Source organism: Lygodium microphyllum, chromosome 1 (assembly GCF_053477565.2).
Source record: "Lygodium microphyllum isolate KBCC chromosome 1, Lygodium_microphyllum_v1.1.10, whole genome shotgun sequence".
NCBI classification, from domain to species: Eukaryota; Viridiplantae; Streptophyta; class Polypodiopsida; order Schizaeales; family Lygodiaceae; genus Lygodium; species Lygodium microphyllum.
Window position 1 is genome coordinate 18,902,434 of NC_141135.1, and position 72,089 is coordinate 18,974,522.

The following is a 72,089-nucleotide window of genomic DNA, read 5'->3' on the forward strand; positions in this document are numbered from 1 at the left end:
TGGCATACGCCACTTGGATGATGGAGATGATAAACCATTTTGGGCGCCATCCTAATCCAGTGGAGCTGACAGAGTATATGTATGCCCATCCTCCTCCTAGACTCCCAGGTCACACCGCGCCCCCAAGTACACAAGCCTCTCCATTGCCGTCTACGCCTGCGAGTCCGGCGAGACGTACCCCTGCGCATACACGCTCACCGAGGAGACACACCCCTGCACGGACACACTCACGCACACCCTCCTCTGTACCGTCACGTGAGGGCTCACAGCCACCATCACGTGCTCCCTCACAGTCACAGTCACGTGCAGCCACCCCTAGTCATGGCTACTCCCGCAGTACAGATGAGAGCCGACGCCGCAGTAGGGAGAGCGGGAGTGGAGGATTATGCGGCGGGTGCTTTGGTGGGGGGGTAGTAGGGCACGCGGTGAGAGAGGGCATGGAGGGAGGCATGTACGAGGAGACAGTGAGGAGTCGGAGGAGGCGAGAGAGGTGGAGGGAGAGATTTTCTACGATGTTACGGATAGGGGCGGGGTAGTCATGGATGCGAGAGGGAAAGAGGTGATGGAGTATATGCGGGGGGTAGTTTCAAACATGTATAGAAACTGTTTTGTAAAATTTAAAGATCAGGAGAGCCGGTTAGTTAGGGAGGTCCTAGATAGTGTACATAGTCGGTACCCCAATCCCCCACGAGCGACATTCTCGGATGTATGGGGAAGGACGCGAATAAGGGAGATCTTAAGTAATAAAAGATCTCACCTTAAGAAACTCGCGTAGGATGATGGGGTGAATGTAGCTGCGGGTGGCTATCCTTGTGAGAAACCTGCCACTGCCCACAAACGCGAGTGGAAGGAGGCAAAGAAGCGCGTAGAGGGAGGCGTGAAGAGCAGGCAGCATGTGGAGGCACGACGAATCCAGATGGAGACCATTGGATCGTCGCATTTCGGATCTGGCGGCGTCGAGTCGTGGGAGGCAGAGTTCGTAAGTAACTTGCCTCTTTATTTGATTGTTTGCCAAATTCATTGATTCTATGATTGTTTTGATCTTACAAACTATCTTGATTATGTTACAGCGACGGGTTATGGGGAGGAGGCCCACAGCCCACGAGACTGGGTATGCTCGCCGCAATAGCAGACGTGACACGTGGGCCATCTTCAGAAACGAGGGACGTATTACGGATGCGCAGTTTGACGCGGCCATGAGACCATACGGTCGACAGGTACTTGAAAACTCTAAATGAATGATTTCGGTTTATTTAATTGCATATATATGTATACTTACATACGGTATATTTCTTGAACAGGCACAAGCTGCTGATGCTCCTGCCCCTGATGATCGAGCCGCCACTGCTGATGTTCGTGCCACTGCTCCTGGTGGAGGCGAGCACCACTCATCGGAATATACCGATGCGAGCTCCTCTGATCATGGAGAGAGCACAGGGTCCTCATCATCCTCTGATTAGCTTTCAGAATACTGTAGGATGTGGTTGTACAAAAAAATTTTGTAACTGAAGCCATGGGATTTTTTGCACCTAGCTCCCTATTTGACTTTGTATATATTTGTTCCTAATTAAAGCCATGGGCTATTTTGACATATGGACTCCCTTGTACACAAATGTATCATGTATTGACAATGTATTGAATCGTGAGTCTTGAGTCGTGTATTAAGTTTTAGATAGTAATATTGAATCGTGTATTCATAGAGAGTGAGTCTCGTGTCTTGAAATCTAAATCGCTCTTTTTTTGTGGTGCAATGCACCAAAAAAAAATCCAGAGAGTGCCTTTGGGTGCCTGGATGCTGGAACAGCATCCAGCCACCCAAAAGCACTCTCTGGATTTTTTTTTTTCCCTCTGTGATCGCGTGTATAAGCGCGTGTCATCTGTCAAAATCGCGTATATTTACGCGGATAGTCTGTTAGATTCGCGTGTAAATTCGCAGCAAAACTGTCAGAACGCGTGTATGGGGTCGTGTATTTGCGCGACTGGCTGTCACTGTACACGCGCTTTTACACGCATGTCTCTGGCCGCGATGATACACGCGCTATTATACGGGCCCGACACTTTTTTTCCCAAGTCATTTTGTGCGGCTAGGAGCGCGGGTATGAGCCCAATCCCTTGTAGTGATCTATCAGTATTTCAGACTCTATGATTGTGCATATTCAGGATGCAAGTACGCCAAAGGAGGCATGGGATACTTTGTCAAAAATGTATAGCACAAATACGCAAGCCAGGAAAATGCAGCTCAAGCAAGAGTTGCACAATGTGCAAAGAGAAAGTATGAGCATCAATGACTACCACATGAAGGTGAAGAAGATTGCAGATGCACTTGCTTCCATTGGGTCGCCAGTGGAAGATGATGATTTAGTTTCTGTGACCTTGAATGGTCTAGGAAAGGATTATGCACAGTTCCGAACATCTATTTTTGTCCGTGAAAGATTTCCTGATTTTGAGGAGTTGATTGCTCTTCTAATTTCTGAGGAGCAAAGAAATGGTGGTGCAACTTCTTCAGGAGGAACTTCAAAGGAAACTGTCTTCTACTCAAATGCTGGAAGAGGTAGAGGCAGAGGTAGAGGAGGCCGATCTGGAGGCCATGGTAGAAATCAGAATATGCAACAAACTCAAGAAAACCAGTCCTATGGAGGAGGACGTGGTAACTCTAGAGGCAGGGGGAGCCAAAGAGGTCGTGGTGGATGGCAAAGAGGCCAAAATGCAAACAACAATGTTGAATGCTACTACTGTGGTAAAATGGGCCATATGGCTAAAGACTGCTATAAAAAGCAGAATGACATCATGAATGGAAAATTGCAACAAGGGAATTATGCATCTTCTAGTAGATAGGGTGATGACAGAAATGAGCATTTGTTTATGGTGCAGCACATGAACAATTCTATGACAAGTGCAGAAGAAAGCAACGAAGTGTGGTATGTTGACTCAGGTGCGTCAGACCACATGACAGGTCATGCTGAATGGATGCAGGATGCAAGGAAAATGGAAAAACCAGGATTTGTGGAGACTGGTGATGATACTGCACATCCTATTGTGCAGATTGGAAAAATTCATTTGTCTATGCGCACGATGGGAAAAAAAATTCATGTTAGATGTATTTCATGTCCCGAATATCACCAAGAATCTGGTTTCTGTTGGTCAAATGGTTGAGCAGGGCTTGCAGGTCAGATTTAATCCTCATGGATGCTTTGTTGAGGATATGAAAAATAAAGGTCGCTTGATAGCAAAAGGAAAGAAGAAGGGCAGAATGTTTACGTTGGATGCAGACATGTCTGAATTGAGTGTAGCAATGTTTGCACATGGGACCAGTGTAGTTGCAGATATTGATATCTGGCATAAACGCATTGGCCATGTTAATGTACAGCGACTTAAATCAATGCACGCCCAAAATATTGTTGCAGGATTGCCTAAATTCAAGGTTGCAGAAATTCATAAGGTATGTGAAGCCTGTCAATTTGGAAAATAGGTAAGGAAACCATTTCCTAGACATGTTCAAGAGAGTAAGAAGCCATTGTAATTAATCCACTCTGATGTGTGGACTACTAAAGCTGCATCTATTGGAGGCTGTCATTATTTTGTCACTTTTATTGATGATTATAGCAGAAAAGTTTGGGTGTATTTTATGAAAAAGAAAAGTGAAGTGTTTGGGCATTTCAAAACTCTTAAAGCTATGATTGAAAAAAAAACAGGCCTGTAAATAAAATGCCTAAGGTCAGATGGAGGGGAAGAGTATCTCTCAAATGAGTTTGCAAGGTTCCTGCAGGAGCATGGCATAAAGCAGCAATATTCATGCAATCATATCCCACAACAAAATGGAATTGTATAAAGGAAAAACAGGCATATTGGAGAGGTATCTCGTGCCATACTCAACGAAAAATACTTGCCAGATTTTTATTAGGCTGAAGCAGTTGCTACAGCAGTCTACATAATGAACAGGACTCCCACTGCAGCAATACATGGGATGACTCCAGAGGAGAGGTATACTGGTAGGAAACCAGATATTTCTCATTTGAAATTTTTTGGTTGCATTGCCTATGTTCATGTGCCAGATGAGTTGAGATCCAAGCTAGATCCAAAAGCTGAGAAGTGCATCTTTATTGGCTACTCTCCGCAGAAAGGGTATAGATGCTATAACCCTTCTACTCGTAAGTTTACAGTGAGAAAAAGTGTTGTTTTTGATGAGATGAGTAGCTGGTATAAACCAGTAAATGTAATTGATGATGTAGATGCACAAAATGGTAATGCTGCACAGATTTCACAGTAGCAGTCACAAAATATTAGTGGACCTGGAGTGTCCTCTAGGTAGTGGTTCACATTCTTCGCCATGGACAGGAAGATTGAGATCAGGAGAATCTCCTCAAAACAATGCAGATAGTGGTATGTAGGTTTCACGAAAAGGAAAAGAGAAGGTAGATCAGCCCATGTTTGATGTGAATGCAGGTCACTCTTATGTGGATGGTGAATCCAGTGACTCAGAATAGAGCATTGATGATGAGTTGGGTATTCCTTCTATTGTTACACCTGGAGTAAGGAAGACCAGGGATGTTTTGAGAGTACATGGAAGTGAGCCTACTTTGTGCATGTCTACTAGAGCTAGGTATCCTGTGGATAGGCTGAAATATGATGGATTTACAGCCATTCATTATGCCTATATAGTCAAAGTGATACATGAACCAGAACCCACTTCTTTTGAGCAAGCCATGGGAAAAGAAAAATGGGAGAAAGCGATGGATGAAGGAATGGATGATTTGGAAGCAAATGCTACATGGGAATTGGTACCTTTGCCTAAAGATAAGAATGAAATTGGTTGTAAGTGGGTTTAAAAGGTGAAGCACAATGCAGATGGTTCTGTGAACAGATACAAGGCAAGATTAGTAGTCAAGGGGTATGCACAAACATATGGCATTGATTATGAAGAAACATTTAGTCCGGTTGCAAGGATAGCAACCGTAAGAGCAGTCATTGCTATGGCTGCATCAAAGGGATGGTCTTTACATCAGATGGATGTAAAGAATGCCTTCTTGCATGGTGATTTGTAAGAAGAGGTCTATATGGAGCAGCCACCAGGTTATGTGCATGCTGTTCATCCTGAGTTTGTTTGCAGGTTGAAGAAAGCCTTGTATGGCTTGAAGCAAGCACCTAGAGCATGCATGGTCTGACAAGATAGGACAGTATCTTGTCACTATTGACTTTCAGATTTCCAAGGAAAATTTCTCACTTTATGTGAGAAAAACAGAGAAAGGTATTATGCTGCTTGTTATTTATATTGATGATTTGATTATCACAGGTGATAGTGATGAAGATATGTGGATATGTGTTCTCTTTTGGAAGTACTGCAGTCACTTGGAGCAGCAAGAAACAGCCTACAGTTGCCTTATCGAGTACAGAGGCTGAGTACAGGGGTGCAGCAATGGCTGCATGTGAGGTAGCTTGGTTGCATAAGCTACTTTATGATATGCATCAGCCTACAAATGGGCCAGTTGTCATTTATTGTGACAACATGAGTAGTATACACTTGGCAAATAACCTAGTATATCATTCTAAAACAAAGCACATTGAGGTGCATTATCACTATGTGTGGGAGAGGGTTTTACTAAGTCTTATTGATCTAGTTTATGTTAGCACAGAGGATCAAGTAGCTGACATATTTACAAAGGCATTGGGCGCAGAGAAGCTGGGCAAGTTCAGAGACCTGCTTGGTGTGTAGGAATTGGGATTGAGCTCGAGGGGGAGTGTTGAGATATCGAGCTCCACTCGTGATATGCCAGGGTGACCGTTGTGCATTTATGTCACCGACTTGGTAGCTACAGATGCGGTTGGTACACCGTCCATGAATAATAGCTAGATGACAGCTATCCCTATCTACTCTAGTTTGTGGTTCAGTTAGTATGCCACCTTAGTTAGTTGAGTTTGGTTTGATACCCATATATAGGGTTCTTCTATTTCTTTGTATGAGAGTTCTTTTGGCTTACACAACTAAGAAGAGGAAAACTGTTTTCAGCCTCCACCTTTGTGCGTATTCCCCCATTGTGCAAGTGAGAAAGCTACAAGTGAGACTCCTTCCTTCTCTCCCACAATCTTGACAGGTGGTGGGGATAATGGTAGTGGTGGTGGAGGTGGCAACAGTTTTGTTAAAGGAAATGAGAGAGGGAGAGGAAGAGAAAAAGAAAGAAGGGACGAGAGAGAGGGAATAAACATACAACATAATAAAAAAAGAGAGAAAGAGAGAGAGATGGAGGGAGAGAAGAGAATAAATGGATAAAAGACAAAGAGAGGGTAAGATCTTGTTCTTTAACTTCTTCTTTTCTTGTTTGCAGTAGTAGTAATAGTAGTAGTAGTGGTGGTGGTGGTGGTGGTGGTGGTGGTGGTGGTGGTGGCAAGGTGTGGTGCAATACCACAAGACGGAAAACAATCTGACATATGTTAATTTGTGGGTAGGTGGAGACTTTACATACGTTAATTTTGCTGAGTTAAAAGAGAATAAATCTTTTCTCAAACAATTTAAGAAAGAAAAAACGAATGATAACAAAAATAAATTGTTTGTCATAACGTAGACCAAATGGAAAATGATGAAGGTCGTGATGTTCAAGATTGCGAGATGTATCTTAAGCAGTGTGTCCCATGTCCTTGAACTCAATGTAAGCTAGCAATTAGACGAACATGTCGATTGTCTATAGAACACATACGACGCTTCGGCGAGTTTCAATCAGAGATCATTGATCAGGCGATCTCAGATTTTGAGCAAACGGTAAGAAAAGTGTATATCAATCATGCATTGTATTCGCAAACTAATTGAATATCATATACAAAAACATTGGGTGTGGCTGGCAAAATTTTCTATCCACGAAGGTGACGTCTCGTCCCGAGGAGGAGTGCATCCTTTGCTACCAATTAGAAGAGTTTGTGGGCTTGCGATGGATGGAGTACCTGAGCCAATCCACCACTTGGTTGTTACTACCCAATCTATACCATCAATACCAGAGGAGACATGCAACCTTCCAGACTTTTCTACAATCTTGGATCCTAAGATGGAGGCAATGATCGATGCATTGATGCCCATAGATGTCAAGACTTCTGATCTGCTTAGAGAGGAAGAATCCATACCATTATATAATGGGTGCCAAGTATCTTGCCTAAAGACACTGCTTGCACTCCTAAGTGTGCAAGAAAAATACAGGTGGAGCGATGCGAGTGTGACTGAGTTGTTCAGGTACCTTGTACGTACGCTTTGTTGATTTCTTTTCAACACTATCATAAAAAATATTTGTGCTTTTTCAAGGTGTTTTATGATTTTTTTTCAGGTTATTGAAGTATCATATATTACCCCTTGCAAATACCATGCCTGAGTCTCGTGATGATGTGCGACATGTTTTACGAAAGCTTGGCATGGACTACAACAACATCCATGCATGTATCAACGATTGCATACTGTTTCGAGGAGAATACGAGACTATGGAGACATATCCAAAGTATGGTGCTCACATGTATCAACAGGACTTGCAAGGGCAAACCATCCCTCAAAAAGTTCTTAGACTCTTTCCGCTTATCCCCCGCATAAACCACATGTTTCGTACATCCAACATAGCGAGCTTGACAATGTGGCATGCGCAGAATAGATCCACAGATGGAGTTCAATGAATATCAGCGGATTCACGCACATGAAGCCACATTGACTCTACCTTTCTAGGCTTTGCCCAAGAGCCAAGGAATCTTCGGCTCGGTCATGCTTAACTTCTTACAGTGTGTGGCCTATAGTCCTTATCAACTATAATATCTCTCCATGGCTTTCTACGAAGAAAGGGCATCTCATCCTTAGCTTGCTCATTCCCGACCGCTACAAAGTCAAAAATATGGACGTGTATCTTTTTCCATTAGTCGATGAGCTTAAGATTTTATGGGAGGAGGGGGTCACTGTAGAAGATATGAGCAAGTGCGATGGTCAACGGTCTGTCAATATTCGAGCCATTCTCATGTGGACCATGCATAACTTACCGGGATTCAGAGAGTGTTCATGTAAGTAGGCTTCCATTCTCGTAGGTAATATCTATCATAGCTCGTTCAAGTTTGTATTCACTAGATAGAGGTGTTGGGATAGATTTGGTTACCTCAAGTTATCATGCGGTTCATTGTGTGGGCCACAGTTAGACTCCCAAAGGTCATGAACCATAAAGAAGATGATATATCAAGGACACGCCGCTTTCTTTCCAAAGGGTCATGAACTCAATAAAGGTTTTCTTGGATGACCTCCAGCACGTATGGATGCCCAAAGCTAGTACGACTGAAAATGGTCCACATGGAGTCACATCCAAACGGAATGTGATGGTTCTCGATTTTCTACGAGTTGCCGTATTGGACCCACTTACAGATCAACCACTTGTTGGATCCCATGCATATTTTCAAGAACGTGGGCAGCTTACTATGGAACCACATCACAGGAAAGAGAGACACTGTCGAGGCACGAATGGTTTGAAGGTGGTAGACAAGATGGATGCACTTTGGCCGCAGTCAAGTGCTGATGGTCGCTTGCAGCTACCTTACGCTCCTTGGGTTTTTTCCACTAAAGAAGAGTGCATTGTAAAGCAAATAGTCAAGTCTATCTGCACTCTGACAGGTATGATGCGTTCTCTCAGGTCCATGTTTCTAAAGAAGACCAATTATCAGGACTAAAATCCCATGATTGGCATAAGATATATCATGATTGTACTACGAATGGATTGTAAGTGGCCTGCATATTTTGCTATTTGGAGTGTAGCCGTTGTTCATAATGCTTCCTTGTTTGTGGAAGTTTGTACTATCGATCCCGATTGTAGGATGCCTTACTCCAAAAATACACGGGGCGATTTACAGATTGTCAACTTTAGTATAATGGAACTCACAAAAGGAGATTAAGACGTCCTCTATTGAATCCGCATGGCGGGGAGCAATGGAGATGGTCTCTCTCTTTGAGAAATACCTACCTACCATCATGCTCACGATACAAATTCACCTTCTTGTGCATCTTGTAGATGAAGTGGAGATTGTTGGACCTGTCCATACGTGATGGATGTTCTTCTTGGAATGCTTCATAAAAACCCCAAAAGGCTTTGTGCGACAACGAGCTCGGCTAGAAGAAGGTAGCATGGGTGAAGGTTGATTGGTGTCTAAGGCGTTAGTGCATATTTCACAATGGCTACCAATGGTGGATTCAGACAACAGTATGCTATGGTCACAAAAGGACGATGATAGACTGACAGAAGATGTGGTGGTTGAAAATGGGGTAGAAAAAAGAATGGATGCTACAATGGAGGAGAAAGTGAATTGTTTTTATATGTTGCACCATGCCTCCATGGAGACGTGCCTCGCTAGGTACAAGCAAGCTAGGAAAGATCGAGAAGATGCACGATCTTAATTTTGACGTAGTACGCACCATCGATCGATTCAATATCCCAAGGGCATGGAGGAGATGCTGCAGTTTATGTGAACGTGATGGTTGCATGGAGCTTTGACCGCAGCATTTCGCTAAGGGGTGAAGGTCTCAACCGAGGAGTGGGAATTCTCGAGGGGATGTAGTCCAAAGGTGACCGCGTGTTTAGGGTTTATCATATCTATATTTTATATGCAACAACTAATTGAGTGTTTCAATGTACATTACAAACTATATAGTGCAGCATGGTCACGCGGACGACATTTCCACATGGAGCGTATCGACAAAATGTGCTTCACAATAGATTGTGCTATCATGGTAAAGTTCAAGCAAGAGAGCCGACGACGAGCAATGGATCCAAACACGGTTATAGATGAGATGGAGTATTTTGGAAACTTGCAAAGTATTATCACAGTGGATTACCATAGCTTCTCCATGATCCTATTCGATGTGCAATGATTCAAAGTGGTACTTGAAGGAGCTAGAGCAACAGCTCGACGAGGTCCATCTAGATTTCTTGAAATAGATTTCGAAAAAAGATAGATGGATTTGCGTGACACGTTTGTGTTGCCAGCCCATTGTGAACAGATGCATAAAATCATGTTTTTTTTAATTTTATTATAACATAGGTACATGTCACAAAAGTTAAATCTCTCTTGTACATGATTTTGAACATGTAATTTTCTATCCAAACCCCCAACAACCTTGATGGTGGTATGTTATACCTTCAACTCCCCGAAGTGCGAGAGTATATGATCAAAGCGATGTTCTGAGTGTAGATGAGGACATTATGCAAATAGAGGGGTCAATATTACAAGGGGTAGAGGGCACCAAAAGCTTGGAGCATGTAGAGGAGCTAGAATTGGGTAACAATGATGGAAATACAAGAGTCCAAGAATTCTTTGAGAACGAGGTGGAGTCAACCTTTTGTAGTGACATGTCCATCGACCTTCTAGTATATGTGGAGATGTGTCAGGAGATTGACATGGGACCATAGGATACTTCATACTTGGATCATCCACCTACTCAATTCGTTGACAAATCACTTGTAAGGGTATGTAAGATATGTATTTTAAGTAAGATCATTTTTTTAAGATTTATATTACCATGCTTTGTATGATTTATATTAATTATACTAACATCAATTTTTATCTGTGCAAGTGACCTTTGTGGATATTTAGATTAGCACGATGAGTCGAGGGATGAGCGACGAGGAGCTACAGGAGATCTTCATGCGTATGTCTCCAGATCAGATGGCTTAATTCAGAAATATGGCAGACTAGGAGCTGCCTCAGACACCATCAGGCCGTTTTGTTAGATCTACTTTGGTGCACTCTGATGCTTTAATTTCCAGTAGATGAGGTCGATGCTCCATACTTGGGCCGGGCGGAGGGAATGGTTCTGGGGGATGTTGCAGAGACATGGATGCAGTGAGCCTGCGGTTGGCTCGAGATACAGGTGCTACTCCTCGCTCTCCTGGTGGTTCAAGAGAGCGTGGCTCAGGTGATTGTTGTGGAGGTATTGACGCAATGTCTCCGTTTCGTCGTTCTGCTAGAGTTGCATCGCCTATGGGAACGTCTACTTAAGTCACTCCAGCTTTTGCTCAGTCGTCCACAGGTGGCACCCCTATGGGTGCTACTCCGAGAGATACTACCCTCGTAGCTATACTAGATGTATAGGGGTCTCCTAGATATACCCAAGAGCGTGCTCGCAAGTGGGAGAGGACACATCTTAGTCATACCCCAGAGGGGTATGGATACCTTGTAGATGATAGGATAGGAGCCATCATCATGAATGATGAGGGGAGGAGGGTGATGGCTCGTATGAGAGAGTTGTGCCAAAAAGTTTTTCGGCACAACGTCTTGGATCATTGGAAGAACATACCGGATGGGAGCAAGGACTACGCAGTAGCATCCTTGCATGAGGAGTTTCCGGTACCTACCGCAGCAGATAGGTTTTCCATAGGCTAGATGATGGAGTACATACGTGCATATATGTCACACAGATGATCGGACGCACGCAAGGCAATTAAGAGTAGAGCCTCAAAGCTTGAGTGGCTAGATGCGGATGATTGGCACAACTCAAGGAGGAGGCTATAGATTCTCTAGGACATTGGAGACACTAGCTCGAGGCGGCGAGGGCATGACTGGAGGCAGGAGTGGTCCATCATCTTGGGAGTGGCGGCCACAGGACATATTTGGAAAACTTTGTAAGCTTTTCTTGTGTTCTGCTTGCTTATTTTTTTGCAATATCCCTTGTACTGACAATCATGTTTCTAACAATTGTATTTTGTTTTCTTTGCAGCACTCCATTAGAAACCACGATCCCACTGGCCTAGAGACTTGATATGCAAAGAGACACGGTCTCACTGCATTGATCAACCAATTGTATGGACACGGTGGCCCTGTAAGTCACTCATCTTTCTTGTCCGTAGTTACTAATTTTAATTAAAATGCATTATTGTATGGTGGACTGATGTGTAGTTGTTTCTTTTTTTGCAAAGTCCGTTCGATGCTCCTTTGCGACGGGACGAGGTTTCAGATGGTAAGGATCTATAGCTCGGCCTTGGATCCGTGGAGCTCACATACTCTTCTTTTTTGGTCATGTGATTTGTGGAGGCGTTTTCTAAGTAGTAGTAGTATCTTGCCATGATTGTACCATCGCTTTCATTACACAATCTTGTATTTATTTCATGTATCAGTGTTATGATTCAAGTACACTTTGCCTTCATTTACATGAGCATTGTACACATGATTGAAATGCTTTTATATGGCCCAAATAAAGCACATATTGCTATGCTGCCATGTCACAAAAAAAAATCCATGTTACCGTCGCTATTAGCGTCGCAAATTTACTACACGCGTTGCTATTAGCGTCTCAATATGCATCGCAAAGCATCGTCGCTATCTACGTCGATAAATGCGACGTTGATAGCGACGCAAATAGCGACGTTGATAACAATACTGATAGCGACTGTTCTATGGCATCGCTAATACCGACATTTTTTGCGAGGATAGGGGGCAAATTTCTTTATGAACATTTTCGTCGCTTTGATTGTCAGTATAAGGCATGTATCTTGTAGTGAGAGGGGATTTAAAAAATCACTTTTTGGGTTAAAATTAGCCCACCTTGTTGATATAGCACTTAGGATAGTTAGTGGAGCATAAAGTGAATATACAATTACCTGTATAGGGTCCCAAGCACCGGATGTGTAGATATCTCTTTAAAAAACGTAATTTGGAGATAATTTAATACAAAAAAGTATAAAAATTTTGAGTATTTCAAGTTGCAATATGATTGGGTACCTTTTGAGAAAAAGAAATCTATTTTTTGTGAAAAATTAAAATTTTTTATTTTTGGGACACAAAAATAAATCCAACTTACTAATATGGCACTTTTTAAAGAGTGGCGGATACTATCTTGGAGGATGAAAAGGGATAGTTAGCAAGGTGAAAAGTAGGGGAGGCTCCCTCATTTCTAGGTGGGATTCACCATAAAAAGTAGGGTGGAGTCTAGGAATGTCCTATATGCTAGAGGATGAGGGAATTCTTGATGAGCACTCTATAGAGTTCGATGATGCTTGTTGTATTGAAAAGATGTTTTTGGATAGTTTGGGAAGTGATGATGATAAGATTTTTGTATTCCAAGAGCTGATGCAAAAGTGATATGCATGTAGCAAAATTTCCACTTGTTATCTTTTCCTCTAGGAGGCTAGTTCATCAATTTCTTTATCTCTTCCCTTAATTATAGAAGGAAATTATTCAAAGGAAAAAAACATTTAGAAAGTAACTTATAATCATATGTAGACTCATGATTTAAAAAATCATGAGCATAAAAGAAACCTCATACTTGAAAATATCTAATGTACTTTGCTCACTATAATAGTGCTAACATAGATCTATTACTCCAAGCATAATGATTTGAAAAGTTTGGGATCAATAAACTTTATACTCAATCGCACTAAGTTTGAAACAAAATAGATACATTGGAGAGATTCACGTCAATTAGAGGACTAAGAGGTGAGAGAAAAGAGAGAAAAAGAGAGAGAAAAGAGGAGAGAGAATGAGTGACGGAGAGAAAGACTAGAAAGATAGAAAAGAAAAGAGAAAAGCCATGAAAGCTATGAGCAAAGAGGTGAGATAAGAGACATTAATTGTATTATTGTCAAAAGATGTCAAAAATTACATGTCTCATACCTTTTATACCTATGTCAAATGTGACAAGGTATTATCAATAATCTCTCACTAAAAACATGTCTTCCTAGCTTTTTACAATCCATCCCTTTCCAAAGGTTTTTGCCCAACCAAAAAAACTTACAATGGTTGAGAAGAATTGAGGAAACAACATACTACTCTAATTTCAGTTATATAAATCATGAAAAATAAATGAGAAAATTGAGATTTATTGATTGAAATGAAGACATTAAGAAAATCCTTTGCCATATACATAGTTCGAATGTCTTTAAAAGGAAATTTTAGCCTCTAGATCTTCAACAAATAAACTCTAAAATGAATAAACACTATATTAGGGAATTTGGAAATTTGCATATACCTTGGGAATCCCCAATTGATTATTTGACCACATAGTCAAATCTTGTTGTCTTACTTAAAGGTGGAGTCTATCCTAAATACTATATAAGTTACCTTCTAAAATTCCAATTTTAAATATGGATCAAGATTTAGCTATGTGGTCAAATATTTATTACTTATTTGGAATTGGGACTTTGAAAATTCCTAAATTCTCTACTACGATGTTAATAGATAACTTGCTAAACAAAATTTGCCAGACTTTTAATAAAAGTATCCAAATGAAGCATGCCACATGTCAAAATGTCACTATTGAAGAGCAATTTGACCCTATGTAAATAGCATATTTCTAAAAATTAAACAAAGTAAAAACTGTTCCAAAACACACTATTGTTTACGCCTTGTATGCACTTCAACTAGCTCCACTACTAACTATACCTTAGCCCCACTAATGCATCTTATAGATACAAAAACTCATCTAATAGAGAACATCTGCAAGAAGCTTCCTCAAGTGGTGAAAATATCCATTTTATCAAATACTTAATCATAGAACAAGAGGGAAGCTTCTTCTCTATGCTGGTCTACGATCTCTGAAGATAGGTCATCAACTATTTCTAGCTAAGTACCATAAAAGGGTTTGATCTCACTAACATGAAACATATTATGAATCTTAGTGGAAGAGGGTAGTTCTAGTATCTATGCCAAGTCTCCAATATGCTTCAAGTTCATGTAGGGTTCATAAAACCTCTTCATTCAATCTTGAGCCTTTTTAAGACTCATATTACACTATTGAAGAAGTGTTTGCATTCTTTCCAATACTTCCTTTCCATGAGGGTTGACCTTCTGACTAAAAATGACTATGGGTAAGGGTACCTTATAACCATACATAGTCTCAAAGGGTGAAAGTCAAATACTAGCATGAGTGGAGTTATTATAAGCAAACTCAAGAAAACACAACCATGAATCCCACACATGTTGTACATCATGATAAAAATGGAGAAGGTAAGTCTCTAACCACTTATTTACCCCTTCTATATTGACATTGGTCTATGGATGATAAACTCTAGAAGGAGCCAACTTATTATCCATGGAGTTGAATACTGCCTACTAAAAGTTGCTCATGAACTTGATATCCTATCACGCACAATTACGTGTGCTAATCCATGTAATCTAACAATCTACTCCATAAACTAACTAGCCATCTGTGGATTGCCTTGGTGAGTCTATCCACTATATATAGCTATTATTTCATCCCTTTTTGGTAGTAGGTAAGTCAGTAATGAAGTCCATAGTAATATGCGTCCATTTTCCTTTAGGGATCATAGGTAATTACTACAACAAACCACCTAGCATATGAGTGTTATCCTTATTTTGCTGATAAGGCATACACTTCATGACATAATCCTTTACATCTTTCCATAGTCCTTTCCATTGAAAGCTTTTGTTGATCTTATTGTAGGTCTTAATCACTCAAAAATATCCAACTATAGGCAAAGACAACTCCTTCATAAATTTTAGCCTAAAGGAAGAAGTACAAGACATAACTATCTTACCATTAAGCTGGATTAGACTATTTTTAAGTTGATAATATGAAATTTCCTTCATAAAATATTGTTATGATTTGTGAAATACATGGTTGTGCTCATCATCCCAAAGGTAGGCCTCTTGTAATGCCGCAATTTAATCATTCGGTAATTGAGTCATTACTAAAACCTTACATGTGCACATTTTGAAAAGAGAATCAACTACCACATTCAATCACTATGTAACTGAGTCATTACTAAAACCTTACATGTGTACATTTTTAAAAGAGAATCAACTACCACATTCACTACACCATATAGACCTGATACCAACATTTAAAGTGATGGAATTATTCATGGAAAAAATTGTCCCCATCATTGCTATTTGCATCGCTATTAGTGATACAACAAATCCGTCACTATTTGCATTGCTATTTGCATATAGTGATGAAAATAGCAACGGTCGCAAAGTAAATTTTGGACACAAATAACGAAGGTTACAAAGCAAGAAAAAAAGGTGGTAGGCCTGCAATTATACTATCCTTCTAGCTATATATATTGAATATTATTGCATAATTCACTTACTAATGTAATGTACACCTAACATCCACGAATTGTACATCATGATTTGCTAAAAACAAGAAATCCATTGATTTTAAGAACTAGATATAATCTATTCAAAGAAGTATTAGTCAAGGAGCTTCTTCATCACTCGCTTAAGCTTGAGAAGAAGAGCTTCACTTCAAGCTTTCATGGCAGTCAATACATTAGTCCGATTGATCTTTTACTTACTCCCAAAGAAGCACCATGGAAGGAAAATTATATATCATTTACAACATGGCAATTTGGAGCTTGTTAGTACACAAGCTCTCCTAATGTTAATCAAGGGAGTAATGAAGCAATGATAACCACTTACACAAGAAACATGTATCCTATAAAAATATTGATCCATTTGGTAATGATGAAAGAACTCACCATAGGTTGATCTTGTTGCTATGGTATAAATGTGAAATCACATAAGCCCCACATCATCTTATGGACATAACATCAACACTATAGCCTTAGATAGAAACATTGACATTATTTAACCAACAAGGGACTATCTCCTTGTATTTTTTAGTACATATACATTAGTGATATCCAACATCAAGGATAAAGCTCCCCTATGTCCTATCATAGAAGTCTATATACAAGATGGAGATGGTCATGTACCAATGGATGAATTCAATTTTATTTACCATCAAAATACAACAATTTACTTAACTAGAATGAAAAAGTATGAAAAATAGAAAATCGATACGTTGATGCTCCATGTTATGGGAGCACTAGACTGTGCTCTAGAGACTAGACTAGATGCAAGATTTGTTACAAGAACTTTGATTACAATATAGTCCCATATAATAGGGGCACAAGGTACAATGATAATTTAACAAGATATGGAAAGTCTCACATCTCGAGACCATAGGTATAGACAATAGGACTCGATAGGGTATGACGGATCCCACAATTTGGGACCGTAGGTATGGATACAAGATATCAGATTTACAAGATTTCCCTCAACAAGGATGAATAGGATACAACACAATACTAGAGAAGATCTCATACTACAAGATTACAAGGTGACAAGACAATAGAATTATAATGGAAGACAAGACAAGACTAGATACCATGACTAGACAACTTGGATGTCTCAACTCCTTAAGCTCCCAAGACTAGCATTGACAAGATTGAGGAGCTCTATGGCAAATCTAGGTGTTGGAGGGTGGCTAAAGATCTTCTAGAATGTTCCATGATGATATCATGAATGATGCAGGTGATGATATGACATATCTTCTAGAATGTTCTATGATGACATGGAAAGGGTGGGTTTGTATGGTTGGCTCAAGGATATCTTGTTAAGGGTGCATTCGAAATGGGGTGTGGATTCGTATGGCATGAGCAAGAATTAATCCATACACTTGATCACGGCATGTCCATGACATCACCCTCTCCTCTAACAAAAAGCTCCACAAGGAGCGGCTTGGTGGTTTGGTCCAAGATTTGTTGGATTCCTCTTGTGAAACTCTTTAACTTTGAGAGGTGCTTTTTTGAGATATTCTACAGGTTTCCAAGTGTGCATTGGTGTCATATCCTTTCCAATGAACAAGGTATTCCAATCAACCTCCTTAAGAGATCCTCGAGTCTAGGAGATATGTGATCTCAAATTCTTCATTATCTTCAATTTTGACAAGTGGTGGGGGGTTAGATCTCTCCTCCCTTAGTGTTGAGAGCTATGGTATGGCTCAAGAAAGGAAACATGGAAGATTGGGTTAATCTTCATAGTGCTGGGAAGTTGGAGTTGGTAAGCAACAGGGTTGATCTAGGCTCTGATAGTAAAGGGCCCAAATCTCTGGTGGTCTAGCTTGGTGGAGAGCCTTGTTGTTTGGAGGTTATGCCTAAGTAACCATACTTTATCATGGACTTTGTATGTTGGATGTTGGAGACTATGCTAGTCCGCATAGTGCTTGTACTTATTTTGAGCCTTTTGAATTTGTTGCTTGAGTTCTTGGTGTATATCTCCTAGGTGTTGATCTTTATCTCGGGCAGTAGGGTTCTTTACTTGATTGGAGAGATATATGGCCATAGTTTGCAAAGAAAAGAGTTTCCTTGGTAGATGTAGGGATACTATTATTACAAGCAAACTTTGTAAAGGGCAAGAGCTCAAAGCAATCATTTTAATGGTAGTTGATGATGCAATGGAGATATGTTTCAACACTTGATTTACCCATTCTGTTTGACCATCAATCTATGGATGATTGGCTGTGGATAACTTAACTTGGACTTCAAGGAGAATGAAAAGGATCTTCCAAAAACTAGATATGAATTGCGGGCCCCAATCAATGATTATGTCATTACGAAGTCTATGTAATCTAAAAATGTATCTGAGGAAGAGTCTAGCAATAGTGCACCTATGATGGTCTTAGTGGTAGGGATGAAATGTGCCATTTTTGTGAGCCTATCTGCCACAACAAGAATAGAGTTATATTTTTCTGATTTGGAAAGATCTATTATGAAATCTATGGACTTAGAAGACAAGGGTCACACTGGGATGGGCAAGGGTTGTATGAGGACATGTGGTTTGTGATGAGGTACCTTGGCCACCCTATTGCAGGTATCACATGATTTTATATATTCCTTAACTTCTTTCCACATCTAGGGCCACCAAAAATCTCTTGAAATAAGCTCTAAGGTCTTATTAACTCCAAAGTATCCTACTATTGGGGTATCATGGCATTGTTGGAGTACTTGAAGTCTCATCTTTTCTAGAGAGATGTAAAGTAGATTCTTATAGTATAGCAATCCATTAGTTTCCTGAAACTCACAAACTTCATTTCCTTTTTCCTCTTGATTTTTTCCCTTAACATTGTTGGCCAAATCATCATGTGGCGGGGCTTCATGGATTAACACAAACTATCTTTAAGTAATCATTGATAAATATCTAGTAGAACTTGGCAAAGCCAAGGAAACATTGGACATTACAAACACATGTGGGTGTCTACGAGTCAAGAATAGTATCAATCTTCTTGGGGTCCATGAAGATTCCTCTCTGGGAGACATTGTACCCCAAGAACTCCACTTGAGTCTGATGGAAAAAACACTTCTCAAGTTTTATGTATAGTCCTTTTTCTCTAAGCTTTTCCAAAACTAATTTTACATGGTGCTCATACTCCTTTGGGTCTTTTGAGAATATCAAGATACCATCTAGATACTCTTGGAAGATATTATTCATCATATATTGAAACATTGCAGGTGCATTGCTGAGACTCAATGGCATAACAACATACTCGAAGTGACCATACCTTGTGCGGAAGGTTGTCTTCCATTTGTCTCCTTCTTTGATCTGTACAAGATTGTAAGCACGAGGGATTCACTAGTAGTAATAAGGAGATGTCACCTACGTGTAAGAAATATATGAAAATACCCCTTATCTACCCCCTATTTATGGGATCTTACCTTATTAAAATGTACCTTCCTTCCCTTAAATAACCCCCCTCCCTTACACTCACGTGGTACCATACGGTAAACCCTAGTGGACCCCCCGGGATTGTAAGCCCCTCATAGATCAATCTTTGTGAAGATCTTGGCTTTTCCAAGGTGTTCCAAGAGCTCTAATATCAACGGCAAAGGGTATCAATTCTTGATTGTTATCTTGTTGAGTCCTCAATAATCCACACATGTTCAAAGTGACCTTTCTTTTTTCTTCACGAATAGAATTGGAGCTCCAATAGGAGACTTTGAGTGCCTAATGAACCCCTTGGCTAATTTCTCATAAATTTTCTTGCATACTTCAGCTAGTTCCTCAAGGGATAGCTTGTAGATGGGTCCAAAAGGTGCCTAATGAACCCCTTGGCTAATTTCTCATAAATTTTCTTACGTACTTCAGCTAGTTCCTCAAGGGATAGCTTGTAGATGGGTCCAAAAGGTGGTTGAGCCCCCTCATAGAGTTCTATAGCACAATCATATAGTATGTGCTCAAGCAAGAGATCTGCATTATTTTTTCAAAGGCATCTTGGAATTCTTGATACTGGCTTGGTAGCTTGACCTGACTCATCCTTACTAGATTCTTGAGCTGGTATATGATATATCATGTGGGTTGGTTCCTGCCTTGCTATGTGCATATATCGACTTTCCTTAATTCTCATGACATGTAATCTTTTTCTTAGCCCAATCAATTTTTGGGTTGTGTTTCTTTAGCTAAGGTATCCCAAGGATGATTGGATTTGTGGGACTAGATATGACATTAAAGTATACATGAGATTTTTGATCACCAAGAGTTACCATGAGTGGTCCAATTTCCTTAGTAATATATCCAGATACTAGAGATCTTCCATCCACAACTTCAGCTGGTGCAAGATTGGTCTTTTGGAGTACTGGAATGTGGTATCTATTCACAAAGCCATCATCAATAAAACATGTGAAGGCCTTGAAGTCAACCAATGATTTAAGGGGGAAAGGCTCTTTCTCAAAAGGATTATATAGACTATCACAATGAAGTTTCCATGGGTGTGGCTAGGATCAAGAATCCCTTTCTCATATCAAGGTCTAGCTATATGGTCTCATTTACAATCAAACATCCTCATTTTTTTGTTTGAGGAGTTCTTGCCCTCTTATTTGGGCAATTCAAGGTGATGTGTTTCCACAATATAGACATAGATGATTCTCTCTTTGTCTTTGCTTTTCTTGTTGGGTCAAGGGTGGGAATTTGGTATTATCACTATAAGGGAATGGGGTGATAGTGACTGTGATTTGCAACGTAAAATAGCAGCATCGCTAATAGCGCCACTATAATGCAATTGCAATGTTAATAGCAATGCTTTTAGTGACATTATTAGCGACACTTTTAGCAATATTGTTAGTGATGCAAATAGTGATGCCACTCTGAGAAAAAAAGGCATCGTTGATATCTCAAGGGCATGGAGGAGATGCTATAGTTTATGTCTATGCAGTGATTGTTGCTGAAGCTCTGATCATCACAGCTTCATGTGAAGGGGTAGAGCTCTCTACCGAGGTGTGAATTTTTTTTAGAAAATATAGTCCAAAGGTGACAACATGTTTTCTTTGATGTCATATCCAAATTTTATGCACAACAACTAATCTAACTATTTTGGTGTATGTTACAAAATCTATATCACAGCATGGTCATGCGGGCGACATTTTCAAGTTGAGTGCATTGAAAAAATGCTCTCCATAATGGATTGTGGTGTCATGGTAAAGTTCAAGCAAGAGAGCCAATGGCACGCCATGAGTTCGAATACTATAGTAGATGAGATGGAGTATTTTGACAGCTTACAAAGTATTATCTCAGTGGATTACTGTAGCTTCTCCATGATCATATTCAATGTACAGTAGTTTAAAGTGGTATTGGAAGGAGCTGGGACAACTGTTTGGCGAGGTCCATCTGGATTTTGGAGGTAGATTTCGAGAAAAGATGGAACTATTTGTGCGAGATGTTTGTCTTGCTAGGTCATTATGAACACATGCATGATATTTTTTGTTAATTTTTCCATGACACGAAATAGTCACAAATGTTAATTCACTTTTATATGTGATATTGAACATGTAATCTTCTATCCAAATCCCCGATAACCTCAATGGTGGTATAGTGTGCCATCAACACCTCAAAGTATGCAAGTGTATGATAAAAGCAATATCCCTAGCATGAATGAGGAGAGTATCCAGGTAGAGGGGTCGATGTTGTGGAGGGTGGAGGGCAAAGAGGACTTAAAGTGTGCAGAGGAGACAAACACAAGTAACGTAGACAAAGAGACAGGAGGCCAAGAATTTTTTGAGAATAAAGTGAACTCCTCTTTCTATGGTGACCTATGCATAGACCTTCCAATGTACATCAAGCTATGCCAAGAGCTTAACATGGAGCCATAGGCCAGGTCATATTTGCATCCACTTAATTAATTGATAATTTACTTTTAAGGATACTTTACTATATGTGTTTTAATTAATAACCTTTTTTGTAGAGTTATGTTGTCATGCTTTACCTAAATTCTTATATTGATTATGCTAACATCATTTTCTATCTATAAAAGTTATCTTTGACAATACCCTGAGAGCAGGATGAGTCGAGGATGGCCAATGAGGAGTTGCATGAGATCTTAACATATATATCTATGAATTAGATGACCTGATTTAGAGATATGGAAGCCAGAGTTGTCATGGGCATCATTAGGATGTTTTGTGAGGTCTACTTTAGTAGCTTCAATACTTCGATCTCCAATAGGCAGGGTCGACACTCTAGACTGGTCATAGATGGAGGGACTAGTTTTGGGAAGTGTTGTGGAGATGTGGATGCTGTGAGTCCATAGTTGATTCCAAAGAGAGTTACTACTCCTTGTTCTCGTACCAATTCTAAATTTGCGGATGCACTGATGCAGTGTCTCTATCTTTTCAATCTGGTGGTTACTTGTAATCTTTGAGATTTGTCACACCTATAGGGACATCTACTCTCATGACTTGGGGTTTTGCTTAGCCATCTCTACAAAGGTGGCACATCTATGGGTACTACTCTAAGAGATACTACCTCCACAGGTATGCCAGATGTATAGGGCTCTCCTAGTTATGCCCAAAAGTGTGGATGCAGGTAGAAGAGGCCACACCTCAGATATACCTCATGTTGAGATAGCTACAATGGGCCTTTTGTATAGAGATGCAAGTTGAGAGAGAGAGAGAAGAGATAGAGACACATGATTTGTGGTACTAAAGAGTGTACCTCAATAATGATTTTAGATAGGAATATGTACTATGTACAGTCTGGCCCTTACGGGCGAACACGAGCACTGCCCTTTATCCCAATAACCTCACCCCTAAAGGCAATGTGCCCAAAGGTAGAGGAAAAGAATCGGCTAAGTCTAAGTATGTACAAAGCTAAAGAGACTATACCTATCCAATACCCATCAATCACCAATAATGGGCAAACATGTCTACTGGAAGACCCTTCATGAGAAGGTTTGCAGGGTTATCACATCAGTGTAAACCTTGACTAGCTCAATGCTCTTGCTGTCAAGCACCTCTCCAATGAAATGATACTTCACTTATGTATGTTTTATCTTTGCATGAAAGATAGGGTTCCGTGCTAACATGATAGTGCTCTGACTATCACAGTGGAGGACACGAACCTCAGTAATCCCAAGCTCAACAACCAAACATGATAGCCATAAGACCTCTTTGCATGCCTCAATGGAAACCACATACTCTGCCTCCATAGTAGATAGTGCAACACACTTTTACTGCCTAGATATCCAAGAAATAGATCCCCCTGTGAAGTTAAACACATATCTTGAAGTGGACTTCCTGCAATCCCGCTGCATGTCCAACATTGTCTGCATCTGTAAAGCCAACAATAGATGCCTTCTACTTACCAAAGCAGATGCACAAATCCTTTGTGCCCTTGAGGTATCTCATAATACCTTTCACTGCTTCCCAATGCTTCTTGCTAGGGTTTGCCATGTACCTGCTAACCACTCCCACTACAAAGGAACCATAGCATACATCAAACTGCCAATAGCTGAAGCATATGAAATCTTGGTCATTTCAGCCTTCTCATCATCAAATGTAGGGTTTTCCTCTACACTGATTTTCACATATGGAGGCAATGGAACTCTGATTTCTTTCTCCCCCTCCATATTGAAATGCTTGAAAATGTTGGATACATACCCCTACTAAGATAGATATGGTAACCCCTTCAATCTATCTCTGAGTATCCGCATCCCAAGAATGTGATTGGCATCATCTTGTTGTCCGGTCTAGACATTTCTTCCTTGAAGTATGACGGCTCACCACAACCTGTCAACATGACATAATCTGCAGCATACTGCACACCAAGAACAAACCTATCAGGTGGTCTCTATGGTCGAGTCGACCTATGGAGCGAAGGCTCATCATTTGCTGGCTACTGGGCTTGCAAATCTGCATTTACAGGTTGCTGTCCTGAAATACGGGCCTATAATTTTGCATATATAGGTTGCTATCATGAAATTCCAGCATGGTTTCCTGACAGTTCTAGCTATTCTAACTGCATGTTTTCAGGCTAAAACTATGGTGTATCATGGGCAATACCTTGCTGGTCATTTCAAGCACCATTTTTTGCATTTTTAGGATTATTTATAGCAGGTATATGCTATTGTCCACTAGGCACAAATGGCTATCAAAAAGGTACATCCTCCCTAAAAACAACCCTTTTGACTTCCTCAATCTTCTCGAGCTGCTTATGCATGTGCTCTTCACAAAAGATGACATCATTGTTGCGTACTATCTTTCTTTTCTTGGGATCCCAAAGTTTATACCCCATCTCACCCTCGTCATTGTATCCTAGGAATATACATTTACATGACTTTGGTTCCAGTTTGCTACATTCTTCTTTTCATATGTGCACAAAAGCCTCATAGATCCAAATAGTTGCAAATGAGCATAAGAAGGTGGCTTTGCCTGACCACTCTTCCTGAGGGACTCCCCCCCCCCCCCCCCCAAAGACCTATTTGGTGACCTGGTAATCAGATGAATGGCCATCATAACAGCCTCTACCCAAAAGCCATGGGGTAATGTAGGATGAAACATCATCGTATGAACCTTATCTTGTATGGTCCGATTCATGAACTCTTCAACTCCATTTTGGGTCGGATTATGAGGGGCAGTGAGCTCCCTCTTTATCCCCTTGCTGTCACAAAATACCTAAAAGGCTTTGGACACATACTCCCCACCATTGTTAGAGCGAAGACACTTAAGTGTCTTATTAGTCTGATTCTCTACCAATGCCAAGAATTTTTAAACTTTTCAAGCACTTCCTCCTTGCTATGAATAGGGTAAACCCATACCTTCCGAGTAGCATCATCGACAAATGTGATAAAGTATTTCTTTCCTCCTAGAGATAACCCTGGCATCTGACACACATCAAAATTTACTAACTCTAGAGGTAAAGATTTCAATGAAAGAGACTTTTTATGAGATAATTGCACATGCTTACCATAAACACAATGATCATAGTTTTCAAAATCAACATAACAAAGACAAGGCAAGTAACCCAAACAAGAAATTACTTTCATTCATTTTCTAACTCATGTGTCCCAACCAGCCATGCCACAAGGAAATACTTGGCTGCTCGATCACGGCAACAACATGATCAAGCACACTAGATACATGAAGTGGATAAAAAGTATCACTCTTGCAACTTTTGGCAATATCCCTAGATACCTTACAAATATTCAATTTCCCATCACCAAAGGTGGTATGAAAACCATCATCATCTAGCTGACTAGTACTAATCAAGCTCTTCTTGAGCTATGGTACATGCCTTACATTTTGAAGAGTGAAGATAGATCCATGTTGAAACTGCAATTACACACTGCCAATGCCTGCAATGTCACATGCATAATTGTCCCCAAGATGGACAACAACATGTCGACCTCTTGTATAGTCTATAAACTACTCACTGTGAGAGGTGACATGAAAAGAGGCACTTGAATCCAAAGTCCAAGTGTGCATGTCATCATCCGTATCGGCTATCAAATCATATGCACTAAAACATGAAGAGACAAAGATCACATCACTCCCACTGTCACTCTCATGGGGCTAACTACATTCACCTCTTCGATGTTTACACTACTCTTCTTAACAAGCTGACTCTCATTTTTCTCCCTTGCTCTCATCCGTCTTCTTGCCCTTCCCTTTATCTTTCTTCCATTTATAGTAGTTACATTTGGAGTTATCCTTTTTGCCACAGTGATGGCATTCAACATCCTTATCATGTGATTTATTGCATCCCTTGCTAATCAAATTTTCCTTTCTGTTGTGATCTACCTCTAGTATGCAAAGCACTGGAAGACTTATTGGATGCATTGTTATGTCAATTCATTTCTTCCATGAGTAGAGCACTCTCTACATCAGCATACAAAAGCATAGCATTAGAATTGCTCATAGCAGTCCTGAAGGTATCCCAGCTCTTTGGCAGAGTGCAAAGCAAGAATGTAGCTTTGAACTCATCATCAATATTGAACTTCAAAGCGGAAAGCTAACTAAAAATGGAGTTAAACTCACTAAGGTGAGTAGGCATTGCAGTACCCTCTTTCGTACGCAAATCCATGAGTTTCTTCAACCAATAGACTTTGCTTGTAGCACTCTTCCGGGCATACAACTCTTCCAGTCACTTCCAAATTTCATAAGCATAATCCAACCCTTCAATGTTAAATAGCAAGGCATCAGAAATCGATAGCTCAATGGTCGAGCGTGCAAGCTCATTCAGCTCATCCAGTCATCCTGCTCTACATCAATTGGTTTCGTTCCCTTTACTTTAATCGGATTTTCTTGCTTCTTATGCAACAATATATTATAGCACTAATTTTGCCAAACTGCAAAGTTTTATGCTCCTTCAACCTTCTTGATATAATAAGATGGCTGTCATTGCTACTAGCCATGATTCACAGCCAACAGGGAAGAATCACCAAAAAGTGTGAATAGGTGTCTGGCCCATGTGGATCCTTCGCACATACTATGCATTGTTCCCATGGGAAGTGCACCAAAGTACATCACCTTTGGATCTCCTGGAGTGTGATTGCGCATTGGCAATTTACCTCCTTGCATTGGATACACCCCTAGAGGAGGAGAGGGATGAAGATACAACTCCATAGGTTGTTTCTATCACATACACGGGAGAAGAACTGATTGAAGAGCTCATAAATGTTGAAGAAGAACCTCGGGTGGCGGCGGCAGAGCAAGGGTTGGCTCTCATAGTGCCATCTTCTTCAGAACAGCCACAAGTCGACAAACCCAACCTTGCCTCCTTGATGCCCATTGAAGTAGATGGTGTACAATACTTGCTTCTATTAGATGTGCTGCAACGCTTGGAAATGAAGGAAGAAGAGTTATTTTCTATCCTAGTCAAGGATTCCATGGAAAACCTGATCGATTATGATTACATGGATGTGCATCTGACGATGGAAGAGATTGAAAGATATGATGGCACAAGCTTAGATACTATGAGTGCCATCATAGCAGCATAGGAGCATATTACCTCAGTTGAAGAAGATTACCTTGTGCCGGATGCTGAATTTGAAGCACTATAGCATGATTTGTTTGGACCAAGGCCCCAGCTTCCTACCAAGGAGTTTGTAGATCCCTCTGCCCAAAGAGGTGCCTCCCTGACACACGAGGAAATGAAGATACAAGATGATCTAGAGAAGGTGAGATTTCTAACTACCATATATTTTTATGTGATGAAACTTGACAGTAGGGTGCGTCGGGTCCCCCGGAGTCCACCGATGAGATCTTGGCCAAAAGTGATGCCTACAGCTGTCTTGTCCAAAGTCTGGCGTCTAGGGCCACTTTCTCACCCCAAATGCCAAACTTCGAATAGGGCAGCCCGGTGGACTTCGGGGGACCCGATGCACCCTGCCATCAAGTTTCATTGCTTTCTGATAACTCTAGCTTAGTCACTAAATATATTGTTTGATTTGACTTTGTCATTCAAAACATATTGTATATAGATGAGTTTGCATTAAGGCAAGGAGGATCTCAACATGCGAATCGACAAAAGGATTCAGCTTTGAAGGAGTATATTGGTAACCTTGTTGCAAATTTGGTGGTCTTCCATAAGAAGTGCTCACCAGGAGGGTAAGAAATAATCATGAAAATTTGAGCTTTGACCAAGTTTTCGAGCGATACCTATGATATCTAGCTTGGAGAAGGTGATGCTAATCAAGCAGTCAAAGCTTCTTTACTTGACCAAATGCATGGTGGAGCAATGTGTGTGCTTGCTACATTAGGTGACCTTGCTAAAGTGTCAGATCTGCTTCTCTTGGAGAAAGAGCTAAAGGGGAAGCATATCATTTTTGAAGCAAAAAATGAGCTTATATTTTCATCGGAAGCTAACCACTCCTCTCCACCGACGAAAAAGCCAAGGAACAATTCAGAGTTATTGTTGACTATCGGCTTTTTGTATCTACCATCACTAGCAGCCATCACATGTATTTTTCTTGATGAATATAAGATACTTTACTTTGTCCCTATAAATAAATGTGTGTTTGTATAAGTGTGATGATAATGTGTGGTACATGAATGACGCATTCACATACATTAACATAATTCAATGCGTAGTACTACACTTGCGATTGTGTAAGTGTGACGATAATGTGTGGTACGTGAATGACGCATTCGCATACATTAACATAATTCAACACATAGTACTGCACTTGCGATTGTGCATAAGCAATAACATAACTTGTATCCATATATATTACTACTTTCGATGCATTCGTACATTAAACAAAAATTAAGAGTCATGCATTTCAAGAAACAAAACAAAATAACTTTACTCAATTATTGGAATTTAGTACACTTCGCATGAGATATTATGTATATATAAATAAATATTTCAATGTGGCAGAGTATACAAAATTTTTTGGCCTTCCAAGATGTTATGGTGCTATAACACTCATTACAAACCTTACATCATTAATCTAGTAAACTATGGTGGAGTCCCCTTGCCATGTCGAAGCCAAATGATAAAGTTCATGTCTTTATCTGTGATTGTGATACGCTTTGCATGGATGGCCGCAAGCTATGTATCATCGAACAAGTCGATGAGAAACCCCTCTGTAGTTGTTTGTAGGGCCTCCATAGCTACAGTAGTCCACCTTTCTGTTGGTGGGCCATCCCACACTCATGCCCAAAATCTTCCCATCCCTTTCATCTCCAAGTCTTGCATGACGTCCCGAACAACCTTATGAAAAGAACTTTTCGGGATGAGAAGCTCGTATCCGCATTGGATTCTCCTTATCTCTCGAAGGGCGACAGTGCCCAGTTTCCATCTCCTCTTCTTCTATGGTGGTCCTTGTGCTCTATGGGGAGCACCTTTGTTGCACTAGAGGAGGCTCCACCTTGTGCTCCAGGTGGCGAGCCTTGGCATGAGGTCTTCACGGGGCCAAAACGGCGACATGCTTGCTTGGTGCATGCATGCAAGCTTGAGGAGGGAAAGACAGAAAAGAGACAGAGGTTAGGGATGTGAAAATGGAGGAAGCAAAGAAAGCAAGTTGTGAAAATGAGAAGAAGAATGAACTTTTAACCCATTTAAACCCCAAAACCAGGTTAATGCAGCTTCATACACACTTTCCATCGTGTGAACGTAAATCCATAACCTTTCATTGAAATGTGATGAAACTTCACACGCGCACGGCCAGGGGTCTGCAAGCATTTTTTTTCAAAAAAAATAATTTGGGCTATTGGCCACCTAACAAGTGCGCGTATGAAGTTTCGTCGCATTTCGATATAGTTTAGTATTTTAAATATTATCCCATACCAAAATTATGGATGGATTGATAATTGAGAAATCAACATCACGACTACTGGCCCTTAGAAACTTCGCACCACATAGACTCTACAGAGGCATCAGGAGTAAATTCTGCAACAAGAAATGGAAAATTTTTGCATGTTATTCCTATTGAAATTGAGAGTGCTAACAAAAATTGTAAGGAAGAATGGAAAATAGAGAGAAGATGCACAGTCAAAGTTGAGAGTGAAGGACAATTGTAAAATTTTAATTCATATTTTAAGGGCACATACAATAGTTTTGCACTGGGATATAGTCATATGTCCAATGCACAAGGATAACACTATGCCAAAAAAGGTAGCATTACAAACTGTGTTCATTCCATTGAAACGAATGCATCCTTCAGTGCTTGAAGATTTCTTACAAGTTGGAAGACCTTGGGAGTTACAATGATGCACTTTGCATGTATTGCACAACGTTGAGCATTAGTCATCAAGTCAACTAAAAAGGCCTCTATAGCACATTGTAGAGCATGAAGACATTCTTTTGTGAAGCAATCAGGTCTATCGTGACCTTGTGCCAAAAACCACCTCCTGCTTTTTGTGCGGTAGAGGTCTTGCACAATCTCGCGAACAAGTCTCGAGAAGCTCGCTTTCGGAATGATGAGATCAAAAGAGCATTGATACCTCCTAATTTCTCTCAAGGCCACTGTACCTAGCTTCCACTTGTTTTTCTTGTGGGAATGCTGAGGAGGACCCTTGTGAGGGCGGTTTGAGGAAGGTGGGTCAGGTTGAGAAGGGGCTGCATCTGAGCTAGTAGATGCTCCAAGGGGCTGAACATGATATGGGGCTCTGAGCGGAAGCTTATTTGCAACTACCTTAGACCTAGCCATCTTTCTTGCACAAGAGATATGAGAACTCAATGAATAAGATATAAAGTGAAACCCTCTTTTATATAACCCTAAACTTTAAGACTCATTCACATAGATGCACACTCTCTCTTTCTCTCTTAAACTATGAATTGCATTCACACTGAACACATTGTTCATCTTACTATCTTAATTCTCTTTGAACCCATTTGCTGCCTTGTTGAAGCCTTGTTTCTAGCCACTTGGCATGGTTTTCTTTGGCACTTGAGGCTTCATAACTAACTCTTTTAGTGACACGACGTGATTCCATCATGTTTGCAGCTGATTCATCAGCACTTTCATTTGCTTTCTTTTGCAAGAGTTTAGCTTCATCCACTACTATAATCCTATACCATCAAAATAGCAATTGGATCATTGGATTGCTACCATTCACCCCTCCACCATGATCAATTTTTCTTTGGTATGCACCACACGCTATCCAATGTGAATTTTCCATCCCTTGTATAGGCCAAATTCCGATGCTTCCCTTTTCTGCAAAGTATGGCCCATGTGCCTCAAGGATATGCTAAAAATTCACATATCACACATGAGTAAAACTATGCTCAATAGTTTATACAATTCATATAATTTTAAAATATTAACTTAGTACGCACCATGTAATGTGTGATAGAGCTTTTGCCCCATGCTTCCACCATGTTTTCGTAGAAGCTATGCACATCATTGATAAATTATTGCTTATCTTCATTGTTAAACACCATCTTGCAAAGTAAGAGAGCCAATTTGTTAAGACTCACCCAAACCTTAGCTTTGGCAAATCTTGTTTTTCCTCTATTACTTCGATCAAGAACTGCAAAATGTAACTTTTTCCACCCATCGTAGTCCTGCGGCCTATGAACCATGACATTCCCTTCCTCATTGATGGGTGCTGAGAGAAACTTCCTAGCCTTTGCTCCTCCAAAGAAAGGCTTTTTTGGCAAGTTACCAGATTTTCCTAATCTCTTCTCATCTTTTTCAATTGTCACTTGATGCTTGTGTAGCCCAATTTCTAATAGCACTCACTCCACATTCCTACACGTTGCAATGGCTTCTTTTTTAGGTTGCATCCTATGAGCAAAACAAATGTATTCATATACAAGTTTCTCCATGATTCTAACAAAAGCATGCAATGAAAAAATGTGAATACAATCCAATGGAATGTTAAAGATGGGCTTCCAAGCGGGATCTTCTCTATTGCGCGTCAATGCAACACTTGTTACCCTTTGCCAGTTCTTCTTTCCGTCCTTTCCTTCCACCCTCTCCGTTAAGAAATATAGGCATGGATTCTTTTTATTTGCACCATTGGAGATTCCTCACATGCATTTTAAAGTTTTCAAGTCTCCTACAAGATGCCATTCAACCAAGTATTGACCATACCCTTCAACCGAGAGCATCTCACCACGTTCTTGATGATCGATGATGCTTGGAATGCTTGTGTGCATAAAGCACAGCTGCAACACCTCGAATTTTTCCTTAAGAACTTCAAATGCAACAAGCCACCACACATGTAGCTCAGATTGAACACTAAAGTTCCATGGGTTGTTCTTGTTGAATTCTAAAGCTCTATTTATCAGAGTCATACTAACTCTTTCAAGCTTTACTCCTTTGACGACCTCACTTTCATCTAATTTTATAACAAACTGCAATTTAGCATTACATTCCTCAACAGACATATTGTAGTACATTACCATTGCCGACTGCACCTTGTACAAATCTAAATAGTAATTGTTGAGTTCGGTGAACTTCACCTCATATGCATTTTTCATCCCAACCTTTAGTGTTTCCACACATTAAACATGCATGGGATCTCCTATCAGCTCCAAAATCTTTGTATTAAGTTGTTGTCAGGCCTCTATTAACTTTGAAGGTCGAGGAAGAGGCACGATTCTATTTCTCTTCAGCACACGACCAAACCCAGCCTTCACATCTTTGAATATCTTTGAGTAAGTCGTTGTGCTAATACCGGCCTTATCACAAATAGATTGTGCATCCACATCTTAGAACTCATTTGACACATCTTTTAATGTGCACTCAATCACCTTTTCCTTCACAGCCTTAAACTTAGGATTGCTCAAAGTGTTTTCCAATCTACTTGCCTTCAGCAATCTACTAATACACGATCCAACCTCACCCTCACCTAGGTTGTTTTTCTGAGCTACCTTACATACTTTGATACATCGCTTCCACTGGCCGCTATTCACAATTAACTCATTGATTGGCTTCTTCTTTCGTTTGTGCTCCTATGTTAGCTTGTTGTTGATCTTTCTCAAGTCGTCCAATTGTGCCTTTGCCTCCTTATATGAGATACTAATGTCATGGATAGTGTCCTGCATTGAAATAATTTGATTGTTTTGTTGAATTATAGTGTCATTCAGCTGTACCACTTGTCCTATGAGATGTTGTATATGAAGTTGATGTGCAGCAATCACATCATGGCAATTTTTTATGGTTGCTTGGCAAGTTGTAAATACTTTGAATGCATGATCATTGAGCTGCCTAATAGATAATATAAAAAAAGCAAAAAAAGATTGCAAAAGTGGAGAGAGAAGAGGATTATTTTACTATTCTTCTCTTCTCTTTTTCCTGTTTTAAGGAGGAGAGAGGGGAGGCTAAAAGGCCCATTTGTGAGTTCATTTTTTTCCTAATGTATGCCTCTAATGAGGAGAGAATTAAAAAAAGTTAAAAAGTACAAATATACATAAAGTACAACATGATCAAGAATAGCCATCATCTCATCTCTCTAACAAAGTAAACGTTCCGTTAAGAGACTTTTAGTAAGCAGATTTATAGGATTCTCTTTTGTTGAATCTTGACAAGCTTAATAGACTTGTCCTATACTAATTCCTTGATGAAATCATAGTGCACCTCAATATGCTTTGTCTTTGCATAGAAGATCAATTGGCCAACTAAATAGCACTCATGGAATGTGAATGTAGTGTAGAGATAATAGTAATACCAAGGTTTGCCAACCTAACCATAGGGCCTCCTTACAAGTCTCTGGTGCACAGATCGGATACCGTATGCGCGCGTAGTGAGCATCAGAAGGTCCCCAAGAACAAAAGAACTCTACTTTTTGTACACAAATCAATGTAGAAAGCTTGCACGACATGAACAAGAGACCAATTGGGTGCAATCTCCCCCATGCCTTGTGTGAGCGCTCTACAAAGCATGCATTTCATATATTAATCATCTTCAAGCTCAAATAATAGCCCAAATTACAAAATAACACGCTTTAGCTTTTGAGTTTGCTTTTGTGCCAATAAAGAATTAAAGCTAATGGGCGCCCAAAAAGTCAGGCGTACCCAAATACAATGTCCAATACAAATATCTAAATCGTGCGTCCATGTGCATACAAAAATAATAAATAAATATCAAGCACTTTGATAAATAAGCGCGACAAAATATAGTCGCCATGCCTAAGACACGCGCCCATCAAAATATTGACGATAATTTGAATACACGCTATCCTCCAATGCTTTCCACTGCCACCGCTGCTTGCTCTACACATCAACTGAAGCATTCACAATCGTTAGTAAAATAATACAATTAAACCAACAAAAGTGAATACCTAGCAGTCTTCAGCTACATGAATAAATTGGTTAGAAATCAATCCTAACCTTAATTTATCACGAGTGCGCACTCTAAACTCATAAACGTTTATTAATTTAAATATGTATTTTATGGAATCACCCGCTATGGAATCACCCATGTACACATCAAATTAACAAAACGCCCAAAAAGGATAGGCGTCCCCATCGACTTCTCGCACAAATAATCCACTTTGTGTATGAGCCCCGGTAATAAAATCTTACGGAATCCATTGTAAAACCTCACAGAATCCACCGTGGCACGGTATCCATCATGGCATGGAATCCACCGTGGAATATGCCTCCTGGCATCAGTCTCAGTGACTGCAATATACTCTACCTCAGTGTAATAGATAAGACTGTGTATTTTTTCACCTCGGACATCCAAGAAACAACACCTCCAATAAAAGTGAAGACATACCAAGAGATGGAATTTCTACTATTTACATGTCCTACATAGTCGGAGTTAGTGTAAGAGTATTTTGGCCACCATAGCAAATACATGTATTTGCAATTCCTTTTAGATGCCTCAAAATACCCTTCATGATGTTCCAATGTCGTCGGCCATGTGTAGCCATATATCATGGCGAGTAGCTATTATGCGATGTATCCACTACAAACGCTATATCATGGCGAGTAGCTATTACGGTATATATCAAACTACCCACTATGGATGCATAAGGAATCTTAGCTATATCTCGACCTTTATCTCATTTGACTGGGGACAATCTGCTTGACTGATCTTCACATGGGAAGGTAAAGGATAGACAATAGGCTTAGCATCATGTATATGGAATCACTCAAGCACCTTTTGTATATACTCCTACTGTGATAGGTAAAAATGCCCCTTAGAGCAATCATGCATGATGCCCGTACCAAGAATATGTGAGGCCATGACCCATGTCCTTCATCTCAAAGCTTGTGATGAGTTGGATGCTCTGAAGCATCCAACTCATCCATCTTCTTTGTGTGTAAACACAAATCCATATCACTGTGATTATACCCTTATGAATCCATGAAAGTATCAAGCTTATGGTATGATTCCCTAAGTGGCTACTTAAGGCCATAAAGGCTCTTTCTCAACTTGCATACTAGTTATTCCCTAGCCTTTTCCATAAAGCCCTTTAGCTGCTACATATAGATCTCCTCATATAAGTCCCCATGCAAAAAAAGACATTTTTACGTCTATCTGATAAAGGTCTAGACCTAACTACGCAATCAATGCCAAAACCAATCATAGGATAGTCATCTTGACTATAGGAGAAAATACTTCATCAAAGTCAATACCATGCTCCTACTTAGAACCCTTAGCAATCAATCTAGTCTTATATTCTATCTTGGGGCATCTAGAGATGCTCTTGAGCTTGTACATCCACTTGCATGGCAATGCATGTTTTCTATTGGGCAAAGGAACCAAATCTCCCATGTATTTATGCAATAAATCAAACTCAGACTGCATGACCCTCTCCAGAGTGTAACTGTCACCTCTGCACATAGCCTCCACATAAGTGAGAGGCTCACCAGAGTCTATCTCCATAACAGAGTCCATGGAGTGTGCAAAGACATTAGGCTAATATCTATCTCTAGTAGACAGTCTCAAAATACCTCATGTCTAACATTATGGTCATGGGCCACTAGAGCACAAGCTGTAGACTATCTAGTTGGCTGTTAGGTAATAGGTGACTTCTCCTGAAAGATCACCCAATGTACATCAACTACGTGTGCTCAAGGTGCTTATGCATCTTCTCCTCATGGAAGATAACGTCATGGTTGCAGATAACCTTCGAAGCATGTGGGTCCCATAGGCGATAGCCCATCTCACTTCCATTTCCATAATCAAGAAAGATACATTTCATCGACATAGGATCTAACTTATTACATTTTTCCTTTGGTACATGGCAGAAAGTCTCAAAGACTCTAAAATATGCATATAAAGAAGGTTTTTCAAACCATGCCTTCTCTGCAACCTAACAACCAATAGTACTGCATGGGAATCTATTTATCAAATGTATAGTAGTAGTAAGTGCCCTTGGGGGGTCACCTTATAAAAGCCCTCTATATTATGTGCATTCAAAGGATACTTTAAAAACCCATTTTTAAAAATTTTACACCATTTTATATATTCCTTCTATGAATTTCAAAGGAAATAATTATATTCATTTTGTAAATCTAAAATTCAAAGAATGAGCATTTTCATGACCCCTTTTATACAATTCACATTACAACATGATGTATAATACTTTACCCAAGGAAATTTAACTATAATCCAATATGGATATTTGGATATGATATGAATATTATGAACATTTTATAGTTGCACTATGAAATAAAGCCACACGCAAAAAACTTCAAGATCCACATGTCCTCTAAAGCATATCCTATACAAAATATGTGAGGTTATTTAGCTATCATACATGCAAAACTACTTGTACTCATTTTGCCTTGTTATTCTACATTCAATGTTCAACATTTTCAACATTCTTCTCTATTTTTTTCTCTCCCTTCTCTTTGTGTTCATCATCTACAATCAATAAATGCATACACTTTCACATTACTACACTATGACATGGTGTTAGAGCAAGTTCAAGGCTAATCAAGCCTAGATAGATTTGAAGAGGAGGATTCAATGTGACACAAAGGCTATGTTTTCAATATACAGGTACAAGTGATAAAGCTACACATCAACATATGGCTAGAGGAAGTTTAGATGCGCATAAAAGGATGCTTCTTTGATGCTTATTTGTGAAACATCTGTAAAGAATGAGATAGCATGAGAAAAATAGGAAAAAATGCAAGAAATTACTTAGCTAGACAATGTCATGGTGCTACACCTCCATACATGAAAAACCAAAGATAGTTTGGTTTTGTGGGTTTCTTATGTTGTTTAATTATTTGTGTGTTTTTCAAATTTTTTTTGCTTTGGGTAGTGGGTGCGAGAGGAGTTCATGAACCTAAGTCAGTCCTTTGGTGAACGGGTGGAAGCATATGCCTCTAGAATGGAATCCATACTAAAGAGATGGACCAACCATCATTTAGATGAAGGTATCTAGAAGGGAGTTTTCCATAGAGGCCTACAACCAAAAGTTTGCAAGTTTGTGGAATTGAGAAGATTAGTCAATCTGCAAGTTGTAGTGAAAGGTACAAAGACTGTATGATGAAGTTGAAGCAAGGTTGTCAATGACCTCAGAAAAAGGAGTCCTACCTCCTCCCATGCCAAGAATGGCATACCCACCAAATGCAGTCCTAGGGATAGTTTCTACCCCTACCCTCAGATGCAAATAGTGTCGTAGTATAGTGCATCAAATCCACAGTGGCCGCAAATGGTAGTGTCTCAAATGATGGTTCAACCACAACAACAATGGCCTAAAATAGTTCCCCCTATGGCAACTCAACAACAACAGTGGAGCCGTACCAAGTGGAACCAACAACCCCTAGTCTCAACAGGAGCTTTGAATCAGAACCAAAATAGAGGACTCTCTAGATCAATCCAATTAGTTTATGCAATGATTATAGAGGCTTCCCAAAACCCTTCCATAAGTACTCCACTGGGAGGTGAAAAACTGAAGGACTACCTATCTAATTCAGTTGTTGCAAGCATAAAGAAGGAGTTGATGGATGTGATCACAGAACAACTACAGACGCTGAAGGTCAATATGACCAACATATCTAGTCCTATAGGAGGTGGAAGAGATGTGATACGGTCTAATACATGGTGTGCAAAGTTCCATCAAGCCGGACATTTAGCCACTAAATATACTAAAAAACCAACCATGCCTCGAGCCTTTTGTTCAAACTGTTTGAGGAAGAACCATACATAGGATATTTTCTCTTTGAAGGAGATGCATGAAAGAAGGAAGAAAAACGAAGAAGCAAGATTCAACTTGTTGGAATCTAAAATGATAATGCAAGACATTGGACCAAAGCCTACGGAGTTTGGTCCTAATTTCAGCCCAAGGAGGTCTCCCTCTCAAAGTTACAGAGGACGATAGTCTAGAGGTGGCCAAGGATCAGAAGTGGAGTGTTACAGGTGTGGAGAAAAGGGACATATCTCACCAAATTGTCCAAATCCTAGAAGGTCCATGTACTACAAACTCTTAAGCAGTTGATGCAAAGGAGAAGGACACACTCCAAAAGACTGTCCAAGTCTGACTCTTGTAAAAGCTACTCCCAAGATACTCAACAAAAGACCCAAGAACCTACCTCTAATTTGGTGAAATTAGAGGTTGCCACAGTAATGCATACATAGAAAGGAGAAACTGTAGTTCCAAAGGATAACATTCCCTCTTCTAAGACAATGAAGCTCAACCTTCCCAAGGAGAAGCAAAGCAGTACAAAACAAAATGGTTCAATACAGAGCCCTTCAGTGCCACAGAGAGCTACAGAGACAGGACCAGAGGTCCAACAAGGGATAGATGATACTAAAGTACCCCCCCAGAAGTAGAAAAAATGCAAAGGTTATCTCTTTTAGAGGAAAGAGGGAAGATAAAAGTGGGTGTTGTCCCATTCCCTAGCCAATAGGAAAATCGTATAGATCCTATCAAAGAATATGACTTGGTCAAAGTCCTAGACACCTTTAAACCTAACCTAACATTTCGATAGTGTTGATGTTGTCTCCTAGCTATCAAAAGAAATTCAAAAACATACTGACAAGGAGAAGAGGCCTAAGGATTTCTCCTTGCATGGTAACCAAGTAGAAAAAGGCTCCAAAGCTTGTGAAAGAAGTGGATGTGGCTAACACTTTGTTGGATCTAGGTACCCTAGACATTGGTATGTGGATTGAAGGATACTTTATAGTAGATGCATTTACAAACAAAGTGGTGTTGACATTGTATGGATCGCAAAAAGGCAATGGATCCACTCCCATTGAAGTCATCACAAACTCTTCTAATGACGTAATAGATGGCGCATGAAGAGATGAAGAGGCCGTCAAAAAAATATTTCCCAAGAAAACAGAGGCACAATCCTTGGCAGTGGGCACTGTAAGCCAACTGCCAAAAGAAACAAAGTCATTGTCAATGGATGAATACCTCTTCCTTAAACCCAAATTGACTTCTGAAGTCACCTATGATAATAGTGAGATAGATGCGTGGATATATTGTTCTCCCTGTTACATGGCCATAGTAGAGCTAGAGACAGAAGCAAAAGCAGAAGTAGAAGCACAGGCAGACGCAGAAGCAGAAGTAGAAGCAGAGGACATAATAGAGAGTCTGTTCTTCTCTTATAGAGCTCCCACAGAGGTAGCAACAGAATCTGAAGAGGACAAAGATGATGTGAATAAGAAGATTATGAAAGAAAGTTAGAAGAGTTTATCCTACTTGCATAAGGCACAAATGAGGAAGAAGAAGTTTTAGAAGCTCTAAAAATAGAAAAGCCCATGCTGTTAGACATAATAACTTTGGTACCTTTTGGACTAACTAATGAGTCACATCATGTGCAATATATCCATAAGAAATGGATTAAGAAGAATAATCCTTCCTTTAGTAGTGGTTCTTGTCAGCCTAATCCACCCTTTCCAAGAGAAGATGATGACAAAGCACCTTGCCAACAACCACCAGTTTGGCAGCTCAAATAGAATTTAGAAGGTTCTTGTTATGTGATGTTCATGGATGTATCCTCAGAAGATGAGTCCTTGAGCCAGGAAGTAACTAATCCCTAAACCAAACCCAAAACAACAATGATACCCTTGCAGTATCCCAAGGAGCAAGAAGGGCCCTCATTGAAAGAGGACATTGGTTCCAATGAATCATCAGAAGTGGAGACTACTCCCTTGAAGGAGTCGGATCTATACCCAGAAGCTGTCCGTCGAACATTCATCCATGAAGTGGAAGGAGAAAAGAAATTAATGTTTGTGGATGCTGATGGAATCGAATGTCAACTAAAGATGGGTATCAATCTTCCAAAAGAAGAACTATCAGTCCTGCATGACCTACTGAAGGAGAACTTGGATATGTTTGCATGGTCATACAAAGATTTGAAGGGTATTAGTCCTACAATATGCCAATATCACATTGACCTAGAGCTTGATGCCAAGCCTGTGAGGCAAATAAATAGGTGCATGAATCCAAATTACTTTACCCTAGTGAAGGTTGAATTGCTGAAGCTCCTTGAAGCTGAGTTTATCTATCTAGTGGCCAATAGTCAATGGGTTTCACCCATCATGGTAGTACCCGAGAAGAATGGAAAGTTATGAATATGTGTGGACTTCCGAAAGCTAAACTCCAAGACTAAGAAGGACCATTTCCCTATCCCTTTCACAGACCAATTGTTGGACACAATGGCATGCCATGAACTTTATTCTCTCTTGGATGAATTCAATGGATATAATACAGTCCAAATCGAAGAAGAAGATCAATACAAAACAACCTTTACAACAGAATGGGGAACCTATGCCTACAGAGTGATGCTGTTCGGGCTCTATAATGCTCCTGCTACATTCCAACAAGTGATGATGGCCGCATTCCAAAATCATCTACATGATTTCATTGAAGTATACCTAGATGAATTCTCTATCTATAGCCTAATCCGTGAGTATTGGGGACACCTAGAGCAGTTCTTTGATAGATGTCAAGATCTCTCTCAACCCTGACAAATGCGTCTTTAGCATCTTGTCAGGAGTTCTTCTAGGCCACATTGTCTCTGCATAAGGGATAGCGACAGACCCTGCAAAGATTGAGAAAATTGCAGCTTTAGTAGTGCTAACCAACCTCAAACAATTGAGGGGATTCCTTGGCCATGTGGGCTATTACAAAAGGTTTATTGTGCACTTTGCAACAAAGGGAGCCCTCTTGCATAAACTCCTCATAAAAGATACAGAATTCACATGGAAAGTTGATTGTGATGAGGCGTTCAACACCATGTGAAGCAATGTTTAGTTGAAGCACCCATCCTATAGTCTCTTGATTGGATGAAGGAGTTCCATGTGCACACTGATACATCAGTTGAAGGTCTAGGTGCAATCTTATGCCAAAAGTGCCCCTTGAAGTTACCTATCTACTATGCCAGTCAAAAAGTAACTGACAAAGAAAGGAATTATACCATGACAAAGCTAGAGTGCCTAGCAATGGTATTTGCCTTGGAGAAGTTTCGACACTACTTACTATCAACACACTTCAAATTCTACATGGATCATGAGGCCATGTCCTTCTTGATGAACAAGGCTGATGTGAAAGGAAGAATGATGAGATGGCTCCTTCTCTTTTAGGAGTTTGACTTTGAAGTGGTTACCAAACCTGTTCACTCCCATATCCTAGATGATTATCTGTCGCCACGAATCCCTTAGAGCGATGAAGACGAACAAGATGATCCAGACCTTCCTTATGCTTCCCTTTTTCTAATTGAAATTGTTACCCCATGGTAGGTAGACATAGCCAACCTCTTGGCAATGTAACAATATCCCCTTGGTATCTCTAAGCTTCTGTTGGAATCAACCCCTACACCTTGTTAGATGGTGCTCTACACAAGAAAGGCAAAGATGAAGTATTGCGCAGATGTGTTGCAGGATAAGAGATTGGTGAATTCATGCCATGACGAGCCTTGTGAAGGACACTTTGCAGGAGAAGCAATAGCTAGGAAGGCCTTGCTTGCAAGATATTTGTGGCCCACCCTCCATAAGGATTCCTATGACTAGTGCAAATGTTGTGATGCTTGTTAATGAATGGGAAAGCCTACCAAATCTAGTGCCATGCCACTTCAATCCATCCTTTCCCTAAAGCCATTTGAGAAGTGGGGAATTGACTTCGTTGGTCCCATCAATCCGCCAACCGGAAGGAAACAGAACAGATACATCTTGGTCTTTACAGACTATGTTACAAAGTGGTGTGAAGCCAAAGCTCTAAAACGAGATGATGGAAACAATGTGTCCATGTTCCTGTATGAGAACATTATCACCCGGTGTGGGAGTCCCCTAGAGCTCGTCACTGATAGAGGTACTCACTTCCTTAACAAGATTATGGAAGAATTGACAAAGTTGTATAAGATATGCCATTGTAAGTCCACACCCTTTGCCCCAGAGCCAACGGCCAAGTCGAAGTTACCAATCACATCCTTTTCTTGATTTTGACAAGAACGATAGCCACACATCATCGTGCTTGGAATGATCAACTTAGAGAGGCCCTCTAGGTGTATAGAGCCTCCCATAGAGCTATTATAGGATAAACTACTTTCCAGTTGGTGTATGGTACAAAAGTCGTCTTCCTATTGAGTTAGAGCTTCCCTCTTTGTGCGTGGCTATCAAACAATGCTTGGGAGATGATGAGTCCTTGCAATGCCATCTCTTGCACCTCGAATGTCTAGATGAGACTTGCAAGATGGTCCTATGGTGTATGGAAGCCACACAAGCTTGCAGAAAGGCTTATCATGATAACTTCATCAATCAGAAAGAGTTTAAGAAAGGTGACTTAGTTGACTGGCTCTCACCCAACACACAAGAAAGCATAAAACCAGGGTACCGAGCAGCAAAGTATATGCTTGGAGCTTTGCTCCTCACCATGAAACCTGCAAACAAGCCTCTCTTGCCATGAATACACACACACAAAAGACTCAAGACACACCCTCACCAATCAAGAAACAAGATCAGGAGGCTCCTCCTCTTCCTCTACACACTCAAGATCCATGGTTGCAGCACAAGGGTAGAGCAAGAAGAAGGATGGACAAAAGAGAGTTTGGAAAAGAGGGAAGAGAGAAGTTAAAGAGGCACCACAATCTGCCGTGCTCCAACCTCCTCAATCACTTTTCCCCAAGAACCCCAATTGCACCCTTTTGAACCTTTATTAAATCAAATATTTTTGACCATACAAAAAGACTAAGGTTGGAGCCTTATGTGTTACATGCATTCTAGGCAAGATTCCTAAGGTTTTTAAAATCAAGGAACATATGCAATGGCTTTTATAGCTCCAAGCCAAGCATTTACAATGTTAAAAATATATATCAATGAAGTACAACTTAGATACAATATCACAAATATTTTTGATAAAGTGAATAACTTGTCGATGTAGATCCCAAATCTTTTAGCCTTTTTGATGACAAAATTGGAGGCTATCATTCCTCCCACACTTAAATTGGTGAGCTCCCGCGAACCAAAGAACCATAGTAAACTTCCATTATAAGCTTCAAGAAACACTTCATATCCTCCTTCTCATTTCTTCACACTTCCATGGATCATTTGTCCACTTCTTCAACAACCATTATCTCTTCACATCAATATTTTGTCTTGATTCCAAACACCCATCACTGACTAATACACTGATAAGGATGAATACCACAACACTTTGATTTTGGGAGACACACTATCTCCATGAAGAAGAAACATTGAAAATCCACCAATTTGACACCAAAAACGTGAAAAACCCACAAAAGATCTTCAATAACTACTCCCACTCTTAAGATTCATCTTTAAAGCACTCCCACCCATTTGACTTTGAGCTTGGCATAGTTAAAGAAAAGGAAATATCACTAAGAAGGCTCAAAGTGCATTTGCATATGAACTAGTTCCTCTTTTTCTTGGTTCAAACCTTAGGGTTTTAAGGTTCATTAAAAGGAAAAGATTATCTGATCTTCTTTTTTGGCTGCCATTTCTTGCCGATGCCTTCTGTGGTGGATGAGGATGAGGGCGCAAGAAGGAAGAACAGTCTCCCGCATGACAGACGCCCTACCGTAAAGAAAAATACAGGCACTACTACTTCTTCTTCTTCTTCTTCTTCTTTCTCCTTCTTCTTCTTCTTCTTCTTCTTTCTCGTCTTGTCTTCCTTGTCTAAAGCTTGAGAGATCGAGGGAGGGCAGCGTGTGTTGGAGCCCAACTATTGAAAATTTTCTTCCTTTCTTCACGGAACTCCTATGATTTTCCTCCTTTCAATTTACCCCAAGGCTCTAATATTTGTAGCAAACCGAATCTGCACTGCGCAAGATCCAAGCTTGGTGCAATTGCCAGGCATCACTGACGTCTTCAACTGGAATGAGATTAGGTTTAATCCAAGCAACGAGCATCGATTTCTTCTCGTACATTCACTGTCCCTTTGACATGGCGCACAAGAGTTTAGGATTGTCTGCATCGTCGACCGATTGCTCATGATCAATAGGGTCTTCATTCACTCTGAGGCCTGCTGAAATTGCGGGTCAGACCATTCATGATTAGTTGTGCCGCCGTCGGATTCATTGCATCTATAGGGATTGCTATGACATGTGCAAACTTTGAGAGTCGCAAATGCTCTGGATCACAGGGTGCCATCATGAAAGCTAGAGGTATCAAAATTTCTCCCCTTCTTCCTCTTCTTCACGACTCTTCTTGCAGACTCCATAGTGAGCCCGGTCCCGGCAACGGAACCAAAAATGACTGGCTCTCACCCAACACACAAGAAAGCATAAAACCAGGGTACCGAGCAGCAAAGTATATGCTTGGAGCTTTGCTCCTCACCATGAAACCTGCAAACAAGCCTCTCTTGCCATGAATACACACACACAAAAGACTCAAGACACACCCTCACCAATCAAGAAACAAGATCAGGAGGCTCCTCCTCTTCCTCTACACACTCAAGATCCATGGTTGCAGCACAAGGGTAGAGCAAGAAGAAGGATGGACAAAAGAGAGTTTGGAAAAGAGGGAAGAGAGAAGTTAAAGAGGCACCACAATCTGCCATGCTCCAACCTCCTCAACCACTTTTTCCCAAGAACCCCAATTGCACCCTTTTGAACCTTTATTAAATCAAATATTTTTGACCATACAAAAAGACTAAGGTTGGAGCCTTATGTGTTACATGCATTCTAGGCAAGATTCCTAAGGTTTTTAAAATCAAGGAACATATGCAATGGCTTTTATAGCTCCAAGCCAAGCATTTACAATGGTAAAAATATATATCAATGAAGTACAACTTAGATACAATATCACAAATATTTTTGATAAAGTGAATAACTTGTCGATGTAGATCCCAAATCTTTTAGCCTTTTTGATGACAAAATTGGAGGCTATCATTAGTCTTGGCCTATGATTCCCGATTTGGCAAGTTTCCAAGCAATCTTCAACAATGATGGATGGGCCCCTATAAGGTACTTGCTATCAACCCTAATGGCTCTGTCTAAGTGCAAATAGTCGATGCTTCTGATGATCCCTTCCTGATTAATGGCTATCGCCTCAAAAAATACTAACCTCCCTAGGGATTGTGACAATCACCGCCAATATTCCTTTCATTCCTTGCATGACGATCGGTAAGGCTTTTCCTATTGATCCTAATAGCCCTTCTGCTTATCCTAATGAGGCCACCTTCCACCCCTCCTTGACTTCCTTTCCATCTGATCCAGCATAGTGGTGAGAATGGTTCTGATACATGGTGTCCCTACCATTCTCCTCTTTCAAAAGAAGAAAAAAAAGAAAGAAAAAATTATATCGATCATGGGAGAAAATGACTTCGGTCCCCGTCATGCCGACCTATTCTTCGAGAAAAGGTGAAAACACCCTCGAGAATAGAAAAAAAGAGAAAATATAAAAAGAAGAAAAAAAGAAGAAAAAAACAACAAAATTGTTATGGGAGAAAAGGAAGAAATTCCCTGTCATAACAAGCCTCGTTCCAAGAAAAGGTGACATACACCCTTGGACGGGAAGCTGGCTGTGGAAAAGGTGGCAACACCTTGTACTTTAGGATAGCTGAATCATTCATTGATCTTTGCGAAGCAATTCCAAAGCCGCCTCCCTTGGTGCACTGACTCCTGCACCTCCATCAGTGCTTCTGATCCCTACAACATATGATATTTCCCATGAGCAATTTAAGTACGAGACATGTTAGCTACCTCCCTTGGTATGCCTCTTTATCAACCGATACAAGTTGGCATCATTAACCCAATACAACCAATCTTCATTGACAAACCTTGAGTTATGTGAGCTTTCATCCTCCTAACTGTATGGGGAGGTGCGTATGAGCTACCCCTCTGTATTGATCAATAGAGCGTGAGCCAGAGGGTGGGGTGAGTGACCAATCCTTGCCCTTTCTTAAAAGAGGTGAGATGTATGAATGGAGCATTGCACGCATGGGATGGGCCTCTCAATGCACAAAGCACAAATTTATTCATGTGCATGGCACTATAAGGCTCCCTAACCTTCCTTCTCGCAGCGTATGACAACACACTCACGCGTGTTTTTGGCCATTTTTCCATGTGAACCAACCCTAACCACCTCGAGGTTTAATTCTGATTTGATAGCCATGTCCATCTTACTTCCATGCATAAGTTTCCTTTTTTCTCCATCCTATTCGGGCCCACCACTTTTATTTTATTCATTTTTCCATCCGTTTTTGTTCTTGTTTTTGCTATTTTTTCCATCTGAACGCCCCTTATGCCATCGGAACTGCGGTTTGACCTCCCAGCCCTATCCCACAAGTTTTCTTTGACATTTTCCCTTTTAGTTGCACTCCATTTCAATGCATCGATTGCCTCTTATTAATTATCAACTCTATTTTTGTTGGTATTTTTACCATTTATCCCATGCGAATGTGCCCTACCGCCCCTGTCATGGCATTCTACCTTGCCCGTGTTGTCAGTCACTTTCATGCAGATATATTTTGTTTTTATTCTTCTTGGTTTTGACTGTCAGATTTTTCTATATTAATTTTCATTCCTATTTTCGAATGTGTTTTGTCCGTTTTTCCCATGCAAATGGGTCCTTGTTCAATATACCTCAAATAATAAACACACACACACACACACTCACACACCCCTATAAGAGAATTCAGTATTCAAACTCATTTAACTATTCAATTTTATTTTTTCCAACAAACCAAACAAAACCCACCTCTACCCTTATATATATATATATATATATATATATATATATATATATATATATATAAAACCAAACACGAAAATACTAATCATAAACAACCAATATTATCAAAAAAATCTAATAAAAACAAAAAAACCCTAAGGCCCACTCACCCCACCTTTTTCATATATTTCTACTTCCTTATTTTAACATTACGAAGAAAAAAACAAACAAACAACACGAACAACATAAACATGCAACCCCCACCCCAACCTAATATTCCCCACGTTACCACCATTTTCCCCCTTTCCCTCGTATGCTTTTTCTCTTTTCAAGAGTGACCATTCCCTTTCCCGCCATTGTGTGCGTGTGTCATCCCCTTAGGTCTTGTTCGCATGCGGGGTTTTGGACCTCATTGCGAGTGTAAGTGATTGTGATTGTTCATGTGCAAAGATGCACATGCGGTTTTTTCTATGGGGTCGCAAGCTAGCTGTTGTTCACAAGCAAGCGACATGCAATCCGATTTTGATTACATTTTTATGAATTTTTAAACTATCAAAATTGAAAAAATATTTAAAAATACATTAAAATTTACAAAAAAACCCATAAACAATCATAAAAATTTCATAAAAAATCCAAATAAATATGATTTGTTTGAAAAAATAAAAATATAATTTAGCACTTTCTAAAAAACTTTCAAAATTTTTATCAAACTGAAAATGCCAACAAAAATTTTTAGAAAACAATTAAAAAACCTTTAATTTCATTATAACTTATCCAAAAATTCTTGGAAAATTGTTTAAAAATTAAGAAAATTTTCTAAAAACTTTAAAAAATCATACTAACTTTCCTTTACATTTTTAGATCATTTACATATTTTGAAATTATCAAAATTAATTGGGAACCAATTAATTGAATAATAACCCTTATTAAACGTGTATATTCTTGGAAAATTCTTTTTGAAATCCGAAAAATGGCTAGAAAAATTTTGAAAAATTATTGACCTCTTATGCTTAGCTCTCAACCTACATTTCTAAATGAATGAAAAATAAAAAATTATTAACTACACATCCATATCAAAATCGATTAAGAAGAAAGGAAAAAACTCACTGAAATCGCGAATTGACAAATAAACCAAAATACACATAGTACAAACAAATTTAACACATTTCATGGACATAATTGAATGCAAACATGACAAGAAAACATATCATAATTTATTAAAATTATTTGCTATGGTGTTTGGTTTGTTTAGCTTACAGTGACAAAAATTTCCAGCTTATTGGATTTTCTTTTTGGATTCCATAGTGGTTGCATCATCTCAGTTATTTCTAATAGCACATTCAGACTGTACTGGGATACCCACCCTCCTCCAAGTACTCCATTCTTTTATTCCCCTATTTTTCTTTTTGCAAAAATACTATAAAATAATTATTAAAAATGAACCAATTGATCACACTTTCCACATGCATTCATGCTAAACACACATTTTAATGAATTAAAAAGAACTAATCATTCACGAAGCACGCGTTTCATATACCAAAGACACTTTTTAATTTGTAATAAAATAAACCCGTCGTCACAAGTGCATGCACTAAACAAAAAGTTCTCCACACATAATAATTTGTAAAAATGAACTTGCATTTAGAGACCTAAAGTCGAGACGTAGTCCGAACACGTTAAACAACACCATCAACTTAATAAGTTTTTTATGGATAAAATAAACCATCGTTTTCCTATTAAGGTTTATCACCTAATTAAAAAATTCGCACTTTGATAATCAAATTGTAAAATGAACCTACAATTAAATCCTCCTTTCCCCTCACATTACACATTTTCCCTTTCAATGAAGCATTATGTGGGGTGGCATCTATTATTTGATCAAAGTCGGGGATACTGTGTGTATTTTTTTTTCTTTTCTACCTAATACGGGGATATTAGGTGGTTGTATATATGCATCGCATGAAGCTTTCGGTTGCATAAGTGCAGAGGTCATGCCAAAATTTTTCTAGAATGTGGATTGCTTGGGGTGGTCAATCAATTGGTCCATTCCGTGTGTTTTTTTTGTGGTTAATATCTTATCTCCTATTATTTTGGTTGCTTTGCAAGCATTGTTTGTGATTGTCTGTGTGTGAATGTGGTGTGTGTAAACCATCTGAGTGACACCTCATACTCCTTCCCTAGTCTAGTACATTCCTTTGGTGTCTCATGACTACTCATTATTGTTGAATTTGGATATTATCGGCAAGGCAAGATTAGCCAAGTTTGTGATTCTTTCCTTGCCACTTATCCTAGAGGATACTAATATCTGTGATCAGTTTTTAGGCTCTTACAATACGAGGTTTGGTTCTGTTAGAGGAACAATTATCCATACGATGCCTAAAATATTGGGGAAAGCTCTGTCGTTACCATATCGAGGAGATCCTTTCGCTATTGCTCGACAATTGTTCTCTGATGAGGATATCCTCAAGTTAATGTAGAAGTAGACCCAGGATGTGTTGGACCCTAAGAGGGTTATTACTACCTCATGCATTAGTGTCTCTATGATATCTAATCTTGTTTGGAAGCAATTATGTCAATTCTTTCAGGACAGGTTTATGCTTGCCAAAACACCTTCTAACTACCTTTTGAAGGAGTTATTCACAGTTTCTCGAATGGTGTTGAAAGGAATTACTATTGATTGGATTTCCTATCTCCTATCAAATATGGATCAACATTTTATCAGAGCCACATGGGGTAATCTAACAAATGTCACATTTGGTTCCTATCTTTTTGTTTTCTTGGCATATGCTACCCCTCCAAAGGAAGTTCCTACATTACCAGTTGATTCTCCAGAGGTTCCTCTTCCTCCTACTGAAAGCATTGATGTTCTCATTTGAGGATCTTGATCCCCTCCCACCTATGATAGTTTAGAGGAAGCAACTTAAATGAGTGGTTGAATCAGCCCCCCAGCTCCTCCTCTAGTCTCCACTCCTGTTCAATCTAGCAATCAATTGTACCAACTTTCCTCACAATGCCAAATCTTTTCAGAGCACATCGAGATGGTACTCTAGATATTTCCATTTCCTTTGTACAATGCTTGGTGATAGGAGATGCAATTCCTTTCTTATGCAAAGATATAGAGAGTTCTATTGAACGCTTGGTGACAGGAGATGCAATTCCTTTCTTATGCAAAGATATAGAGAGTTCTATTGAACTCTTGGTGACCATTTGTATCCAACAGCTCTATTCTTCTTGTTATGAAGAAGTTTAATAGACCAAAGAAGAGTTGAATAAAGCAAATAATGAGCTAGCATGTGCTCAAGAAAGGTTTTTTAATCTTTGTACCCAGATGGAGCAACAAACTAAGATTATTGATGCTCAAAAAGGGGAGATTTCTAGTTTATAAACTCAATTGGCTGACACTAAATCCCAAGTGGTTACTATGATTTAGAAGAGGGATAGATTGGTGCAAGAGTCTCAAGCTTAAAGCTTTGATAGGTGCCTAGAAAGAAGAGCTTAAATCAGCTAATACCACCCTTGAACAGAGCAACATTCAGATTTAACAACTTAAGGAACAATTGGCTCAGTCCCATTCTACTTTGCTGAGTCCTACTGTACAAGCAGTTCCTTCCTTATCCCCTATGGATTTTGTGATCCTTCAAAGGAATGCTACCTTATGCCCCTTATTCCAAGCCAAGGTGGAAAGACTTCAGTCTAGAATAGATTTATTGTGGTCTTCATTTGAACAGTTTCAAGAGTTTGTTCTTTTAAACCATTGTTTCTTTGTTCATTATCAGCAACACAATTGGCCTTCTATATCAAGCTTTCAACGATGGATTTTTCTCTTCCAGAGGATAGTTGGAGTGGATCTTGGTCTGCTGATTTATTGACTGAAGTGGCTAGAATGGTTTTTGAAGACTGTGTCACTATAGACACTATGCTGATGTCTTATATGTATTTGAGAGGTGATTTATTAATCCCAAATGATGAAGATTTAGCTTGGTATGTAGGAGATGTGGTATTACAAGCTACATTGTATGTCAAATATTTGGAGTTTCAGATTGATCATATGTTCCAAGCCTATTCTTCTAAAGTGACTAATTGCCCTGAAACCTCTTGCAGCATACAATGATTGACTCTGTGATTCTGAATCAATGACAAAACAAAGCCTCTGTTCATGTGCAAAACACTAACCAACTGAGGTGGACCTCTTAGCCTACCTTTCAAAACAACCTCCTTTTGACTCATCTTTCTTTGATGCTTATCATCGTCGATCTGTTTTAGGTCCATCAATTCCTAGCTTATCTCATTATCAGCAGATGACCATAGATATGATACTTATCTTTCTCTTTATAAATATAACTCACCAGTTATTTTACCTCTTCTTTTTCAACCCCAAGGTGCTCCTCAAATTTCTATTTTCACTCACTCTTCTTTTATTGAGGATCGAGTATTTTCCCCTCCTCCATCTTGTCCTTCTCCATCTATAAATATTCCTTTCACTTTTCCAGCCTATTTATTAACATCCTTTTTAACAGATTCTCCTAAGTTCTCAGCCTAATCCCTCTTTAGCACATTCTTCCTTTTATGATTTTTCTACCCCTCCCTTCATCCTCTTTCATTGGTTCCTCTTTCCTCTCCTACTACTTCTATCCCTCAACCCCCTCAGTTGGTTAGTGGGTATTCATTCTTTGATCAGAAGATTCCTAGAAGACGAGGATGGAGTGTAGGATATTCATGTTAGATATGATCAATGCCCCACCCTCATTAGGTTCCACCAATGATCCATGGTGCTCAAAGTTGTAAGGCCCCCATCATGAGGAGAAGCCAAATGTGAGCCTAGACATTGGTTGAGTCCTGACTTGTATATCAGATGAGGTCTATGTGACCGGATGGCAAAAAGGTGACCGTTGTAGGTCTAATCTTTGGGTTAGACGGAGTGGTTAAGCTGGTAGCAACTCGAGGCGCATTGTATCGGGGGCCCAATGGTAAAGGGAATATTCCCTGGAATATTCCCTGGCTGACTAGTGGAGGCTCATATGGTAGGTCGGGGTCAGGCCGACCTAACGGCCTTCACGGGCTATAAAAGCTAAACCCTTTCACGCCCATCAATCATTCATCTTTCACCCTGTCAGAGTTGTTGTTCCAGCTAGCCTTAAGCTCTCGTCACCTATCTTCTATCTAGATCGCCATCTAAGCTTCACACAGTGGAAGCGCACGAGTGGACAGAGCCATCTTTATATCAGTTGTTTGGAGCTAAAGAATTTACTGATTCTCCTCTTATCTGTTGTGTAATCTCTATCTCTTTCTCAGATTTTGTTCGTTGCGCCGTGTAATTTTTACATGGTATCAGAGCCCAGGGGGCTCTAGAGATCGGAGAGTGTGCAAGAGGCAAAGGCTTCAATAGCAAAGAGAAACTATGTCGACTTCTGGAAGCGGTTCTAGCACATCAGGAAGCGGTGCAGGAGGTGGTGTTGCTGTACTGGCTATTCAAACACTGAGGATTCATCCACCAACCTTTAGTGAAGGCAAGTTAGATGGTACAAACTACACCTTGTGGAAGTTCAAAATTACAATTATCCTTGATTCTTATGAGTTTCTGGAGACTATGCTAGGGACTGACGTAGAACCACAGCCTACCCCCGACCCATTAAATTCTAGTGTGATGATTCCTTCGAATGCAGATCTTCTATGAGCTTGGAAACGAAGGAATACACATGCATTGTGTGCCTTAGTTACAAGCTGTTCTGACAGTGTTCTGACTTTGATTCAGCATACAACCAAAGCGTCAGAGGCTTGGAATGTACTGAGGAGTCAGTATGAAACACGAAACCAGACAAGGATTCAAAACTTGGAGAATCAACTAGCAGCGGAGAAGTTTGCTGAAGGAGAGACGGTTGAAGCATTCATCACTCGTATTAAGAATCTGCACGACTCCAGATGGCTGGCGCTAGGATACAAAAGACTAGCGAAGAGCTAGCTCGGAGGTGTCTTCGGATTTGTCCACAAAAGTTTGATGGACTAGTAACTGCCCTTAATAATCAGTTGAGACCTCAAGCTTTGACTTTTGAGGAGTTTTGTGCATTATTGATGGAGGAGGAATTGAGGTTGAAAGCCTGAGAAGGAAGCAACAATGGAGATGCTACATTCTCTACCAATGCAAAAGGCAAAGGTGGTTCCTCCACCAAAAATGATGGTGACAAAAAGAAGAAGGGCGGCGAGAAGAAGTTTCAAGGAGAGTGCTTCTATTGCAAGAAGAAAGGACATGCAATTGCAGATTGTCGTGTCAAGAAGGCAGATGAAAAGAATGGTACCCTTAAAAGTAAAGGGAAAGAGATAGCCAATATGGCTAAAGCAGAGTTGGAATTATTCATGGCGACCATTGAGGAAGTGTGCTCCTCGGTGCAAGAAGAATCTACCACTGACTCATGGGTGTTGGATAGTGGGGCCTCCCATCACATGACCAACAAGAAAGGTCTATATAGTTCTATGCAGCCTCTACAAGAATCCATCACTGTGACGGTTGGAAATGATGCTAAATGCCCTGCTGCGAGCATAGGTACTATTTCTTTTGTTGTTGCAAATGGTGAAGTCAAAAAGCTTTCAAATGTGTTGTATGTTCCCAAAATCAGGAGATATCTATTATCAGTTGCTGCCATAACTGATCTTGGTCATGAAGTGAGGTTCAAGAAGACAAGTGCAGAAATTCTTGATAGTGCTGGCACAATTGTTGGCAAAGGAGAAAGAAGGAACAACCTGTATGAGCTAAGTGCTCTTACAACCACCGCTGGAGTGGGCACAAGTAAGCTTTGGCATGAAAGGTTTGGACACATCAGATTTGCAGTGTTGAAGGAGATGCAAAAGCAAGGTATGGTTGCTCACCTACCTACAATAATTGGATTGAAGGAACCATGTGAAGCTTGTATGATGGGCAAGCAACAAAGAAAGGCATTTCCACAAAAAAGCAAGAATAGAGCACATACTCCTGTACAGTTGGTGCATCCTGACTTGTGTGGTAAGATGCCTACACAGGCGTTGGGGGGATCTTCTTATTTTATGTTGATTGTCGACGATTACAGTAGGAAGATGTGGATGTACTTCCTTCGTGATAAGGCTCAAGATTTTGGTAAGTTTAAAGAATGGCTAAAACTTGTTGAGAACGAAACAGGGAAAAGTGTGAAGAAATTTAGAACAGATGGTGGTGGTGAGTTCAACTCAAAGGAGTTTGAAGACTTTTGGAAGAGCAAAGGGATCAAGCGTCAAAGAAATTTAGAACAGATGGTGGTGGTGAGTTCAACTCAAACGAGTTTGAAGACTTTTGCAAGAGCAAAGGGATCAAGCGTCAATTGATGACGCCTCACACACCTCAGCAGAACGGTGTTGTGGAATGCAGGAATCGCACCATTGTGGAGATTGCAAGATGCATGCTAAAGGGCAAGGGATTGCCTAACCATTTTTGGGCTGAAGCTATTAATACTACAGTTTACATTCTAAATCGGAGCTACACAAAGGCTCTCAAGGGAAAGACACCTCATGAGGCTTACACTGGTGAGAAACCATTTGTCTCACATTTCAGAATTTTTGGATGTGAATGTTATGCACATGTTCCAGATGAGAAGAGAAACAAGTTAAAACAAAAAAGCATAAAATGTATCTTCTTGGGTTATAGTGATGAGTAGAAGGCTTACAAATTATATGACCAAGAGGCAAAGAAGATCATCGCGAGCCGTGATGTGGTGTTCAAGGAGGAGCCGCATATAGTGGAGGAGGAGAAGGCAAGTTCTTCCACTTTATCATCAAGCGAAGAAGTAGTCCACTATGAACCTGTCCCAAGAGTTGTCCCTATCCTTAGGGAGGAGGAAGAATCATCTTTAGATGATGAGGAAAAAGTTCACCAACCTGACATCACCCCACTGGAAAAGCCATTGCCGTGTTGGGTGAAGCAACTCTATGGCCACAATAATCCTATGCGTGCATCTATTGAGGAGAAGACAGATGGACCAAGGAGGTCTCAGAGAATAGAGGAGCAAAGAAGGGCTTCTGCTCACATAGTCAATATGGCCTTGATGGTTGAGATTATGAGAGAAGTAAAGGAGCCAACTGACTTAGAAGAAGCACTTACAGATCTATCATGGAAGGCTGCTATGCAAGCGGAGTATGACAGCATAATGAAGAATGACACTTGGGAGCTAGTGGATCGACCAGCAAAGGGGAAGGTTATTGGCACCAAGTGGATCTGGAAGGTAAAGAACAAGGCTGATGGTACCTTAGAAAAGTAAAAACTAGACTGGTTGCCCAAGGATTTTCACAAGTTGAAGGGTTTGATTTTCAAGAGTCATTTGCCCCAACTGCCAGAATGACTACTATTCGCTCGGTACTTGCAGTGGTGGCTGCCTACAAGAAGTGGCCAGTGTACCAAATGGATATTAAGTCAGCGTTCTTAAATGGTGACCTCAAGGAGGAGGTGTATGTGGCTCAACCACCAGGGTTTGAGGCCCCCCATTCTGAGAACAAAGTGTGTAAGCTGAAGAAGGCATTGTATGGGCTGAAACAAGCCCCCATAGCATGGTACCAGCGGATAGATAAGTTCTTTTTAAACCTAAACTTCAAAAGATGTGCCTTAGATGCTAACTTGTATGTTTATAGGGATGGTAAAAAGTCTGTAGTGATTGTCCTATATTTGGACAACCTTCTTATTACAGGTGGCTATGAAGATATGATCAACCAAACTCGGAAGGCTTTGAGTTCTGAGTTTGAAATGACAGACTTGGGCTTGCTGCACTATTGTTTGGGGATTGAAGTCTGGCAAGAGCCAGGAAAGATCTTCATCTCTCAGAAGAAGTATGCATGGGAGATCTTGAAGGAATTTGGCATGACCGAGTGCAAGGAGATAGCTACACCTATGGAGGTGAATGCAAAGTTATCCGTCGAGGATACATTAGCACTAGCAGACATTGGGAGGTATAGGAGGTTGGTCGGCAGTGTGTGATCTACTTGTGTAACACCAGACCAGATATCAGTTTTGTTGTTGGTGTTTTGAGCAGGTTCTCAAACAAACCTCATGAGAGTCATTGGAAGGCTGGGATGCGGGTGCTCAGATACTTGAAGGAAACTCTTGACTATGGTATCACATACAGTTTTGGAACTTCTCTTGTGGGGAACTGTGATTCATATTGGGCAGGAGACAGTGATTCCAGGAAGTCAGTTTCTGGTTATTGTTTCTCTTTTGGGTTCAGGAATTTTCTTTTGGATTAGTAAGAAGCAGCCACCAATAGTGACATTGTCTTCTATCAAAGCAGAGTACAAGGTAGCTTGTTTTGCTACATGTGAAGCAGTATGGTTGAGAAGGATTCTATGGCATATGGGAGTGTAGGATGAAGAACCAACTGTGCTGAGATGTGACAATCAGAGTTGCATCGCCATTGCCAAAAATCCAGTGTTTCATGCACGCACCAAAATATAGAGATCCAGTATCACTACGTGCGTGATTTGATGGAGGATGGGATAATGGAACTGGTCTACTGTCCAACAGAGGATAATGGAGCAGTCATCTTCACCAAAGCACTTACGAACGATCTGCTTCAAGTTCATCTTCAGAGACTCGGTATTGGGCCGAGGAGATAGTTCACCTATGGGTGGACATTGAGAGGAGTGTTAGATATGATCAATGCCCCACCCTCATTAGGTGCCACCAATGATCCATGGTGCTCAAAGTTGTAAGGCCCCCATTATGAGAAGAAGCCAAATGTGAGCCCGGACATTGGTTGAGTCCTGACTTGTATATCAAATGAGGTCTATGTGACCGGATGGCAAAAAGGTGACCGTTGTAGGTCTAATCTTTGGGTTAGATGGAATGGTTAAGTTGGTAGCAACTCGAGGCACATTGCATTGAGTTGTGGGGTAAGGGAGTTAAAAGGGGCCCCTATTTTGGGGTCTGGGGGCTGAGGAAGCAGCCCCTGGCTGGGGGGTCCCAGGGGGACCAGCGGCCCCCCTGGCGGGGGTCCGACGGCAGCGCCCTTGGCCTGATGGTAAAGGGAATATTCCCTAGAATATTCCTTGGCCGACTAGTGGAGGCTCATATGGTAGGTCGGTCAGGCCAACCTAACGGCCTTCGCGGGCTATAAAAGCTAAACCCTTTCACAACCATCAATCATTCATCTTTCACCCAGTCAAAGTTGTTGTTCCAGCTAGCCTTAAGCTATTCACCTATCTTCTGTGTAGATCACCATCTAAGCTTCACACAGTGGAAGCGCACGAGTGGACAGAGCCTTCTTTGTATCAGTTGTTTGGAGCTAAAGAATTTACTGATTCTCCTCTTCTATTGTGTACTCTCTATCTCTTCTCAGATTCTGTTCGCTGCGCCATGTAATTTTTACAATTCACTTACTGGACCTCAAATCAATTTGCCATTGATTCCAGGAGAATGGAGGACTACTAGTCAAGCTTTCTAGAACTATCTTTATTTTTCTCAATGGCATTAATAGTCTTCAGATCCTTCAGTGAGATTGATTGCTCACTTAGCTTGGTATCTGGTGTATATGCATAGACATTCACATAATGATTAGAAGTTGATACGAAAGCTGTGCATGAATGTGAATGTGACTATTAATCCTCAACAGTTGGATATCTTGTACTTTCATGCCCTTTGTTTTCCTAGTAGATATCTTGTTTTGGTGGAGAGGATGTATTGTTTGCAAATTTTTCCAAAATCCTTCCAAGACTTTTGTAGATGAATCTTTATCTATGGATCCTTTCCATAATCACCAAGCCTTCAAGAGGGAACATCTTCATTGATACCCATGAATGTAATTTTTTATGATTCATAATGATATCTCTTTTAGAGGTGCCATTCAGATGGTTATTTTGTGTGTGTGTGTGTGTGTGTGTGTGTGTGTGTGTGTGTGATAGTTATTTTGTTTTATAATGGGGTCGTGGTGGTTGGAGATTAAACACTGTTCAAGAATATGTCTTTTTGAAGATTCGTGGTGATGATGATGCTGAATGGATAGCTCAAGATGCAAAGATGTAGAACCTCTTATATCCTTTAACAATTTGTCATGTTTTTGTGTTTCAAAGTTATGATTAGGGATAAAGGTGTTTTCCTTTCATTGCAATCCTTTATTAGATATATAGGTTATAAGTTGGGGTCATGTTTGGATGGTGTTTCTTGAAAATGCTAAAGATGATCAAGATGAGCTATATTTTGAACTTGTATTCTCTTTTTCTTAGGATGCAAGGATGCTCCCTGATTAAGTGCGGGGATATGCTCAGGGTTGAGATGACTTAATTTTTTGGTTGATTTTTATTGTTTTTGTGGGCTGAATGGTTGATTTTTTATGGATTTTGAATGATGATTAGTTATTTTGGAAGTGTTTGGGAGTGTTTTGGATGATATTGATTATGGTTTGAAAGCTCATGATGTTTTATAGTGGAGATATGATGTTATGACATGTTCTCTTGACGTCCTAATAGTGTTTGATTGGTTTTGTTTGAGTCTGTTGACCTTTTGTTTTGTTCTATTTTCCTTATGTATGCAGGGTTGGAATAATAATTGATAAATTTTGAGAGTGTTTGGAAGCTTATTGATTGATTGTTGATGGCTTTGAGTGATTTAAGTTGAGATTAAGGCTTTTTTATGACCTTCTGTATGGTTCTGTAAACCCTCTGTTGAGCTTCTGTAGAGCCTTTGTTTCTGTTCTATTATGTTTTGTATGCCTTTGTAAGTGTGATGATGGATGAATTGTAGCTTGGGGAATTTTTCCAATCTTGTAAAGAGATAAATATAAGTTCAAATTATCTCGAAGAAGTAGCTGCTGAAGACTTGAAGAAAAGACTGAAGTGGCAGTAACAGTGATGAGCTACGAAGAGACACTATAGTGGCTCTGGTGACCTTTCATACCATATATATCTCTTGGGAGGGGTATCCACGGCCGAAGAGGGGTTATGAATGATTATTTTTTATTATTTCATTCTACATTAGAGAGAGAGAGCATCTAAGTATTAGAGAGAGAGTGTGTGTGTGAAAGATAGCCAAATTTATGCAAAACAATGTATCTATGAGTGAGAGATTGTGAGAGAAAGTTATGGAACCTTTGAAGAAGAATACTATGAGATGATTTCCATTCAAACTGGTGTATTCTCTTGTTTCTTAGTGGTTTTTTGATGAATTCTATGAAGAATATGAAGAGTATAATCAATTTTGTTCAAGAGAATATGCTCACTATTGGTGCAATGTTTAGAAAGGTCAAAGCTATATCAATAGTGAATGCAAAAGAAACACTGAAAGAGTATACTAATGATACCTTGAATATGAGTATAAATACTAAAATATGTGAGAATGTAGATGAAACAGATAAAGTACATGTAGATGGTATAAACTTAGCATGATGCAGAAGAACTAGATGTTTTGATTGGGAGTGTTTATATGCAGGATGCAAAAGTTAAAAAGGAGTGCAAAGAAGACATTGCGACGATGTTGCTTATACAAGATAAAGATACTTTCATTATAGGTGTTTTTTCCAAATTAATCATAAAGAGATATGCTATGGATTGCAAAGCTAGAGGGGGTGATGATATTCAACTTGTGTTTTAGACATGGATGTTATAACATGAAGATGTATACATACTTATCTATGGATTTTTGGCTACATACACTAGCTTATTAAGGGGGACACACAAGTGTGCCAAAAGTCATAGGTGGTGGCCATGCCATTGGATTTAGCCTAAGAATCCGAGTAGATGGTGAATCCCGTACTATTTATTACATCATTTCTACCACCTTAGTGGGGTTGATAGCAAAATTGTCATTTTGAGAGATGATGTAGCCTAGTCAAATGCCACCTTAAACAACAAATACACATGTTAGCAGAGTTAAACTTAATTTTACCTCTCAATAACATGTGAGAAAAAGTCAAAAGTGCATCTAGTGAAGTGTGGCCTTTCCAAAGACACTAAAATCATCCAAAAAAACTCTCATAAAATCAATGAGATTATAAGGCCCAAATATCTCCTACATATCTCTCTCTAAAAAGAGATTGGAGCATTCTTGAGACCAAACCACATGACTATATAGATATATACTCCTCATGCTGTGATGAAGGTTGTTTTTTATTGATCTTCTTGAGAAAGGTGAGCTTGGTTATCTCTGCTGAAACCTCCATATGGAGAATGAAGTACACCTTATGGCCAACCACTTCATCCAATATAGTATCTAGATAGGGGATGGGAAAGAGATCTGAGATAGTGGTTGTGTTAATCCTTTTGTAGTCCACACATATTTGTAGCTTCTTGTTCTTTTTTGGAATGATGACAATTGGGGAGATCCAATCCACTCAATCTACTTGAGTGATGAATCCAACTCTTAATAGTTAATCTAACTCCTCTTTGACCTATTTGGCTATGTGAGGGCTCATCCTATAGGCTGAATTTGGAGGAGTGGGATAGCATCGGATTTCAGCAAAATTTGGTGCTAGTAGAAGTAAGGATCTTGCCCTTTTATCTCTATGTATTCCCAAGAAAAAAACATCTTTGAACTTGGCACTAATTTTAAATGCTTTGACCAAGATGATATACTGTGTCTAATTCATCTTTCTTTACAATTGTGACTTTTTGCATTTACACTTCAAACTCACACACTTGATTTAGGATTTCTCTGATGTCAACATCACCAATTGGAGATTTATGAGACAACAAGGTTGCGAATTGGCATTGATCTTCAATAATTCATCTTCTTCATCATCACTTAAATCCTCAACCATATTGACTATTTTAGCTACAATTGGTTGAAAATGTGGGGGAGGTGGGGCAACATTGGTCAAGACGATAGTTATTTTGTGTTGAAATTTGTCAATTTTTCCTTATTCAAGTCATGCATAACTCTTGCTTTGGCATAGCCGAGGTCTTTCCAATAGTAGAAGGCAATAGTCTTCGCTAGCATACTCCACATTCAAGACAAATAGGGAAAGTAAGAATTGAATTGTGGCAATTTTTAGAAGTGCAGATTGGATGATACCCAGAGGACTTATCCATTGCTAGATTGGCCATCCTCACTAAGAAGGGAGATGGTTCTCAATCCATCAATCCCAATTGCTAGCAAGTAGCCAATATGATGATATTAACCCCTAATCCATTGTCGAGCAAGGTATTCTAGATGATCACGCCCTTGCACCGAATAGGAATCACTAGAATGGTTGGATCAAATAGAGGGCCTATTGGGATGGGTTGTTGTTGGATCTTTCTAACTGTTTGTTAGAAAGATCTAGATCTTTCTAACTATTTTCGTTAAAGCATAGGCCATCATGGCTACTACTTTCAATTTTGACAATACTGGGTGCTCTAGTTGAATCATTTTTAAGCGATGAACCTCAAAAGTCAACACAAGATTTAAGAGATCGCTTAGTGGTACAATCATATTGATAGATCTCCATCCAATTGATCCTTTGGATGAGTTTGGCATAGCCAAAGTTCTTGGCTTGGTCCCTTCTGCTATTGCAGGCTTAGCATCGCTCTGGAGACTTCTACTCCCTCTAAGGTTAGCATTCGGGGTTTTTGTGTGTCTCTATCAAAATTATCTTTCAGATTCTTCTTGTGAGCCTTTCCAATGCTGTCATCTAGAAGTTGTCTTTTTGGCTTGCCAATATTGGCTTTTAGCTTCTTCCCTTTTTGAATTCAAGGGCAACTGCCTAGATTCTTGACTCCACTTGGTTGCTGATCTTCTCACGCAACTTTTTTTTTTCTCCTAGGTCTAGTTTGTTGTGCCCCATGCAGATTTTTACTACAGTTTGAACTTCACAAATTCTGGATTTATGAACAAGTTGTGGTTTAAGTGCCTCTATGTTGGGTGGGGTTGTGTCTTGACATTGTGTTGCATTTCTTGTGTGGATGGAATATGCTGGTGAAACTACAGTTTCTTTGAGCTACTGATGTGATTTTTGGATTTATCCTCTTAAGTTAGAGCTTGAGGTCCACTGACTCATTGCCACTAGTATAGTCTATCCTACCACCTAGTGTCAGAACTTTTCTTGCTCAGCCCAAGAAATGCCTATGGGTTGCAACAAAGAATCCTTGTAGGTTTTGTTTATCCTGATAATCACATGCACCTTCAGTTCTGGTAATTCTTTGATCTCTACTATGTTAGTGTTGGGCATATGTAGTGGGCCTTATGCTTGTCTCTTCACGGCATCATAGGCTAGGATATCTAGACACTCGAATTCTAGTGTCCTTCCTGCATACAAAATTGCATACAAAAAAAGCAATATTTAGCAAAGGGCCAAAAATTTTCGTTGTCTTTTCCACCTCTACCATGCCCACCACAGCCATTGCTAGGTTGCTAGTAGTCTTGATTGGCATAGGCCACAATGAGGGTAAGAACTAGATTGGTGTTACAGGCTAATTTACTGCCTGCGATTTACTCCCTGAAAAACTACTCTACCTGACATTTCTGAATCCAACTGACTTACTTTCTGACTGCACTGACTTCATATAACTTTCATACACACATTCCATCATTACAGTACACCTTTACAGAACCATCCGACTTCATTTCAGCAATAAATAACATGAATACTGAAAACAGTTTACCACTTCAAGACAGGGAAACAATATCTGACTCTGAACTGTTCTTCATATCTTCAGTTTCTGCTTACAGACAGACACGCAGACATGATCTACACCCGCATATGCGCTCTGACTTGAACAGTTACATTCGGGGATTGATAACTCCTCACATCCCTTACTTATGACTATTCATTCCAAAAACTTACACCCCTTCATATCTGACTTACCCTAAGGCTTAACTTGACTTCTAAACTCCTAATACATAACTCTAAGGTGTAGTGTCAACTCAGTCTTAACACTGGCACACCCGGTGGATACTATTTTCCCAAAATAGTGGACCTGAGCCCACAACATCCCTTGATCAGTTATCAACTAGAAAATGCTGATTCAAGTAGTCAGGAATATTTCCTTGTAAAGTGCAGTAGTTGTCAGTTTTGAGTAGGATCATCATCATGTCCTCCCCCTTCTTGCTTTGATCTAACATTCTCTGTTTCTGAAGCTGGTTGCTCTTCAAGAAAAGGATTAAAATAATTTTGCACTTCTAGCCAATGAGAATCCACCACTGGCAACTCCTGATTTTCCTCGTGCAAAAACAGTTTTAACCTGAAACCATTCACAGGTTTCTTTAACAGTGTGCCTTGCAAATCCATCAACTGAAATGTCCCTTGTCCCAAATCCTTGTAAATTCTATATGGTCCAACATATCTGAGTTTCAGTTTCCCTGGATGCTTTCCCAACTTTGAGTTGTACATCAGGACCAAATTTCCTTCCTTAAATTGTTTCTTCTTCAAATACTGATTCACCCATGCAGCTCTCCTGTTTTGAATCACAGTTGCGAACATAAGCACTCTGAAATCTGTCTTCTTCCAGAGACAGTAAGTGTTCCAATCTGTGTTTCAGAGAATCCTCCTGTGTTAGCCTGTGTTGTACTGCTATCCTCAAAGATGGTACAACAAACTCCATAGGCACTACAGCCTTAAGGCCATACACTAGTCTAAAGGGTGTGAGACCTGTACTGACTTTGTAAGCTGTTCTGAATGCCCATAGTGCTGAATTCAACTTCAAGTCCCAATCCTTTCTGTTTTCTGAAACTGTTTTCTTCAAAATTTTAACCAACACCTTATTACTACTCTCAGCTAATCCATTTGCTTGTGGATGATATACAGAAGACATTTTGTGACTAATCATGTGTGTTTCTGCAAGCACTTTGATAACTTTATTCAGGAAATGAACACCTTGATCAGATACAAGCTCAATAGGACAACCAAATCTGGTCATAATATTGTTGTAGACAAAAAAGGCTACACTCCTGGCTTTATTATCCTTCAAAGCAACTGCTTCTACCCACTTGGTACAATAATCAGTAGCCACTAGAATATATCTGTTTCCTGAATGTTCTGCTGCAGGTTTGAATGGACCCATAAAATCCATACCCCACTTCTCAAATGGCCCTAAAGGCAGCACTGGATTTTGAATCATCCTGTCCTGATTCCTGGGATATCCATCTCTCTGACACCGTTCACAGGTTTTTGCAAACAGGTATGAGTCCTTAATAACAGTTGGCCACCAAAGTCCACTCTGAAATATTTTCCTGCTTGTAATGTCCCCTGAATAGTGACCACCTGAAATTCCTGTATGGGCTTCAAACAAAACTGTCTTTTTCTGACTTTCAAGAACACACCTTCTAAGTATCTGATCAACTCCTTTCTTGTATAAATGTCCTCCAATAACTGAAAATGTTGCACTTCTGAGTGCCAACTTTCTTCTGTGATCACTGTTCATATTTTCAGGAAAAACTCCTTCAGTAAGATAGTTCAGCATTTGTCCATACCAGTCTGTTGACTGAGTTGGTTGAATCTGAAAAAGATCCGCATCAGGAAGATCATCTGCTATTCCTTCAGCTGGGTCTCCTGATTCCAGTCTGCTCAAGTAGTCAGCAATTATATGATCTTTACCAGGTCTGTGTATGATGCTGTAGTCAAATTCCTGCATCTGCAATATCCATCTGGCAATCCTTCCTGTTGGATTTGGTTTATTCACAAGATATACCAAAGCTTGATGATCAACATGTATGACAATAGGGTTTCCCAACAAATAGTGTCTGAATTTTTTCAGAGCAAAAATCACTCCCAAACACTCTCTTTCTGTAACTGAATAATTCCTTTCAGCTCCTGTCATTACTTTGCTTGCATAATAAACAGGCCTGAACCATCCTTTCTGCTTCTCTTGCATCAAAACTGCTCCCACAGCTACATCTGATGCATCTCCAAAAACATGGAAAGGTAAATTCCAGTCAGGTGGTTGCATTATAGGTGCCACCTGTAACATCTTCTTCAGTAGCCTGAATGCTTTTTCCTGTTTTTCTGTCCATTCATACTTCACATCCTTCTTTGTGAGCTTAGTTAATGGAACACAAACATGGGATAGGTATTTCAAAAATCTGCTGTGCCATTTTATCTGACCAACAAATCTACTGAGTTCCTTCAGATTGACTGGTGCTTTAGCCTTCTGAATGGCTTGAACTTTTCTTGGATCCACCTGCATTCCATCTTCTGAAATAATATGGCCTAGTAAAATCCCTCTTCTTACTGCAAATGCACACTTGGCTGGATTCAGACTTAACCTAGCCATTCTGCATCTTTCAAAACAGAGTTTCAACTGAGTTAAATGATCATCTGTCTTCCCAAACACACTGAAATCATCCAAGAATACTCTCATAAATGTGGTAAGATATGGAGCAAAGACTTCCTGGACCCACTTTTGAAAAGTAGGTGGAGCATTCTTTAACCCAAACACCATGACAGTGCTTGCATATACTCCCCATTCTGTAATAAAGGCAGTTTTATCTCTGTCCTCCTCTGCCATCAGAATCTGATTATAACCACTGAACCCATCAAGGAAGCTGTACATTTGATGACCTGCAACTGCATCCAGCAATGTGTCTTGAAAAGGTAGGGGAAAAGGATCAGTGATAGTGGCTGCATTTAACTTTCTGTAATCTACACATATTCTTAATTTCCCATTCTTCTTTGGAACCACCACAATAGGTGATAGCCAAGTCACCTTCTCTACAGGATAGATGAAACCAACCTTAAGTAGTTTATCCAACTCCTCCTTAACAGCTCTAGCATAATTAGGATTCATCCTGTATCTTTGGGAAATGACAGGTACTGCATCCTTTTTGAGATTAATCCTTTGCATACAGAATTGTGGATCCACTCCCTTCATGTCAGTATAACTCCATGCAAATATGTCCTTAAATTCCTGTAACAGCTCCTCCAAATCTGACTTAAACTGTCCTGTCACATGAATACTGACTTTTACCATTTTGGGATTCTGTTCAGTCCCTAAATTCAGATCCTGAAGATCATCCTCTTGCACCCTAGCTGTTCTGGCCATCTGTTCTTCAAAGGCTTTTTCAGCTTGGATTATTTGCTGAATGTGCATTTTCTCCTCCTGTTCAGTCAGAATTTTGTTTACATCCTCTCCTTCTGGTACATCCTGTAATGCTTCCTCCTGTTGTAATAGATTACCAGAAAGTTTATTCTCCTTAAACTGCTGCACAATTTTAACCACATCAATATCAAAGACAGGAATCACTGACTCATTGGCTTTAAGAAAAGCATCTTCCTCATCATCATCTACTTCTTCTAACATATTCAGTCCCTGTGCATACAGTGCTCTAGCCTCTCTGGGTAGAGTTGCAGTAGGAACCATACTCAGGTGTACTTTCTTCTTTCCTCTTCTGAGTGTTATTTGAGCTGCCCCCCAATCCTGTCTAACCTTGGCCTGTTTTAACCATGGTCTTCCCAACAGAATAGGATATGGACTGTCTCCCTCATCCATTTTTAGGACTACAAAATTCACTGAAAAAGTGAGCCCTGCAACTGTAATCTGTTGATTCCTGAGAATTCCCATAGGTTGGATTCTTCTCTGATCAACCATTTTTAATTGAAATGGAGCTTCATCAAGATCCGGCAATTTCAGCTTAGTATACAGGAATTCAGGTAAAATATTTACCCCTGATCCTCCATCCAGAAGTGCTCCCTGTATATCCTGTTACTGAAAAGTCACAGTAATCTTGGGAACTTTGTAATCCACATCTTCAGGTTCAATCTGACAAGCTTCAGGTTCAACTTGCTGAACTTCTTCACAGTAAAAGGTTCTCAATACCTGTCTTTTAAACTCAGGTACCAGACTGAGAATTTGATCCATTGTGACAGTGGTTGCCTTTAGCACTTCTTCTGTCATATCAGCTTCCTTCAATTCTTGCTGATGGATCTCCTCTTCTATACTGGGTAGTACAACAGGTAATGTTTGATGCATCTGTGTCCCCATCTTATCTGTCTTCTGACTTTTCTGAATTTCTTTCACACAACCCAATCTGACCTGTCTCTGTGTATCCCAAAACTTAGGATTCTTCATCTCCTTATGGGAAATAACTGGGTCAGCAACATATTGTGCACCTGATCTTGTAATCACCAAAACAGGAGCAACTTTGTCAGTAGTCACCTGTTCCTGTAAACAGTTAGAACAGTCACATTGTACATGCATAGCATCCAGATCCTCATAATGAACATTATGGCTCACAACTCCATGAATCTCTTTAGCCTGTTCTACAATTACTACATTTGCCTGTGGAGGTCTATTTTGTTGCTGTTGCACTGGTGGCCTTTGATTGTTGTATCTGACAATGGGTATGCCTCTTTCCTCTCTGTGTTTACACCATAAAGGACAGTTTGGACCCTGTCTATGACCCACCTCTGCACAGTAAGTACAAGGATCAGCAGGTCCTTGTTGATTGGGTGGTACCCAATTATTTCTTCCTCCAAATCTATTTTGTTGGCCATCCCCTGCTCTGCTCCTGTCAGGTTGTACTGCATTAGCAGCAGGTACATTGGCTCTCTGTGTTTGCTGGTTGGGATTTGCCCTGTTATTAGGGTTGTACCAACAGTTAGCATCACTATGACCATGTTTCTGGCAAGTATTACAGTAGGGCTTTTCCTTCTTTGCTGAAGTGGAGATCCCCATACTTTTAAGAGTGGCAGAAATCTGTTTAGTCAGGTCTTGAACCTTCCTTTTGGATTTTCTGTGTTCTTTCCTGTCTCTAGAGTCCTTACTCCTGCTTTTCAGTTTGTGTTTCCTTTTCTTCTTCTTTGTTTTAGTTTTTCTTCCATCTTCTTCTGAATCAGTATCCTCTGAATCTGAATCATATGCTTCTGACTCTGAATCTGTGTCAGAATCTGTATCTGTACCTGAATCTGAATCCTCCTCTGAGTCAGAGTCAGTATCATGTTTTTTCTTCCTGGATCTGGTAGAACCTAGTCTCTTCTCTGCTCTCCTTGCAGCTGCCACTAGTTCATTAAAGCCTCCAACACCTCCAGGTATTTCAGTACTTGCTACTGCTCTCCTTAAAGTTCCCCTGAGTCCATTGCAGAAATATTCCCCCAACATCTCATTGGTAGATCTTTCTGCAGGTGCTAATCTCCCATTCAGATCTAGAAACTGTTGTGCATAATCTTCAACAAGAAGTCGCTTTTGTTTCATTGTTTTAAGCTGTTTCAAAATATCAGTTGGTGTCTTCCATTTTCTGAATCTAGACAGGAATGCTGTCTGTAATGCCACCGTGTCAGGAAAATGAGCTGCCCCATACTGAGTAAACCAATTCATGGCTTTTCCCTCCAATGTGGCAGCAAATTGCTGCTTTTTCACATCATCCCCATACACTCCTGCTAAGCCACTTGCCTCCCATTTAGTGCTGAACTGTGCTACATGGGCATCAGGATCCTCTTTTTTTGAGTGACCCTTGAAGTGAGTAAATCTGACTCTCAGGTCTGCTGGGTTAGGGGGTTGTGCCATTATGACTGGTGGTACTTTTGGTGCAGTCTTCTTCCTCCCTGACAATTTAGGTAATGGTTAGAATTTCAAACTCCTTTTAGACTGTCTTTGAAGTTGGGACCATGCCAAACTTCCTAGAAACCTGTTCCTGTTTCTCTGTTCTTCATCTGGTGTAAGTGGTGTAAATGAAATAGGTGCAACATCAGGGATACTCTGGCTTGGACCAACTTCTTCAGTTTGTATCTCCTGATCACTCAGATAGCCCAGATCCAAACTGTCTACCTGACTTCCACTGCTGGACCTGTAATGTCCCTTTCCTTTCTGTTCTAGTTTCTGCTTTTCCTCTTGCTCTAGCCTTGCCTGTAATCTTGTATAATACTTGCCAAAGCCTTCCCCTCTATACTTCTTTGCTGACATAAAACAGGGATTTCTCTGTCATTAGCCTGTCTTAGTGCTGTTCTCCTGTAATGCAGCAGTGACAATGATGACAAGTCAAACACAAGTTAGAAGTTCTCCCCCGTCTGTATCTAGATGATATGGAATTAAAGCCATATACATGGTGGAACTGCCATTTCTCATTATTAACCCATATCCTCCTGATCTCTGCAGTTGTTCGACTTCTGGCTATTGGGCAAACCTTGCTCAACTGAAATTTCCAGACCCTATCCCTGACTAATCTGACCACGTCCACAGGTAAGTCAGGAAAATAATCAATCAGGAAATTTTGGCCATACACCTCAAATTCCTCTTCTGGTGTAGTCCAATTGTAAAATTCCCTGCAAAGAGATTGCGCGAAGGCTTCTTGCTCCTCTGCTTCTGTTGTCCAATGTTTAAAATCCTCCAACCAAGATAGTAGGACCTCTTCCATTCTGAAAGCGAGAATTAGACAATTCTGCCATTCGCATGCATAAGACCTGTGCCGTCTGAACAATTTGCAGGATCGCCAAGTGTTACAGGCTAATTTACTGCCTGCGATTTACTCCCTGAAAAACTACTCTACCTGACATTTCTGAATCCAACTGACTTACTTTCTGACTGCACTGACTTCATATAACTTTCATACACACATTCCATCATTACAGTACACCTTTACAGAACCATCCAACTTCATTTCAGCAATAAATAACATGAATACTGAAAACAGTTTACCACTTCAAGACAGGGAAACAATATCTGACTCTGAACTGTTCTTCATATCTTCAGTTTCTGCTTACAGACAGACACGCAGACATGATCTACACCCGCATATGCGCTCTGACTTGAACAGTTACATTCGGGGATTGATAACTCCTCACATCCCTTACTTATGACTATTCATTCCAAAAACTTACACCCCTTCATATCTGACTTACCCTAAGGCTTAACTTGACTTCTAAACTCCTAATACATAACTCTAAGGTGTAGTGTCAACTCAGTCTTAACAATTGGTTTGGAGGGTTTTCCATAGCTAGAAGGGTTTGCTCCAATACCTTGCCATTTGCTAGCAAGACATGCTATCTAGTATATGCCACTGTGCTGGCACTACTCAGTTTGTGAGTGGCCATGTTACAAATATTGCACCATCTTTGGTTTAGGACGTGGTTTAGGATGCATTCAACTTGAACATGCCTGAGATTATTGCATTGTGTGCACAAGAGGTTTTTAACCTCATTCTTCTTGGTGTTTTTCACTATTTTCTTCCCTTTCTCCTTCTTTTTGCTCTTAGTTTACTTTTTTTCTTCCTCCTTGTCAACTATTGGATTCTATTTCCAAGTCAAAATCAGAAGCGGAATCACTACTCTCGTCATTTTCATGTTTGGAAGTTAATGGATTTCTTCACTTTTCTTGACTTTTCTTTTTCTATCCTAATTGAAGAGATTTCTTATGGAATGGGTTGATGTTGTTATCTGATAAATCATCATCGTAAGCAAGTGCTTTTCCAATAGGTTTATGAAAACCTTGAGCATAGAGAGTGTTCAACATTTCATCTTTCAACTGAGCATTAGGATCAATGCGAATATTAAGGATAGTGAATTTGGTGTGGTTTATGCTTGGATATATGGATCACCTTGCTTAAGGTGGCAGATTCATTCTAGTTTTTGCACATCTATTTGGTCCAATTGAAATCGGATACAAAAAGGCATGAATGCATCATTCCATGATGGCCAGCCATTAGCTGCTACTAGCCAGCAAGTCCTAGCCTTTTTTTGCATCAAGAATTCAAATACTATGACCTTATGGGCCTCATTGACTTGACCAGTGTTGAGAAATAAAGCATAGGATAAGTAATATCCTATGTATGCATAAATAAAGCCACATCATGAAGCTTGTTTGGATAGCCTTTAGTTAATAAGGCTAAGTACTAGCCTTAATCAAGTCAACCCCCTCCTATCAAATTTACTTTCACACTTGGCTTCTATGATATGGTTATTTTGAATCTATGTTCACACTACAAGGGATTGAATTGGTTTTTTGTGGAACTGGTTTAGTGGTTTCTATTCACACTTAAGAGAGTAAACTAGTTTGGTTCAAAGCTTAAAGGCTGGTTTTTTCCCATTTTTGGGTGCCGATTCAAAGGGGAAAAATATCCCAAAATTTTTGGGAAATTTACTTTGGGTTGAGCTTATCTAGAAATTCATTCTTGGCATGAAAAATTGCATAAAAATAGTAGGAAAATTGGTCAATTTTAGACCATTTTTTATGCCTTTTGGGTCATATAGCCCCGTTTTCACTATTTCTAGTTGGACAACCAATGTTTGACATATGGGCATGATGTATGGACACATGTGACAGTAGAGGTGGATACGTGTATGACATTTATTACAATGGACCTCAATTTATATGCATTTTCTTGGGGATTTTGAATGCTTAATTATGGTCTCAACTTTGATTGGTTAACACTTGTTTTTGTTCATATGCTCAAGTATTAATTTACTACATCACATACAGGTGGTTCTACTAAGTTTGCAGCCATCCTAATGTTAGAAAATACACAAAATATGCAAATTGTGGGTGACAAGTTGACCAAGGACAACTACAGTGTGTGGTCCTACCATATGGAAATTTTCTTAATGGGAAGAAATCTTTGGGACCTTATTACAGGTGAAGATGCATGTCTAGAACTACTTGATAAGCCCACTAAACAAAATCGTGTAAGGATTGGACTGAAAAAATACAAAAGTCTTGTATTGGATATCTATATGTAAATCAAAGACATTGATTCCGCACATTGAAAGGAAAATACTTACAAGGATGCTTGGAAAATCATTTAAAAGATGTATGGCATATGCCCAAAGGCTAGCAAAATACCACTAAAGTAGAGGTTACATGGTGCATGGAGAGAAAATAGAAGCATCAGTGATTATGTGGCCAAAATCAAGCAGGTTGCAAAAGATCGTGCTTCAATAAATGTACTAGTTGATGATGATGATATGGTATCTATCACTCTAAATGGACTTGGACCAGCATACAAGTCCCTTGATACCTCCACTTCTGTGAGGGGAGGCTATATGCCTAATTTTGAAGAGTTGATTTCTTTGTTCCTTATGGAAGAGATTAAGGTGGGCCTCAATGCTTCAAGTAGTGAAAATAATGCAGATCAAGATAATGTATTTTATCATCAGCGAGGTCGTGGTAGCTCATCTAGACCTAGAGGATCATCTTATGTTCGTGGAGACACCTTTGCATGAGGACATAGTACATTTGGAAGTGGTGATTTTATGCCTAGAGGTAGGGGGAGATCCTACGCTAGAGGCAAGAATGCTCTAGTCCATAGAGAGATGGTGCATGACATTATTGTGGGCAGTTTGGTCACTGAGAGAGTGTGTGTGTTTTCATAAGAAAGATGCTATGTTTAGGGGTTGAGGAAGGATCCATTTTGGGCACTATGCATGTGGATATAGTGGTGCTAGCTATGGTTCTAGATATGATTCATCACATAGAGGTTATCTCTTCACCATGGACCATGTACTTGGTAGTATAACGGACCCTCTTAGAGAGGATGACTGGTTTTTGGATTCAGATGCTACAAACCATATGCCTCACTATGCAAAATGGTTTGATAGAAAGTAGAAAATGTAAAATAAAGAGTATGTGGCTACAGGAGATGACATATACATAAGATAACTCATATTGGGAGTGTGCCCTTGGTGACTAGAGGTGGGACTGAAAATAAGGGACTGAAAATAAGCATGGGGATGTCTTATATGTATCCACTATCACTAAAAATTTGGCATCAATT